This window comes from Populus trichocarpa, chromosome 17 (genome assembly GCF_000002775.5).
Source record: "Populus trichocarpa isolate Nisqually-1 chromosome 17, P.trichocarpa_v4.1, whole genome shotgun sequence".
Classification (NCBI taxonomy): Eukaryota; Viridiplantae; Streptophyta; class Magnoliopsida; order Malpighiales; family Salicaceae; genus Populus; species Populus trichocarpa.
The window spans coordinates 2,269,708-2,325,861 of NC_037301.2; the positions used below are offsets into that span (position 1 = coordinate 2,269,708).

Consider the following 56,154-nt stretch of genomic DNA (forward strand, 5'->3'; position numbering starts at 1 on the left):
TGATCCATGTATTTCTCAGGATGGGACATCTTTAGGGTTTTTCTAGGCCTCCAATATACAATATGTCCCTTGTCGATCAGGTTGCATGGTGCGTGTATATTTATCATTTACTAGTACTTATCCTCTACCCATGATCGTGATTCTCAAATTTGTGGTCATCCTAAAGTTCATTATCTTCCCTTCTCCAGTATATATATATATATATAGACTGGAGAAGGGAAGATAATGAACTTTAGGATGACCACAAATTTTTTATATATATCCTAAAGTTCATTATCTTCCCTTCTCCAGTCTATATATATATATAGCAATCCATCCTTTTCTACTTCAATACTGACACTTTTTTATTTTTTTATATCAGTGATATATTTTTTTAGATAATTGAAATTTTATCTAACAATTTAAGTTATTAAATTAAAATGATTTTTTGATATGGTATCAAAGTTTTGATAACCAAGCGGTCACGAGTTCGAATCTTATTATTATTGTTTATTTGATAAAAATTAAACATAAAATAATATAAGTCTGTGCAAGTTTAAACTCAAAGAATTTTTACTTCATAAAATATATTAGAGAATAATATAAATCATATCATGAACCTTATCTAACAACTTAAATTATTAGGTTAAGAAATTTTGTTGATATATATATATCCGTTAAATTATATAAAAAACTATTATAACAAGATTCTTAATTAATTATATATTAGGAGAATAATAGAAACATGAATATTTTCTGAGAAATTAACTCTCTTAGCAGTTAAGTATTACTCTTAGGTTTAGCTAACGGCTCTATGACCTTTAGCTGTTTCTTGCGCAGCAGCTGGCTAGTAGGTGTTGTAGCTGTTTTTTCCTAGGTCGGTTCTTCCATGTTCAATCATAGAGGCGTCGGACAAGTGAAATGAAAAGAAGTCATAGAAAGCTGGAAAACATAGAGTCAAAAATCCACACGGGGAGGACTGCCCTTAATGATTAGATTTCTGTTCAATGACAGTTCTCAAGCTCTCATTACAGGAATTTTTTTTAAAAATAATTAGTGAAGCAAGTTAAGAGTTTTGATTGGATAATACAGTTAAAAATAATAATAATACGCTTTCAACATTTACTAAATATATAAATTATACAACATTTACTTAAATATATAAATTATAAGGATGATTTAATTGATATATTTATGACTAGTAGGATAGGTTTAGATATAAAATTTTGTCACACTATACAATAATAATATCTTAAATAGATAATAAATGTTTCATATTTAAATTTTTACATAGATTTCTGGCGCGTTTTTTATTTTTAAGATAACTATGAAATCGTTATTCTGATTATTAGATTTTTAAATTTTAAAAATCTCGTTTTGGGACTTCCATTTCAATAATTTTATGATTCTTTTTATGAATTGGTTGATCAATTTAATTGATTGTTATGAATTAGTCGACCGGTTAATCCTGAATTTAATTGATGTATTGATTGTAAATGCAATATTAATTAAAATTTTATCATAATTATCAACTACGATATTTAATTCACGATTCACAAATTTAAAATTGTGACATATATGAGCTTATTTGGCTTGAATTTAAAAAATAGAAAAGAGTCGGAACGAAATTATATTGGGTTAATATAAAGAGATAAAAATATATTTAGTTAAAAAAATAAGGATAGAAATGTAAAATAAAAATATTTTAACATAATTTTTAAATAAATTTAAATTAAAAAGTAAAAAAAAAACAATATTCTTTCTATCTCTACTATATCTGTTTTTTCAATTAAAGGGACACTATTTTAAACAAAAACAAGAAATTGAGAGGTTTCAACAACAATGTTCTGAAATCCAACTTCTATCAATAATGAGTAAGTAGGTAAAGGTGTGTTTAAAAATATAATAAAGATTTTTTTAATAAAAAAATTAATATTTTTCAAAAATAATTTTGAAATCCAAAGCAAACGGCTCGAAAGCCGGGGAAGATGGCACTCCATGGAGATGAGGCTTTCGGCAGCAAAAGTCAGCCTGGCAGTCGCAACGACATGACTTTCTAATGTGATCCATATGATAAAAAGCAGTGAAAAAGAAGGTTAATTATACCCAGAAATAGTAGGAGCGACTAATGCAATGAACCTCTTTATCTTTTTTATTTATTTATTTATTTTTATTTTTTTTCAAATTAAAAGGCACGGGTCCTCTGCCTCGTTTATATACATCTCGAGCTTGAAGAAGAGCTATCATGGCTAAGTGCATGCTTGACAAAGATATGACTGAAGATCTTGTCCCTGGTTTTCAAATCATGGCCTCTACATGCAAAGCTAGCCACTATGCTACGTACAATGCTTCTCAAATTTACCCAAAAAAAAACACTGTCATTTTAATCTGTAAAAATTATTATTTTAATATATTTTTAAATAAAAAATATTTAAAAAATAAATATAAATGATACTTAATCGTAGTGTTATCTAATATGCACATATTAATTGCGAATATTGTTTAAGTTTAAAATCATTCAATAATATTTATTAAATTACATTTGGTTAGTATTGTAAGATAAAATTAGATAAAAAAATAACATTAACATGTTTTATTGAAAAAACTAAAACTAAAACATAAAATAAATATATTTTTATGATAATTTAAAAATTAATAAATCTAATTCAAGGATTAAAAAATAGATATTAAAGAGATAGAAAAATATTATGTTAAAAAAACAGAAACAAAAATATAAAATAAATATTTTAAAGTGAATAAATCTAATTAAAAGATAGAAGAAATAGATATTGAAGAGATAGAAACAAGATCAAAACAAATATGTAAAACAAATATGTTTTTACAATAATTTTAAAATAATTTATTACTTTTTAAAATATAAAAGACATGAAAATATGCATGGATACCCTGCTATGTATTGTCGTGTTCAGTATTTAAAAGTAATGATTTGATAATTAATTAATTAATTATTATTTATAAAAATTTAAATTTTCAGGAATAAATGAAAGCTAAAATTAATGGATTTAAGATTTGATCATAATTTCTGTTTTCACACTTCCATTTATTGGTCGGTCGGTATTGAATGTACAATGCCAGGAAATCTCACCATAAAAAGAATAATCCAACCTTTTTTTTTTTATTTTTAATTCCAGCTTTCAAGGCATGGGAAAGCAACTTCCCACTGTGCCTGAACACATCCAAAAAGCTGCTTCCTTTCACACGCCCATCATCTCCTGCTTTCACATTTTTCACTTCCAAACAAAAAAATAAATAAAAAAGAAACAACAACACCATCAAATTACATAATACACATGGTAGAGCCCGCCTTTCTCATGGACCCCACTCCCCCACCTCATCTCAATGACCACGTGTCCTCTTCTGCTACCTCTCATCATCACCCACCATTACCTATCGCAAGCTGTCTTTATTGCCACCTCAATACCACCGTGGATACATATCCACCGAAATGCATGTTCATACACACATGCATACATACCCATCGCTCATCATGACATCATACCAAATCCAAGTACCCTTTTGACCATATATTCCATCGCTTTATTTTTGAAAATTTTATATATGATTCACATATTTTAATATGATCCCTCTAGTACTTTTCCTTGTCAAATTCATCCCTCCAGTCCACAATTCTTATGATGCATGTAGTCTTTATAACCCTTTTAGTGGAATGGGTGTTTGAAAGCATGATAATGATTGCGGTTTAAAGTAATTTTTTGCTCAGAAATACATCAAAATAATATTTTATTATTATTTTTTAAAAACCATTTATGATATTAGCATATGAAAACAATATGAAAAATAATTTTAAACAAGAAAAAAGAAAACATTTTAAATTTTTAAAAAACATAATTTCAACTGCATTTCTAAACACTTTCAAAATATATTAGGCGAAGCATTTCATGTCATAGATTGGGCTATTTATTAAATAAGTGTTTTGTGGAAATAGCAATGTTGAATGGCATTCAATTTAAATGCGATTCAACCTTTATAAATTAATATTTTTGAAGTCATAAAAACTTATTAATTAATCAAAATGTTATTTAAATTTCAAATTTAAATCAGAATCAAATAAAATATTATCTATTGGGACTATTAATTTATTGAGGTTATTCTGCATGTTTTTTTTTATTGTATTAACTATTGATTTTACAATTTTATTGTTTCATCAATTCAAGATAGATGTTGTAATAAGAAAATAAAAAATAACATGAATAATAGCAGTGGACACAAGACTGCATTTTTAAAGGTTGTGAAATATATTAAGTTGAAGAATTAAAAAGTAGAGGGACCATAATAAAATATATGAATAATTTAAGGATGTAATAAATATGATCGATTGGTCTCAAATTGAGTGCACAGCTTTATAAACGGCATCTCTCCCTCTCTTATACAGGCACCTCTGAGAGCGTGAGAGAAAGGAAGTGAGAAACCCTTTTTAGAAAAAAACATGGGCAGCATCCCTTGTGAACAAGAATCTTGGGTTTCTACGAGAAACCTAGGAAATGTTCAAGAAAATGATCAAACCCATAGCCTAGATTTTCTTGATGATGATAATTACAATGATGATGATCTTTTGTGTCAAGAGACTGAGCAAGTGTGGCAAAACATGAACCAAAACAACACCTTTACCAAAAACTTCAACAAGGGTTCTCTTCGAAAGATCCTGAGAAAGAAGAGTCAAGTGCTGTTAGAAGGGTATGTGGAAGGAAGAAGTAACAGCGAAGATGAGTTGAAGAGGACAAAGAGTTTGACAGATGATGATCTTGATGAGTTAAAAGGGTGCTTGGATCTTGGGTTTGGTTTTAGTTATGATGAGATCCCTGAGCTTTGCAATACTTTGCCAGCTCTTGAACTTTGTTACTCAATGAGTCAGAAGTTTCTTGACGAGCACCAGAAGCCTCCTGAGAGTTCTTCTCCTGCTGAGGCCGAGGCTGAGGCTGCAAGTTCTAGTCCCATTGCTAATTGGAAGATCTCTAGTCCTGGTGAGTTGATGGTTCTTTTGGTTTTTGGTTCTTGGTTGGTTCAGATTTAGATTTTTCTTGTTTGATCTGGTTTTTGGATGTTTGAAAGCTCAAATTCTTGATGGTTCAAGTGATTAATTTGATTTAAGATTTTTGAGCTCTTTTCATTCATGTTTGTAGTTCTAATTATTGAATGTGTTAGATTTGTAATTCATGTATAAAATGATGAATTGGGCTCATTGAGATGGAACTATTTCCTGCATTGCTGTAGTTTTTGAATCTGTTTCTGATGTGATCATTTTGATCTTCCCTTTTTTTTTTTTTCTACTTTTGGTTTATGATGCCAATTTGAAGATCCATGATCTGCTTGGCAGTGACCGCATTTAAGAGACCCTACTTGTCATACATTTAGCTTTTGCCTGCTCTTAATACATGTACAAAACTGAGTGTCTGTACTGTACACAGAATAATCTGCAAAGATGTTTGAGGGCCAGAAATTATGTGCTACGGTCTCATTTGTTGTTTGTCGAATCGATTTGGCGATAACCTGAATATGATTCTATTGATCAGTCATTTGATTTTAACTTTATGCTTCCATGTTTAACCCATACAGGTGACCATCCTGAAGATGTTAAAGCAAGACTCAAATTTTGGGCACAGACTGTGGCATGCACTGTTAGATTATGCAGCTGAAGGGCATTTTGAAATCGAAAGCTTCAAACAGCTGAAGGTTCATCTTTTTGGGAAGATCGGATGCTCATTTTCCTTGGCAGTGGGCAATCAATAGCCTAGACCTACATCTAGTGCTTATGCGGTTATGCCTCACTGATCCATTCCAGTGCGCAACAATTTGGAAGAATTAAAGCTCCTGCATTTTCTTTAGCTGGAATGGACCGGCCAGAGCATATGCAATGATGGGCTGGCTTTAAAGTAGATGAAGAGAAATGTTTCAGGTTTGAGATTAACCGCATACCCATAGGAGTCTGACATGATTCGGCGGCTAAGACACATTTCTGTGATTATTGTATTGAGAATGTTGAAAATAAAATTGTTATATGAATAAAGCCATTCATTCTCCATTTGTTCAAAATTGGCAGTAGTTTGTGTTTGATGTGGTTATAATTAGTTCCAACATGAGCTGTTGGTTTTTATGCAGTAGTGTGAGCCTCTCCCCTAGAGCCTTCACCAAATACTTCCAGACCTCTGCGATTGCTGAGGTAACTAATCTAACTGGGTTGAGTCTATGGTTACCCTAGTTTCTGCTTTGTTGATCCATGAATGGTTGCTGTGACATCGCTTGCTTACCGCTGACAACTAACTTGTGTTCATCCATCCCATGGATAGATTAGCTACCCCATATTGGCTGGTGGTGGAGGCGGCAAGTAAGAAAGGGGGATAAAGAAGTGAAGAGGAACAAGCTGAAGCATATGCTGAACCCTATTGCTATAAAAAATTAAGCTTTGACTTGCAAACCAAAGGTTGAGGTTTCGATACATGTTATAGAATGCTATGATTTTTATCCGTAAGGTACTCGTCTTTCTGTGCACTTGCAGTTAAGCAAGTCAATTTGTTTGATAACTTACAATGGTTGGTTTAGGGTGATGATGTTCCCTTGTTCTGAGAAGAAAACTAACTTAGCCACCACACAAAGCAGCTGCGACAGCACTTCTTTGCCTTGTACAGGCTGGTAGTTAAAACTAATCTATGAAGGTAAGCAGTGGTCTGTGTGGCCGCTGCAAAGTGCCTCTACATATCATCAGCAGTGTTGACAACTGCAGGGTTAGACCTTTCTATAGCTGGGAATTTTATCCAAAGGGAATGGCTGGAAATATCTGTCTACGTTGTCAATTTGGACTAGTGGCAGATTAAAAGCTCTAGAATGCAAGAGATTCTCCACTTTAGGAAGTTTGTCGAGAGTCTTCTTGTAATGTATTAAATTGGATGCAGGTATTCTTTCTTGACAATTGGTTTCGTGTTAGGAAATTATTCTTCTTGCATGATTGACGCCGCGAATGGATGCTCTAGCCTTCTGCATAGCCGTGTTCCCCAAGGGAATCATCTGCCTCAAGCAAGAACGATTTTCATGAAAAATGTTTCCCATGAATGCTCCTCTTTGAATATGGATGGCCTCTCTTAACCCAAAAGAAACTAGCTTTGAGAGCGATGGCTAGCTCCAACTATACCCTGAAAAATTAAAAAAAAAAGGAGCACGGACAATTCTACTCTTGAAGGCCCTCTGTGCAACAGTAAAAAAAGATGAACCAGTAGTCTTGAGTTTCATTTACCGCTATAAAAGGTTGAATACTCAGATAATTCACAAGAGAACAATTCAAGCCATCTTAGAATTAAACTCTGCTGTTCCCTGGCTGCAAAAGGTTCCTGATTTTGGAAGCAAGCCGGCAGCATCGCCCCACATGTGGTGTTCCATTTTCATGAAATCCAGTGAGAATTGTTTCTGAATCAAGACGTATTCTCCCCCCACTTGTTCATGTTCTTATCATAAGATTTAATGTACTTATCAAAGATAAACAAGCAACTGTTTCCCTCTTACTGATTGATTGATTGCTTGTGTATTTAACTTTCTTAAAGGGAAGCAAGTTGACCCTTCAAATCAGCCATGAAGATAAGCACCCCGAGACTTATCAAAAACAGTGAGAACAAGCTGGAGAAAGAATGACTTCGGAGATGAATGGGTGGCCAATAATCGAAAGCGATTGCCACAGAAGGCTAGACAGATGTCTAAACAAATGTCATAGATGTGATAGTGATTTACAGAATCATTAACTGATTGATTAATTTAGCATTACAAAAAGGGATTTAGCATATCCACTTGTAATAAAATTTTAATTAAATTTGTTTTCATTAAGAACTGTGGCAGACAACATGTAAAGTCAGAAGTTAGTGTCATCTGTCATGGTTTGGACAATTATTATACCAAATAATAGTCTGCAGAAGTTGTCTATGATCGATTTAGCTAGCAAATACTCATATTATACAACGTAAAGTAAAATTTTGGCAGCATCAAACTTTACTCCCATGCTTGTCGAGAGAACGAACTACATGAAACAAAGTGAGGAGATTTTATAATTTCTTGTAAGGCCTTTAATATGGTAGCACATAATTGCCATCTAATTGAAAACAATAGAATAGAAGAAAAATCATAAAAGGAAAATGGAGCAATCCCATGGAGAAAGAAGTTGTCCCCTCGGGTAATTCTATTAATAAAATTATATTTCCTTATAAAAAACAATATATTTTTCTGTAAATGAATTTAATTTACACAAAATCTTACCTTACCGTTTGATTTTGGTTCTAATAATAACTTAAGGTTTAACTATCTTATATTTAATTTTTTTCATCTACATTCCAAATTTGTACCGTTCACAAACAAAACTAAATAAATAAAATATAAACTCATTATAGATTTCATTGTCTACAAAGATCAAAATATTTGGGATTAAGAAGAGCATCTTTCATAATCTTGTCATTTGTACCATCTCTCGTTAAATGGTGGTGATTGTGGTAATATAATGATAATAGTGGTGATAATGGTGATGATGATAATAAAGATTGTGGTGGTGATAGTGGTGAGGTGATAATAACGATGATGTAAGAGAAGGAGGTGGAAGAAACGGTGTATAAAATAGTTAGATGATATTGTAAGTAAATTACTACTTGTAAACTTGTAAAATATTTTACAAAACTTTACAAGATTAAAATGTTTTCTAGTAAATAAACTAAACTTGAAAGTTAAATATAAAATATTTTATATTAACCAGTTATTTTATAAAATATTTACCAGTAATAAATAAATGAAAACATTTTCTAAAAATAAATAGAAGAAAACATGGAAAAACGCACTAATGGCACAATAGAAGAATTATCGTTATTACTCAAAGCGTATCACCATAATACGATCGAGACCACCTTTGCTATTCCAAAACTTTTCACAATCAAATCATTCCATGTCTGGTTATGGAACTAAACAAGACGAAACATTTCTCTCTTTTCGAATATTTTTTTCAAGAAAACTTCAATAGCTTGCTTCTCACGCCTTCATTTATCTTTAGCACGGTTATTGAATTCGGTTCGGTTCAATAGAGTGACCCGGAACTTGGGCGATTTGGTATCCTGGCCGGATATGAAGAAGCACGAAACCAGGCATACAGTTATCTTTACTTGCTGGGATGAGAAATAAGTGAATATGAATAAATATAATTAGGATATACACTTTTAGAAAAGTATCTATCATGTATTATTAATTAACAGAAATTAATTCTTGTGGCATTTTTATTGTTGCTTAAGTCACTGTTAATTCGTTTCACAAATTACTAATGAATTGTAGCAGTGATAATCTTTTAAAATTTCAATTTGATTTTCAAACTTTTTCTTTGCGTGATAGAGTCATTTTAAGTCTAAATTAGCACTCAGTTGGATGCTTTTTTCAAGAGATGATTGCATTGAAAGATAGAAGAACAAAATGAAAAAATAAGTAAATTAATCTTTGAGTTTTATGCAAAAAAGTTTATTTTGATTCCTTATATTTTTTGGTTTATAGGTAACCGGTTCCTTTAATTTTTAAAAAATCAATTTTGTTTCTAAAATTCATTTCCCTTATTTTTCAATCTTTTTTTTTTTGGTTAGAGGGGAGAGAGAGGATCGTTGAATTCCGATGAAGAGAGATAAAGTGGTTGTTGACGATGATTTGGGCCGTCAAAATGGTTAAAATTGATGTCAATGAGTTCCATTTAATTAGGAGAGTCTCACCTAGTTGTTTTTTCCTTCTACTTACCCGATGAGGCAAATCTAACTGTGAGAATGTTTTTGGATTCGGTTTGATTGTTTTTTCGAGTTTTTTTTTGTTGAGATTATGGATAGGTTTATCAAGGTGTTTAAGGTGTTTTCCATGTGTTTTGGGTGAAAAATGATTTTTTAAACTAGAAAAACTGACACCTTGTTTTTTTAACGATCTCTGGATTCTACACAAAATAGACAACACGTTGACTGCCATCTTATTTCAAAAAACAATTAGGGCGGGCAACCACCGTTAAAAAATTAAAAAATAATAATAAAGCTAGGCACAAGAACACAGGCAGGGCTAGAAGGCCCATGCGCTAGAGCTGATTTTTTTGACCCAATGTGTTTGGAATCCTTTTTCTTTTTAAGTTTTGTTGTTTTATGTTTGGATTAAAAAAAATGATAAAAGAAATCATTAAAATGAATCAGGTCGCAAGTTTAATGAGTTCATCTGTAGCATTCAAGCTATTATTTTTTTTTGTTTAATATTTTTTTATTTAATTTTTCAAAATTATCCCCACAACTCTTGCATATCAGTTCAGATTAACCCAATATATTTTTATTTTAATATTAAATAAAAAAATTGTTCAATGTATGATTCAAAATTTGTTTTTTTTTAAAAGATACATTACCCATACCTAAATTTTTTTATTGAATTTTAATGTTTTTTTTGTTCTAACCCATAGGATAACATTGTGTAGAAAAATGAACTAATATTATTCTAGAGTCGTAAATTTTATGCATCGACATATCCATCATCTTCAATTCCACCCCCTCGCACTTACAGGCAATAGCGGCCTCTAAGCTTTAATGACAACCGATCAATTACTTGACACTGACATTATAAAATATCAGATAGCCCTTAGCTACCAAGAATATTGGAGCCCTAATAATTTCATCTTGTTCTACTGGTTTTTTGCGGTGCTATTAAAACATGGCATGATTAGAGAGGTTAACTCTAAATCCAAATCCAATTAACTCAGGATCTAATCCAAGAAAAAATTAAAAAAAAATTGATGAATTTAAAAAAAATAATGGTAATTAATTCGGTTAAACTAGGATTAAATCCATGCTGCTAACATGAACTAATGAATGGTTAGCCTAATTAAGCATAGGCTTACAATTTTTTATGTATGAAAGTATCAACCAAATTCTTAGCCCAGCCCAACCAGTTTTGACTGAAATACCATCAAAGCTATATCAGCACCAAGGACAACAAGCAAAATCTTTTGCTCTTTCAAAACCTTAGCCAGCATCAAATCATCTGATGTTTTGTTCTAGAGCTAGACAACATGGAACCCTTTCTCTCCTTTCAAATCTCTTCAAAAATTCATCAAAACCCTCTTTATTTTCATCAATCTCAAATCCCAATATTTCAAACCCAAAAACCGCCACCAAGAGACCAACTTCACTTGCTACACTTAACCCACAAGAAACTTCACTGACTGTAAGTATTACTTCCTCTCCTGTTGCTTCAATATGCTCTTTACTTTCTAATAGTGTTAAAGAACCGGTGAAGATTGAGTCTTTGTTGGAGGACTATAAAGAAATGTTGAATTCTGATATTGTGCTGCAAGTCTTGATGAATTACAAGCAGTTAGGGAGGGTTAAAACATTAGAATTCTTTTCTTGGGCTGGGATGCAAATGGGGTTTAAGTTTGATGATTGTGTGATTGAGTACATGGTTGATTTCTTAGGAAGGAGGAAGCTTTTTGATGATATGAAGTGTTTCTTGATGACAGTTTTGTTTCATAATGGTCGTGTGACATGTCGTGCATTTTCTATTTGTATTAGGTTCTTAGGCAGGCAAGGGAGGTTTAGAGAAGCCCTTTGTTTGTTTCAAGAAATGGAGACAAAGTTTAATTGTAGACCTGATAATTTTGTGTATAATAATATGCTTTATGTGCTTTGTAAGAAGGACACATCTGGGGAGCTAATTGATGTTGCGCTTAGTATCTTTCGAGGAATTGAATCGCCAGATACATATTCGTACAGTAATGTTCTTGTCGGTTTGTGTAAATTTGGTAGGTTTGAGACCGCCATTGAATTTTTTCAAGAAATGGGTAGGGCTAGATTGGTGCCAACACGGTCTGCAGTGAATTTTCTTATGAGGGAGTTGTGTTTGTTGAGTGCAAAAGAAGGGGCTGTCAACGAAGTTAGGGTACATAGTTCTCGTAAACCATATACAATTTTAGTTCCCAATGTGGGTCCGAAGAGTGGTGCTATACGTCCTGCTGTTGGCGTGTTTTTGGCAGTTTGTGATCTTGGTTTATTGCCTAGCACTTTTGTTATAATCCAGCTCATAACAGAGCTTTGTCGACTGGGAAAGATGACAGAGGCTTTTGAGATTCTAAAAGTAGTCGAGGAGAGAAAGCAAAATTGTGTGGCTGAGGGTTACTCCATTGTGATGCAGGCTTTATGTGAATATCGCTTAGTTGAGGAAGCTAGTCATTTGTTTGGAAGAATGCTTTCACTTGAATTGAAGCCAAAGTTGGTAGTTTACAATTCTATTATTTGTATGCTATGTAAAGTGGGGAGATTGGATGATGCCCAGAGGGTGTTTCAGATAATGAGCAAGAAAAGATGCCTTCCGGATAGTGTAACATATACTGCATTGGTTCATGCTTATGGCGAAGCTAGGAATTGGGAGGTTGCTTATGACTTATTGATGGAAATGTTAGGGTTAGGTTGGATTCCACATTTTCATGCGTATACTTTGGTGGATAAACTGTTGAGAGAACATGGGCGAATAGATTTGTCCAATAAATTGGAAAGGAAGTTGGAATCACAAATCTTGCATAAGCATTGTAAAGCAGGTCAATTGGAGGCTGCTTATGAGAAACTGAGATCAATGCTTGAAAAAGGTTTCTACCCACCCATGTACGTAAGAGATGCTTTTGAGCATGCATTTCAAAAGTATGGCAAGTTGGAAATAGCTCGTGAGTTGCTAGAGAATATGGACAAAGCTTGTGAGCCTTCTACGACAGAAATTAGGAGTTCTTGATGAGCTTTGATCAAGCAGTTAAGTTTACTTCCCTTGATTTTTATCAGCAATGATCAGGTATAAGCAGTAACAATGGCATATAATTTGGATGAACTTTCATATACTTTACAAACCAAGAAACTCTACAAGAGTCATGGTCTTGGTTGCGCGGAGAAGGCTTGACAATACTTTAAGGCTTTATGAATGAACCAGGTGCTGCTATCTGATGAATGTAATGGCAGAGATACCTGCTGAGAATTCCTGAGCAAACAGTTCTGTTTACATAGATTCTTCTAATGTTAACTATTTCCACCAAGGATTAGACCCTTCTTTTCTGCCATGGAAAACATTTTCCAAGCTAGATGATCTTAAATCTGGGTCCTAGTGATTGCAAGCTGGTAATTTTTTAAGGAAGCGCTGCCCTGGCTCTAAAGTTCTCTTGTCGAATTCTTGGGTAACAGAAGAAAAGAGAAATCAATGTTCGCTGGCAGCTGAAATACAACTTGACTCTCAAGTGTAACCATCAAACCTTGTTCCTTAGGAAGATCCCAGCAGATTCTGCATGTCTTTCTGCAAAATGGAATGAAGGAGTGTGAGATGAAGTTCACAGAAATTCTTGAGACTCAAATGTTGTAATAGGAAAAACAAATGATCTAACCTCAATTTTAAGAGGTGATGTAGTTGGAGCATATCTTTCCACAACCTTTCCTCCTTTGTTTACCACAGATTTGGTAAAGTTCCACTTGATGGCAACTCCAAAATATCCTCCTTTCTCTGATTTTTAGAACTTGTAGACAGGTGCTGTATTCTTCCCGTTCACATCAATCTGCAATAACCAGATGGAGCATATTCAAAACATTTCCACATTCTTTCAGAAAGAAGAATTAATAGGTCTTTACAACCATTACCTTGTCAAAGATGGGGAATTCGGCTCTGAAAATAGTGCATACAGTGTCCTGAATCTTTTCATTGCTTCCAGGTTCTTGTCCAGCACACTGGTTGCAAGGAAATGCCAAGATCTCAAAACCTGCCATAATCGTGCCAGCCGAGAAGTTAAAATCTCCAATCAATGGAGATTTTAAAACAGACGACTCAAAAACAGAGATGTTGCCCTCCAAAATGAGTGATCAACCTTGGCTTTTGTACATTTCATACAAAACGTTGGCTGTAGTGTTAGGCCACTGCAGAATCAAGAATAAAATTCAGAAACAGTGAAAAGGTTCATTAGAAAAATTTCAATTTCGCTACGAAATTACATTTATCATACGAGTCATGTCCATTAAGAAGTACAGGAAGGAAGGTATCAGTCAAAAATGATGATGATAATTAAGGACTCCAAAGTTATCAGCACTACTGATAATTCCAGAACAAGAAATTTTTTTCCTTGTCGTAGATGATTAGGTTTTTCCTGTCAGGAAATTATCAGACCACAGATATAAACAAAGTTCTTGGATCTTCAACAAGTGGAGACCTTCTACGCTTGCCGCGAAGATGGAAGTGTTGTTGTGCCAACCATCCTGTCAGAGAAAGACGGTTAGGTAAACTACAGACATTTACATGTCGATGGTAGTTGCGGGCTGGATTAGTTTGCCGAAAAGCTGAGAGATGTGGATAGAGAACTTATTCAGGAATCATGAAATATGTATGTTCAAGGGAAAAAGACAACGAATTACGAAACCAGAAATTCAGTAGCTAAGAAAACTGAACAGGTAGCAGATAAGAGAACTTTATCCAACATTAAAAAAAAAATTACGAGGTTTTGAAAGTTAGAATTAACACGTCCGTGCATGTTCAAACCGATCGATTTTGGTTTAGTTTGGTTTTTTTAGAACAAAAACCAGTTCAAACCGGTTTGACTCGGTTTTTTTGGTTTAACTCAGTTTTTCGGATTGACTCGGTTTTTTTCTGGTTTTGACTCGGTTTTTTTCGGTTTGGGTTCGGTTCGGTTTTTTTAGTTTCAGGCTTATAAAACCGAACCGAACCAGTCAATTTTTTAAAAAATTCTAATTGGTTTAATCAGTTTTTTTTCACGGTTTTTTCAATTATTTTTTTCTTAATTTTCTTGATTTAATCAGTTTTTTAATTTTTTTCTTACCCCTGCAAGACATAATACAAAAAGGCGTTACCGCATTACAGTTGACACTATATTTTGTCTCCACCCCATGATCAACAGATCAACTAAGGAAAAGTCTACACACACGGAAAATTGATTTCTCCATGAAACTCCTTAGTCTTTGAAAACTTATAATTTAGTCTCTTTACTTGCGTTGAACGCTTTCTTATTCATAACCGTTGGATTTCCCTGGTTCATGATCTGGTCAGACCAAATTAACTTCATTATAATTTAGTTGATTTTTATCAACTCAATCGAACTGATCCAGATTCATTAAGATCAACAAGGATATATAGTAAATAAAAAAAAACAATATTATTTCAATCCTCCATTAAAAAAAATTAAAAATAAATTGAGCTGGAGATTTAATAACCAAGCCTTCCATCAAGTCAAACCTTGGATCGGGAAAATATCAACAATATTTTTTTTCTTGATGACAAATGTGCCATTTAAACCATTGGAGTTCAAAGAGAAGAGCCAACATGGTGAGAAAATCAAAATAATAATAATTTTTTAATCCAATTAATATTTATGGATTTTTCAACCTCTCATGTTTATTATATTTTTTTATATTTAAATAATTAAAATGTTGAATGGATATGTAAAAACAAAATGAACATGATTTAATGCATAATAAAAATGGCATTAACTTAACTCATTGTTTTATTTTTATATTTAATAAAATCATTGAATTCAAAATTAATGATAAGATTTAAAACATGAATGACAAACAAAAAAATATTCAAATTTGATATTTATATATTTACCATCCGAGAACTAAAATTTCACTCTTGGTCTCATATTTTATATGCAAGACAAATCTATACTATAAGGTGAATCTTAAACGTATAAAAAACTTAAGATTTTACAAGAATCGAAGATTTTACAAGAATCGGATGATTAGACTGTAAATATTGTAAATACATAACCATACAAAAATTCCATCCATAATTCATTTTTAATTCTGTCCAGAATCTCAATTTACTTTCCAGGAATCAAACTGTAATTTTTCTAAAGTTTAAGGACTAAACTGTAAATCTTTAAAATGGAGGGACTAAAATGAGAGTTACACAAATCAATTTTCAAACTGAGATTCATCATCATTGACCTCATAAGAATACTGGCCAGAATTCCAAAATACATTTCAAGAGTTAAATTATAATTTTTTAATTTTTAGGGACTAAATTGTAATTTTCATAAATCAAAGACTAAAATAAAATTTTATCATCATCAACCTCAAAACCATTCTTTCCAAATTTTCTAGCAAAGTTTAAACAAATTTCTTAACCCATGAAAAATCAATCAACAAATCCTTATTTCTAACAATACACATAAAATCAATCACTTAACCTTAAATCCAAAATAATCATGAATCAATTTTAACAACATGAACTTCAAATCTTTATAAATTCTAATTTCTTTTTTAATCTTTCCATAAACAAACCATAATAGAAAGTAACATGAGAAGAAACCATTTACTTGCTACTTCTACCTTTCTTAAACCCAAAAACTTAAGATAAAAAACTAAAATCATTGGTTTAATGAGGGGAGGGTCATAACAGCTACCAGAATTAAAAAAGAGAAAAACAATTCTCTTGTAATTTTTTCTTGTATACCTAGGTTAACTTAAGTTGGGTTTTGGTTGATTTAGACTTGAGTTTGGTCAAAAATTTAGATCTTATAAATACATAACTGATGTTCACAGATTAGCAACCTCTAATATGTAATTCACAATTCGATTAGCCCAGCTACATCTTTCTCAATTATCTAAAACAAATTAGCAATGGTCAAGATAAAATACAAAAAGCCTTCGCTGAATTATAGTTGACACTATATTTTAAACTTGCTTGTTTTTTGTTCTAAAAGTATTTTTGAAAAAACTTGATTTTTTTTACTTCAAATTAATTTTTTGGGGGTGTTTTTAGATAATTTTAATATGCTGATATCAAACATAACTTTTAAATAATTAAAGAATATTATGTGGATATATTTCTAAATAGAAAGTAGTTTGAAAAAAAACCAATTTTCTTCATAAAAATCAGTTTGATATTATTTTTTTTATATAAAAAAACCAATTATAAACTCTACAGACATATTGGTCTGAAAGAGTATTATTTTCTTCATAAATATCAGTTTGATATTAGCATAAATTAATTAAAAAACAATTTTTCTCTCTCTATTTTTTCTCTACAAACTCTCTATTTATATTTATTAGAAACAAAATAGATTTTTTTAACAAACTTATTGAAATTATTATCTATAAATCTAAGACTTTGTTATATACTAAATGTATATTGCCTTAACCTTGTAGCAAATATAGTATGCACGAGTGGAATTAAGGAGGGGCTGACAAGTGCAGGGCTTGTAAAGAAAATTTATTTTCCGGCTCCTATCTTTCAATAAATTAGATTTTAAACCTTAAAATAGAAAATTTTAAATTTTGACCCTCTTTATTTTCTTAAAAAAATTTAGCAATTCCAGATTAAAATTTCTAGCTCCATCCCAAATAATAGAAATAATTAATACCTTAAGCATAATAATCTTCGCACTTCAATCCTATTTATAATACCCACCAACTTTACAACATTCACAATCTCGAGCACCTTCTCACTGTTTTTACTCAAACTCACATCATTTCCATGAATATCTTGCAACACAATCCCTTAGCTTTTAATTTTTTAATATTTTTTTTATTTTTAATTAATTTTTTTTGTATTTTCGATATACTAATATCAAAAATAAATTATAAAAAATAAAAAATATCATCTTATATATATTTTTTAAATAAAAAATATTTTTTTAAAAATAACTATTTCTGTAGAATCACCTCCTATGTCACCCCATGATCAAAAGATTAACTAAGGAAAAGTCTTGTTTATATAGCATGAAAATTGATTTCTCCATGAAACTCCTTAGTCTTTGAAAACTTATAATTTAATCTCTTTACTTGCGTTGAATGTTTTCTTATTCATGGCCGTTGGATTTGCCAATATCCTAGGCCTAACCCAAGGTTTATTTGAAATTATTTTTTGATGTATGATAAAAAAACAAAATGTTAAGAAATACAAGAATTAATTAATGACACCCACATGTTTTTTTATGCAATAATTAATTTTTAATCCTGTTCAAAACATACAACGAATTAATTATTATTCTTCTTAACCTTTATAATTTTGTTGAATTGCATCTAACAAAAGCATAAAATCTCCATACTTATTGTTTGGGAATGCTGCAAACCGCGTTACATAAAAATTTATTTTTTTTACTAAAAGTTTAATTTTTTATATGTTTTGGATTGTTTTGATGCTTTGATCTCAAAAATAATTTTTTAAAAAATAAAAAAAATATTATTTTAATACTTTAAAAAGCAACCGCAACCACACTCCCAAAAACTTAAATGCAATGTAATCTTATTAAGTGCAGCATCATGTTTCATAATATAATATCATTAAACTAAAATAATAATCATAACTTGATTTAAATTTAATATTCAGACTCTAGTGCTCGATAAAAATATTTCAATTTTAATTAAATCTTGCAATAACTGGTTTGAAACACATAAAAAATTGAAGTTTGTTGTAGCAAATATATTTTTCCTTTTATTTCACCATTTTGAAGAGCTATCTAGAAAGAAATTCCTCGTGCAAGTGTATGTCTAGTCTTTATGGTAATTTTTGCGTTCATGATTTTAAAAAAGCTACACTTTATAATTTTTTTGTAATCAATATTTCAAGAGAGTTTTATACGAAATTCATGCAAAATTTTGCCGTACATTTTGAAAACCGTGGTTGACCAAACACGCCCTTAGTCTAGGTGTGAAATACCGAAAGTGGGCTTGACAATATATGAAAGAAGTTTAGGGATGAATTTGTAGTCTACAGCATGCCTTGGGTACCAATTTATAGCATAAAAAGGTTCTCAAGCATCCAACTCGCTGTTTCAGCATTTCTGACTTTTTGTGGTAGCTTAGCATCACTTCCAGCGTTACTCACAAGCCATAAAACACATAAACCCTCTCCGCCACCATTTCCACCTCCCCAAAAAACCCTAATTCCTCTTCAATTCCGCCATGGAAGAAGTCTGTGAAGGAAAAGAATTCTCCTTTCCAACGCAAGAAGAAAAGATCCTCTCCTTCTGGTCAGAAATCAAGGCCTTTGAAACCCAATTAGAACGCACCAAAGACCTCCCTGAATACATCTTCTACGACGGTCCACCGTTCGCCACTGGGTTACCTCACTATGGACACATTTTAGCCGGTACAATCAAAGATATTGTGACCAGATACCAGACGATGACAGGGCACCATGTGACACGTCGTTTTGGATGGGATTGCCATGGATTGCCCGTTGAAGCTGAGATTGATAAGAAATTAGGGATTAAGAGAAGGGATGAGGTGTTGAAATTGGGGATTGATAAGTACAATGAAGAGTGTAGAGGGATTGTTACAAGGTACGTGGGGGAATGGGAGAAAGTTGTTGTTAGAGTTGGGAGATGGATTGATTTTAAGAATGATTATAAGACCATGGATTTGAAGTTTATGGAGAGTGTTTGGTGGGTTTTTTCCAAGTTGTTTGAGAAGGGGCTTGTTTACAAGGGTTTTAAGGTGGGTTTTTGTTGCTTTATGTTTTGTTTTGATTTGATGGTTTTTGTTTTGTGGGTTTATGGTGATTTTGATTATTTGCTCGTTTTTTTTTTGAGAAATAGATTTGTTTTAATGATGGTTTTTGTTTGATTACAAGGTTTACTGTGTTGATCTTTGATATTAGTATTGGAGATTTTGCATATGTTGTATCATTTCTGCTTTTGAGTTTTGGATTTATGAAATAGAAAGTCTTGCTCATATAGCATCATTGCGTTACTATATGTATACCGGATTTTGATATTTTTCAAATTGAATCGCTGAAATAGAATCACTGTCAAATGGGTGTTTCATTGTTCTGGAGAGAAAAATGTTTATTTTTTTCACTTGTTAAGGTTGATCTGGTTATGTTGGCTGAGTCCTTCCCTTAATTGGGGTGTGAATATTTTGATTCCTTTCCTTATTTTGTCGTATTTGTAATGGTTATGATGATTTTACTGGTTCTTTACAGGTCATGCCTTACAGTACAGGTTGCAAAACTGTTCTGTCAAATTTTGAAGTTCAGCAGAATTATAAGGTTTGTGATTTCTAATTTTGTGATTTGCTTTATAAATTAACCTACTTATGTAATCTATCCTTTTGACACTCCTGGTGTGATGCAGGACGTACCTGATCCTGAGATAATGGTCACATTTCCAATTGTTGATGATCCACACAATGCAGCTTTCGTTGCTTGGACAACTACGCCATGGACTCTTCCCAGTAATCTTGCCCTTTGCGTTAATGGAAATTTTGACTATATCAAGGTTGTTATCTTTGACTTCTTGATGTGGATTATTCAGAAAAAAGAGAGGATAAGCACTTCAAATATGCAGCACGTCATACAATTGAACATTGTCTTAGGCTGCAAATTCATTCCTTCTATTTCTGTAATACAAGATCCTGGGTTAGATATGTTATACTCGGCGGCTCATTTCTTTTCCCAATTCTCATTAGCATGTTGAACCATTTTAGCCACATCCCATTGTGTAGCCTTGCTAGTTCATAAGTTCAAGCATGAAGCTTGTGAAAATGTGCTTAAGGCTGTATCACATGCTCTAGGCATGTGTGTGAATGGTCATGAAATGTGATTTTTATCAATTAGTTTTTAAATCAGTGGTTGAAGCTGTAATTTTCTCTTTTAGATGTTCTTAAAGATTCCTAGATCTTTGTTTTGACACCTCAAAAAGAATTTCAGGTGTTGCATTGGACGTCATGTTTTTGCTGATATCCCATATGTTGTTTTTCTTAATTTGTTTGTTGAACATGCTGGTACTTTATTTTTTGATGTGCATTGCGAAACAAAATCCAGGTTCGTAACAAGTACACTGGAAAAGTCTATGTAGTTGCTGAATGTAGGCTGTCAGCACTTCCTGTTGAGAAACCAAAATCAACTGCAAATGGACCTGCTGGTGGTTCAAAGACATCAAATTCTAAAACTAAGAGTGGGAAGGCTGAAAACTTGATGGATTCTTATGATTTGTTGGAGAAAGTCAAGGGCAATGAGTTGGTGAATAAGAAGTGAGCCATGCTTTCTTTTTTGTCTGATCTTTCATCCGTTTCACATGCACTCTTAGCAGTTTCCTTATCACTTTGTGACGGATACTTGTGTTATTTTTTTTCTTTAATCTTGTGTGTGTGAACAATGCATGCTACTGGATGTTTGGTATCAGACTGTTGATTTTCTGAGAGAGATTATGCTTTGCAGGTATGAGCCGCTATTCAATTACTTCATGGAGTTCTCTGACACTGCATTTAGAGTTGTTGCCGATGATTACGTGACTGATGACAGCGGTACTGGCATTGTTCACTGTGCTCCTGCATTTGGTGAAGAGGATTACCGTGTTTGCATTGGAAATCAAATACTCAGTAAGGTTGTTGTCATATGCCAAACCTGTGGTTTCAATTATGTAGCTGTGAACATCCCTTAATATCAGTTTGCTTAGTTGTTCTATGTTAGGCTATCTTTTGCAATTCTTATGTATCTTTCCTGCTGTCTCATAATATCGTATTGTTTCCTGTTTTGCAGGAGAATTTGATTGTAGCTGTTGATGATGATGGCTGCTTCATTGAAAAAATTACTGATTTCGGTGGGCGCTATGTCAAGGATGCAGACAAGGATATCATTGAAGCAGTGAAGGTGAGGCTTTCATGTGCATGGATGAAAGTATGGCAACTCATTTATTTAGAGAGCGATTTCATGATGTAGAGGAACACGCCATACCTCTGAATGAGATTATTTGTAGAGCTACTTTGCAGTCGCTTTCAATAGCTTGTTTGATATTATTAGAAATAAGGAACATTTTGTGAAACAAGTTTTGTTTGCTGATACCAAGTCTAATGTCAAGAGCCTGTGGTTTTGGTGGATGTTGCTGCCACATTCCTTTCATTTTTTGTGCTTCTGGTCTGATTGTTTTTCTTTATGAAAATTATTGGTTTGATCAGGCAAAAGGCAGGCTTGTTAAGTCTGGGAGCTTTATGCATTCCTATCCCTTCTGTTGGAGATCTGATACACCTCTCATTTATAGAGCTGTTCCAAGCTGGTAAGCTTATTTTATTTCATCCCACAGTGCACTGCCATCTACTTATACTGCTATTTTTTTGAAGCCAATACTTCTTGATTCATTTTGAAGTGTGTTTAATATGTATTTCTTCTTCTTTTTCTTTGAAAATTCTAATCTGTAATTTGTCATTAGTACCCAAAGGAATTTTATGAACACTTGTGCTTGCCATCAGAATATTTTCCATCCAAATGGGAAAAAAGAAACTGCAGCTAGCTGAATTTGTTTGTTCATTGCATGTTGAGTTGCACATTGTCTGCATCTTTTCTCCCTTAATGTATTTGTCCTCGTTGTACAATATTTGGTAGCATTTTCTTTTATCTTAATGTTACTGAGTTTTTAAAATCTCAGTTTTGTTACATTATATATGTATATTTATATTTTGTTTCAGTTTATAATCCTTTTACTATTGCTTCTTTTCCATACTTCACTTTGAGCTGTACTGCATTATGTAATCACTTTTGTTATGGATCTTCTGCTTAGGCAACATCCTGCCTTTGTTATCATTTTATGTGGTTTATAATCTTTCCAACTTGCTGTATTTATTGTAATGGGGCTGTGCTATTTAATTTCTGTTTAGGTTTATTAGAGTGGAAGAAATAAAAGAGCAACTGTTAGAAAGCAACAAACAAACATACTGGGTTCCTGATTATGTAAAGGTAAGAACTGTATTCCTGCACCTCTTCCTCTTTTGTTGGTTGTGCTTGTCTTCCATTATGAGATGATGGTCTGTCTGGTCAGAAGATTTATTCTGGTTTTTCTCTTTCTCGTTAGAATTTAAATTCTGAGTGATGCAATATTTTTTTATATAAACGTTTCTTACCAGTAATGTTATGAATGAATGAGATTAATGGGCTTAAAGTTGCTAAACAAAGGAAAAAAAAAGAGGAGATATACTCTGTAGCTGCTCCTCGATCATGAATATGCATATGTTGAGTTTTGACAAGGTTGGCCTGTTTCAAGATTGACTTACATAATGAATTAAGCAATTGATTCTTGTCCTCAATCTGGTGAGAGGAATGTGATCCCTCCAGAAGCGAAACCTGTGTAGTTAGAGGGACATGCAAGCAGGGTAATAGATCTAATTCTGTAATATGGGCCACATGCACATAAAAAACGAGGGCTTATGATGTGCTGTGCTATTGCAAAGTCTACTGGCAGAGTCCTCAACCCAAATTCGTAGTTTTACACACTAAGTAGTGAACTTGAGCAAGTGATAAGATTCTTTGTACTTAAGCGTTATAATAGGTGAGATATTTTGTTTGTAATTGTGATCTGGGGTGTTGCATAGCAATTAGTGGTTCTTTTGCTCTCTCCCAACTTGTGATAGTGCAAGTTTTGAAACCTTATATTTGATGATTCAATGTGAAGCTTGTTGCTGTACATGATCAAAGAAGGCTTGAGATGAAGAAACAAAGGGAAGGAAAAGCTAAAAATCGTTATTAATTCTAATTTGCTTCAATGAAATGAAATTAACATCTAATATTTGAAGAGGCGACAAAAGTGTAAGTTTTGAAGCTTATTAGTGATGTCCCAGCATCCGTACCACAAATGATTTGTATAGGCTAGCCCTGTGATGCTGTGAAGGTTACCTTTGATCTAAATCTAATTTGCTTCAATGAAATGAAATTAACATCTAATATTTGAAGAGGCGACAAAAGTGTAAGTTTTGAAGCTTATTAGTGATGTCCCAGCATCCGTACCACAAATGCTTTGTATAGGCGAGCCCTGTGATGCTGTGAAGGTTACCTTTGATCTAAATGCAGACAGACTAAGCCTATACCCATCTGCCACATATTAACTACAGTGGAATACTCTTTGTTGCACCTTTACCGCGATCTAGATCTGGTATTAGGTAGATGAAAATTTTATATCTGTTCTTTGGAAGTGTAGTTGGTGTTCCATTGTAGATAGAAATGCTTGATGGTTAAGAGAGAACTATCGGGAGTTCATCCCTGCTGAGGATCGTGGTGGCTTAAGTTTACTGAGAAAGTGGAAGCCTGCTCAAATGAGGATAAGTTAACTCGTATAAATTTTTCTTATGTGGTCAATTTCTGCATGCTGCTATGTTTGATTGGAAACTGAGTGCAGGAGTTGAATGCTTTTTTCTGTAGTTACCACTTGCCAGTTTATACATCTGCCAGATCATCCAAACATTAGATATGGATCAGATGAATGAAACAATTTGGTGGTGTGTTGTGCATTTTTTTTCTTCATGGACTCAGACTTGAACTATGGTGTACAGATTAAAAAATTTGCATTTCTCTGGGAATCATGTTTTTCTATGTGATCTTCACAAATTGGTTGACCACGAGTGTTTTGACTTCCAATATTAATGGCTGTAACCTCAACTTACTTTGAAGATTTGGATCTTGACAAGTATTGAAAGTGGCTGTCTTTATGATATTGTGCTCAATCAGAAATGATAAACTTTGTTTTCATGCAATGTTGAAGTTTTAGTCTTATTTCTTTTCTTTTCTTGGACAAATATAACAGGAGAAACGGTTTCACAACTGGCTTGAAAATGCTAGAGACTGGGCAGTTAGTAGAAGTCGATTTTGGGGCACTCCTCTACCTGTATGGATGAGTGATGATGGTGAAGAAGTAATAGTCATGGATTCTATTGCTAAACTTGAGAAGCTTTCTGGTGTTAAGGTATGATCTCTCTCTCTCTCTCTCTCTCTCTCTCTCTTCTCTTGGTTGATGCAGGTCAACTCTTTTCTTTCCTTTACTTGAGTTTATTATCCTCCATGGATTGGTTGCGTTAGTGACTTATGGCTATACTGACAGGCACATTCTTTTTTGGTGCCATCTTATGGATCATGCAGTTAGTATGATTCCATGGCCTTGTTAACAGCTATCTATCACCTAGTGATCATATGGGCTGCATTCCTTTCACCTGTTATCTATATGTTCATGCATCCTTTTTATGTCTGTCGAGCTCGTGGTTGTGCATCATGCCTATCCAGCTTGTTGTTGTGCATATCCATGTGAATAATGTTACAGCTATAAAGATACATGTCTTACTGCATTTTTTTCATCTTGCAGGTGTTTGATCTGCATCGTCATAATATTGATCACATCACAATCCCATCCAGTCGAGGTCCTGAATTTGGTGTGCTTCGACGTGTTGAGGATGTAAGCTACTGGATCTGGGCTTTTTAATAGAATCCCCCCGTTTTATTTTTTATTTTATTTTTTCTGGATGATTGTAGCTGTAATTCAAAAGTGGAACCTCTTGACAACATTGCATTTTTAATGAAAGTATTGCCTTTTCTAGTTTCTATCTATTGATTATGCAGTATAGTTGAATAGGTTTTGTAAAATCTGGGAAGCAATTATACTGCTTTGCCTCCAACTCTGAATCAGTTTAAAAGTGTTGTACCTGTCTTCATTTTAACTTAAATTCTTGGCTTGGCCTGGCTCAATAATTTCACTCTGTTCATTTGTCTTGACTAAATAGGAGTGGCTTGCATACTTTACATATTTTTTGTTCTCAATAAAGCAAGGGGAGGACTTGGGTTAATTCTGAATTGGTTTTGAAAATACTGTCTGTACTTGACTTGCCTTTTGCTTCCATCACTGCCCTGAGAATTTTAGTCTGTTTGTTCACTTGTCTCGCCTAGAAATTAGTCCATGAATGCATGCTTCCCACACTTTTTGGTTCTTAATGTAGCAATCTTCTTTGTTATATCCCCTACTGTACTACTGCAGAGTTTTTCTTTTGACTAAACTACCACATCTTGGATATTATTTTATATGCATTATTGAATATATTTTATGCATAGTTTGCTTATCTTTTGATTCAATGTTTTAATTTCTGCAGGTATTTGATTGTTGGTTTGAGAGTGGGTCGATGCCTTATGCTTATATCCATTATCCATTTGAGAATGTTGAACTTTTTGAGAAAAATTTTCCTGGGCATTTTGTGGCTGAAGGGCTAGATCAAACTCGTGGATGGTTGGTTCCTTAGTTTTAGATACTTCATAATCAGTTACATATTTGAGTTTTAATAGCAATTTCTTCAAGCAAATTACATTGAGTCTGTACCAAGCATAGTAAAATTGAAGTACATAAGGAGATACAGTCTCTTCTAATTTGTGGAAATATTTCATTTATGTCTAAGTAAACAATTTAATATGATGTCCTTGGGGTTCTTTCTCCACCAAAGAAGAAAAAAGTCCTTAAAATCTTTCTGGTGCAATATTTTTCTTGGAAGTTTCACTTGTATGTTTATTTTCCTTCCATAGATCATATTTTCTGGCGCAAAATTTTCTTGATTGCTTGGGAATTTCAATATACATGGGGAGTGAGTTCATGTTTCCATGCCAGTCACTTGGGCAACAACAGTTATTCAGAAGACTGAGCGAGTCGGATCATGGATATTTATTTTGTATTGCAGGTTCTATACTCTCATGGTATTGTCTACTGCATTATTTGGGAAGCCTGCGTTTAGGAATCTCATTTGCAATGGACTTGTCCTGGCTGAGGATGGAAAGAAGATGAGTAAAAGTTTGAAAAATTATCCATCACCTATGGAAGTTATTAATGATTATGGAGCTGTAAGTTCTTTTTATAACATGTTAATTAGTTTCTTTTAAAATAAAATTGCATAGGTTCTTTCTATAAAGTGTTAATTATCCATCTTTTAAAATAAAAGGTGTTTTCTATTTGGCCAGCAATTTGCTTGTCCCTGTTTTCTGTGGTTTTTATTAGAACTTCATTTCTTTCTTACTAAGCTTTATGGATGGCTGCTGTACAGGATGCATTACGATTATACCTGATAAACTCTCCAGTTGTGCGTGCAGAGACCTTGCGTTTCAAAAAGGAAGGTGTTTTTAGTGTTGTGAGTATCTCAAACTTTTTTGGATGGAATTTCTTTACCCTCTCATCTTCTCTTATATCAAATTTCTTAATTTATGTTTTGCTTTTACGTTGACTTGGCTCTTAGCATAATCAATCATTTTATTTCTATCCAGGTCAAAGACGTGTTCCTCCCGTGGTACAATGCTTATCGGTTCCTTGTACAGAATGCAAAGAGGCTAGAGGTTGAAGGGCTTGCACCATTTACTCCTATTGACGCTGGAACTCTTCAAAATTCATCCAATGTGCTTGATCAGTGGATAAACTCAGCTACCCAGAGTCTTGTTCATTTTGTTCACCAAGAAATGAATGCATACCGCCTTTACACGGTTAGCTGTTTTTAAACCATTACTTCGCTGTTAGTATTTGGGTTTTCTTTGAGTGTATAGAACTGGAACTTGAAGATGAAGAATTAACTCATCTTATAAAATATGCGTTAAAACTCATATCTTACCTTGAATATATATGGAATATGGTTTAGAACTTGAAAAAGCTCATATGGCACATGGAGATAAAAGCATTAATTAATGTCTTATAGCATTTATACATATCTTTCCAAATACATCTTTTGCAGGTGGTACCTTATCTCTTGAAGTTTCTTGACAACCTTACAAATATTTATGTGCGATTCAACCGCAAAAGATTAAAAGGTCGTACTGGGGAAGAAGACTGCCGAACAGCTCTATCAACTTTATACAATGTATGATTTACTTGGTGCTAATTTCTATTTTGTGTTATGACAGCCAAAATTGCTCACATTTTCATCTTGTTTAGCATAGGTGGCAGAGTTCCTCTTTTTAATTGTTTCATTACAAGTTAGTGCCTGCTTTATGGTTGATACTCTGCATGTGCAGAACAGTTTTTCATTAAACCTAATTGTTTGTTGGAATTCCTTGGATGTGGATATGCATCTTGTATAGAAGGTTTGCAATCATCTGATTTGAAGTAGGTTCTCTTCTTGAGTTCATTTCATACCTTCTCAGTTCTCTTCTCAACATTGCAGTTTCCTTTTCTAGTTATATCCTTAAAGGTTACATGCGTTTCTTTTCAAAGTTTACAAGCTTGTAATTGAGTACTTGGTTCATTAAGTCTTCTTCCATCTTGGAAACATATGTTGTACCACTTGTCAATGCTTCATGGTGAACCCTGGGATAAGCTTACAATTTTTCAAGACACTTTGTCACCAATCATACCATGAATAAAATCGAATCAAGTATTATTATCTTTGCTTTAAAATGTTATCAGTTGCTTTTGTTGATGCGGGTTCAGATCCTTTGCAGGTTCTAAAATAACAAATAATAACTCCCTCATTCTGGTCTATTTCTTGGACTAACTTTTTTTGTCCCCGCACTAGTCCTCAAAAAAATATGAAACCCTTGCCTACTTTTCACATTTGGACACCAATGCGTGGTGCTGCTTCAAAGGCATTCTTAGGCTAATCTTTTACCAATTATTGTTATTCACTGTTTATTAGGTTGCCTGATTGTTTTGATAAGATGCCCTCATTGACAGTATGATTGGTTTTCAGGTGCTTTTAATATCATGTAAGGTGATGGCGCCATTCACACCTTTCTTTTCAGAAGGTCTGTATCAAAATATGCGGAGAGTTTGTACTGGATCAGAGGAAAGTATTCACTATTGCAGCTTTCCTCAAGTAGAGGGGGAGGTATTTATATCTCTGTTGCAGCAAGCTCATTTTGTTTAGTAGATTAACTTTTTGAACTTCTTTATGGTTTCTAGGCTGCCAATCTTTGGTCATGCTGAGCATCCAGGCACCATCTACTCAAATTGTGGAATTATGAATTTGGAGAATCCAAGATTCATGATTTTTTCTAAGAAAAACAATGCCCCATATTTTCTAACTTATATTTATTTTTGGACCATTTTTTTTGTAAAATTTCCAACTAATTTTGGCAAGCTTTTAAGCATAAAGTCCGGTCCCTCTTCAATTTAAGGGTCTAAGCTCTGTTTGATTTATATTAACATTTAGACAATTTTACAGTCTTTTTCTCTCTTTAAAATGATCATCTTTTGAAACAATTATATTACATTTATTGCCACTGTAGAGGAATGAACGGATTGAACAGAGTGTTGCAAGAATGATGACCATTATTGATCTTGCTCGCAATATCCGTGAACGGCACAACAAGCCTCTTAAATCGCCATTAAGGTACTCCTATAAGCTCATCCCTCACTCATCTGTCCTTTTAGTTATATACCACATTTACTTTCGACTGCCTCTTGTTCATTCCTTACCTCATTGTTTTCATTATATTCCTCTTTACAAACTGCAGGGAGATGATTGTAGTTCATCCTGATGTGGACTTTCTTGATGACATAGCTGGAAAATTGAAGGAGGTTTTTGCTCTATTCCTAAACTATCCATATCCATATCACTGTGTCATTATATGATTTAGCCAATTAAATAAATGTTTTTCTTTAAGCTCGTATTCTACCAAAATTCCTAATTTTTTCTTGCTTATGTTCATTTTCTTGGTTATTTGATGTCTGTTGTTATTTGTATCCCAAATGTTTTATGAGTCGTGTATTCTGTTTGCATGGTAGTATGTGCTCGAGGAACTCAATGTGAGATCTCTTATTCCATGTAACGATACTCTGAAATATGCTTCTTTGCGTGCGGAGCCTGAGTTTAGGTATGCCTTGTTATATCCTTACAAAGCTTTTTGTACTTTCCTGTGCTTGTGTAATTGATTTTTGGATTCTCTTTTAGCGTGTTAGGTAAGCGACTTGGAAAGTCTATGGGGGTTGTTGCCAAAGAAGTTAAAGCAATGTCTCAGATAGATATTTTGGAATTTGAGAAAGCTGGAGAAGTTACCATTGCTTCACATTGTCTGAAACTGTCTGATATTAAGGTGCTTCTTTTCTTGTTGTGTTAATTTATATTTCTATGTTATCATGCATCCATATATTTGGCAAAGGAGTTATTGCCCTGCTGATGAAATGGTAGTTACTTTTGTGCAATGTGATTCGCTGATGGAAATAACCTAGGTGTGTTTCTTGGAAAGATAATGGGGTGTTGAACAGTTTGTCTTTTTACGTATTACAACAATCTTTATGAGATGGAATGGTTTTGCTGCTAGAGTAAGTTGCAGAGGAAAAGTTTCCATTTGCTTCCCCCATTTTTTTCTTGAAACTCCTTAATCTTTGTCTTGTTTGGATGAATGAACTTTTGAAATTATTGGTGAACAGTGGACTATATAAACTAGTAATGGTGGGCATGGTGCCCATGTTTTGGTTATCCCTATGCAGGATGTTAGCCACCTCAAGTTGATTGTTGTTAAAATCTCTCAGTTTGGTCTTGAAATTCAACTCAACTAAGCTTGAGTCCCCAGCTGGATGGAGTTCTTAGATTCTAGTCTGGCTTTGTTGATTCATTTCCATCATTGTCGTGCCAATTTAGTGATTTAGACATTCTTATGAGTTCTCAGGTTGTTCGGGAATTCAAATGCCCTGATGGTTTGACAGATAGGGAGGTTGATGCTGCTGGAGATGGTAGGAACTAGAAATGCAATTCTTTTTTGATGTTATATGTTATTGGTGCATGACTCAAGGTTTGGTGTCCAATGTTTCAGGTGATGTTTTGGTAATATTAGATTTGCGTCTGGATGAGTCATTATACGAGGCTGGTGTTGCTCGTGAGGTATCTCTCAAATAGGCAGTCAGTATATGTGATTACTCATTTCAATCATTTTCAGGAACAGAATTATAGAAGTTTCATGTATCTTGCATTACTAGAAATTTATTTTATTTGAAAAGGATATGAAATTGTTTGTCAAATTTATTACATCACGTGTACCATTTTGTCTCTGAAATTCTTTGCTCACCATGACCTTTTCATCATGTTCTGATTTTTAAATGGAAACTCTGTTACCTTTTCTTTAATTCATTGATTAAAGGAAGTTGTTCTCTCTGAAATTCTTTGCTTACCATGTCCTTTTCATCATATTCTGATTTTTAAATGGAAACCCTCTTACCTTTTCTTTAATTCATTGATTAAAGGAAGTTGCTTTGTGGACTGACATTGGTTAAAGGATGTGTGATGCTTGATGACTGGGTTGTCTGTCAATTGCAGGTTGTGAATAGAATTCAGAAATTGAGGAAAAAAACTGGACTTGAACCTACAGATGCGGTTGAGGTTTACTTTGAATCTCTGGATGAAGATAAATCAATCTCCCAGCAGGTCTTGAATTCACAGGTAATGCTTACATATAATCCTTCTTCCTCATGTGCTCTATTTTTTACATATTAGTTTCATGAATATTGCTAAGTAGTTATCGCTGTGTTTTTTAAATCTAATTTGTCTTGGTCTCAATTTTTAAGCTTTAGTTATTTTCCATCTCCACTTCCACACTCAAATGGCTAAATAATAGATTGTTGATAGGATTGTTAATCACATTAAATTTTAATCTCTTTGATCTTTTGAGTGTGCATTGTGTGAAGTTTATTATTTATCCAACATATGAAAAACTCTATCATCCTAGTGGTCTTAAGTATTTTAAAGCTGAAAAACTATATCCTCCGAGTAGTTATATATATAAACCAAGCACTCTGTTGCATCAGTGTGATATTTAAGTGTTTTCAATTCAAGTGCTTCATTGCATCAGTGTGATATTTAAGTGTTTTCAATTCAAGTGCTTCATAACTGAAGTTGCATTTTTTATTCGCAGGAACTCTATATTAGGGATGCAATTGGTTCCCCATTGCTTTCTTCTACATTTATGCCACCACATGCAGTAAGTTGCAATGGAAAAAAAAATACTTCCTTTTTTATGTTTTAGTTTGAGGATTTTTTGTTTCTCTTGTACTTCCAAGTTAAGTTCATGTTCAGTTTGGAAACATCATTACTTTTGAATGTACATGGCTCCACTTTGAAATCCCATTCACGTGCTGGAGCAAGGCGAGCTCGCATAACATAATTCATTGGCCTAGGGCTTGAAGTGCTTTCATCAATATACAAGTCCAACTTAAAATTAACTTAGATTTTAACTGCCATGGCATGAACCTACTGCTTCCAAGGCCTGCTGAGGTTGTTACCCTTGTTTGATTTGTTCTGGCTTCTTGTTAGTCCTGGAATTTACATATGGCGGGCAGTCGACCTTGACTTGTTGATCAAACAATCCAAAACCCATGGCTTACCAGACTAGGAACTATTTCGTAGGGCAATGCAGGACTACATCAAGTCCCGAAATATGCTTTTTGCAGTATTGATAGCTGTATTTTCAGAACGAAGGTTTTTTTAACAGGATTTTCAAGAGCTGTTGGTGTTGTTTCCAGTAATTTCTCTCTGGCATGTTTTTATGAATTAAATTGCAGGTTATACTTGGTGAGGAGAGTTTCCATGACATTTCCAAGCTGTCCTTCACCATATATTTGGCAAGGCCGGCACTAGTGTTCAAATCTGATGCCATTCTTTCATTGTATGGAGGTCTGTCTGTCTCTCTCTCTTCCTCCCCCTCTTCTAGGCATTTCTTTCCTATCCATTCCCTCGCTTACTATTAATCAGTGGTTTCAGGAAATACAAAATCTGTCCATGGTCTAGAAACTTACTTGCTATCAAGGGATCATTCTAATTTGAAATCTGAATTTCAACTTGGAGATGGAAAGGTTTAGATCTTTAACCCTTGTATATTCTATTTCTAGGAATCATTGAAAATAAACACTTAGATTTTAGTTAGCTCTTGTTTAATGAACTTGTACATCCTTCTTCGCAGATAACTGTTGACACCGTTGAAGGCCTCCCTGCTGTAAATGTGGTATTGGGAGAACATGTGTTTTTGACTGTTGGTGACTCCGTTTTAAGCACAAAAGGTGGACGATAAGATTCTTTCTGATAGGGTCATGTGGGATATACGATTTTTTTTATTGGTAACAGAAATTCCAGCCCCATGAAAAAATTTGACATCTCTGTCCAGCCAAATGGTAGTTCTGGGTTCTTAAACTTAGAAGTGTTACTCTTTTTTGTTGTATAGCTATGTCTACGTTTAAAAACAATTTTGTCAATGTAGGATGAAAACCAACATTAGTTGGCATTGAATTTGTGCTGCTTTGATTACAGTATATTTAAGCAAACGCTCCTTTCTCTCCAGTTCACATGCAATATTGTTCAATAGCATGAACATCAACTAATTCAAGTTCTAGACTTGTCATCAAATTTAATTTCATAAGTTCAGTTTGGTTTCTATGTCAGTATGATGCGAATTCTTTTTGCTCACCTAGTTTTTACACTTTATTTTTGAATTTAAAAGAGAATAATTGCATTCAATGGACCGGAATCATTCATGCGAAGAATCATGGTTAGACACAAAAACTAGTAGAACAAACACATACGTAGGATACAATTTTAAGAACTTGTATGTTTTCTTAAAAAAAGGGAAGAATTTCATATGTTTCTATGTAATATTCCATAGATATTGGCATATTTTCACTTTAATGAAAGATGCGGCGCCTTCAAGTTGGAGGGGAAAAAACATAAGAAAAATTAGATCTTCATAACAGGTTACAATTACATTATTCTCAAGGCATAAACATGGGATGACAATACTACTGCAACGAAGTATAAAATTGCAGAACATGGTACCACTTTTGGATGTTACCGGAAGAGATTACAATGCAATACTAATCCAAATCTGTTGCATGCCATGAGTGAGAGAATTTTATCTAAGGAAAAAAGGAATCTATTAAAGCAATGACCCTGAACTAGTAATTTGGATACAGAAGCCCTTCTAACTAGTAATTTCAACCTGAACTAGAAACTGCTTCCTGACATTGTTCTGCTTCGCAAGCCTTCTCTTCCTCTCCAGAGAAACTGGGAGCTTTTGGAATCAAACCGAGAACCTTGAACATAAGTTGATCAGCATCATAATCGTTGTTAGGTGTTGTCAGGAGCTTCTCGCCAGTGAAGATAGAATTGGCACCAGCAAGAAAGCAAAGAGCCTGCTCGGACATGGAGAAACGAACTCTCCCAGCTGATAATCTGACCATTGCTTTCGGCATAACTATACGTGCAGTGCCAATCATTCGAATCATCTCCCATATTTCAACTGGCTGAACAAGAAGGCAGAAAACATGAAATCTATTAAGCTTCAGAGAAATTGATGCTAAATTCAGAAAGCCCCTTTAAACACCATCTTTATCTGTTATCAGAAATATGAACCTTCACTTGAAAGTTGAAGCTAGGTGGGCCAACAATCATTTACTAGTGATATCACCTAGATACTCCAGGCCATAAAATAAGCTAATTGAATAAACATGATCCGAACCAGTGATTATATTTTAACCAATAATTCTTATGTGCATAAAAAGAGGTTGAAGAATACGAAGACTATTGTGAGATCTAGAACTAAAACAAGGCCAGCGTCAAAAGGTGATTGATAAAATATACCAACATGGGTTTTGACAAGTAATGCAGCTACAGCTAATTAATTGCGAGTCAATGAATGCAATAGCATGGTTAGGAAAGCTGTTATTCTGTCATTATAGTACCTTTTGAATAGAGATTTTGATTAAGTTAATGTTACTGGCTTCTCATTTTGCAACTGAAGCAGCAATCAGTTCATAACTTCACGAAGATGTAGTAGTTTCGGGCAGTTGCCTACGGTCTTAATAGTTTGCTTCATATAAATTAATGGTTTCTAGTTTCCATCTATCATTAGTTGTGAGGGAACCAAATTCGATGAGCAAAGATAAATTGAAAATCTGCAGAAAATGATTAGGCCCAATCATAATGATTATTATAACCACCACCATACTGAACTTGTAAGAAACAGGAATAAGAAGTACCTTTTGTTCCTGTAAAGGTGTGCCTTTCACTGAAACTAATGCATTGATTGGAACACTCTCTGGGTGAGTAGGGAGGGTTGCCAATGTATGCAATAAACCAACTCGGTCTTCCTCTGCTTCTCCAAGCCCTATTATGCCTCCTATTAACAGAAAAACAGACACATTCCATGATAAGCATTTGCCTTTGCCATCGTGAAAGGAATTCTTGTCTGACATTTAAGAAGAATATGCTGTTGCATAACCTTAAGGTAAGGATTCACTCTGAAATCAAAACAAGCCCCAAACTTCCATCAAAGGCATCTTAATATGGATCAAATTTCCTCTATCCATATATCAAGTTAAACTTATATTATGATACAACTGAAAGACTTAAGATGGAAAACATGAAAAACAGAAGATACCAACTAAACTGTGTTCTTTATATTCAAATTGCAATTCTTCTCTATCTTCACTATGAACTCCACGGAAATCGATCAATTTAAATATTTCCTCTTCTTTTACAATGCACTGGATTTTGTTCTTCAAAAATCTATTTAAGAAGAGAGGAAATATCAGGAAAAGCTGATTCAATCACCTGAGCAGACATTAATTCCTGCTTCACGGACATGTTGAAGGGTCTCCAGGCGTTCATCATAAGATCTTGTAGTGATGATATTCGGGTAATATTCTCTTGAGGTATCAAGATTATGGTTATAAGCTGTAAGACCCGCCTTCTTCAGTTCTACGGCCTGCTGCTTCTCTAGCATGCCCAAGGTGCAGCAAACCTCCATGCCCATATCCCTGATATGCACCAGACATTTCAGTCACAGACTAAGCATTAGAGAGAAAAGGAGTTATTATAGCATTTTGCATGAAGTGGCTACTCTAAAGACCGTAAATGCATGAGCTTGGCCATAAGCGGCTACCTCATTTAAAAAAGCTCAAGGTGTAGAAATTTCTCCAAATTCCCTCTCTTGGTATCCCACTTCAGGAGGAACATGGTTAGGGAATAACCTTTGCACTGTAATATTGTGTGCAGTTTGAAAACCTGTTTTCTAAATTAAGCAAAATGCCTTGCTTTGATATATTTCTTCCATAAATGATGCATTCATTACCTGATGTCTTTCACATAATCTAAGATCTGGTTAAAGTTCGTCTTCCTTCCTATTGTGTCTCTCCAAGCAGCACCCATGCAAAAACGAGTGCTACCAGCCTCTTTTGCCTGAAAAAGTATACAGAAGGTTCTAAATCATACAAACAAACAAATAAATAAGCAAAAGAAAAGAAAATGGCATCCTGCTACACTAAACATGAACTTGATCAGATAAAACATCAGTGATCAGTATAGGGGCTATCAGCTCGAAGGGAGGGAAGAAATTCAACTAATCAGCAGGTGATTATCCAATAGAAACATTCAATCAATTTGCCAAATAACAAAATTGCATGAAGAACAATGAGAGTTCATTTCTTGAGGTGTAACCTTCATTTTTCAGCTACTTTGATAAGTGAAGTTCTGGCATAATCATGAAACTTTTACTGAACACCAAAGCTAATCATATAAGAAAACAACTTGTCTTCTAGTGCATTTCTGATGACGAGAATCGTTCAATTCTAGTACCCAAATTAACAAAGGGAAAACACAGAAAGGATCTAAGAATAATGTCAACCAGGAGGTATGCAAGTCAAATCAATCAATTAAGAAGCTGCGTTAAGGAAGCCATCTAAACGTGGGCAGGTTTTCAAAATTTGTAAGATAATTGAATCACATAATAACCAAAATAAGAGATAAGCATAAATTGTTTTAGCACAAATGCCATCAGCAACAGAAAGTGTGTAATTGCCTCAAGATTCTTGTGAACCTAAATACCATAAATAAGAAAAAACAAAATAAAAAAGGGGATTAAATAAAAAGAAAAAAAAGAAACACACCCTTTTAGCAGCCTCCATAACAGTTTCTTTAGTCATGAGCCTCTGAGCCTTGACTCCAGTATCATACCTTGAAGATTGAGGACAATAAGAACAATCCTCACTGCACCCACCAGTCTTTATGGAAAGCAAAGTACATTGCTGAACCTCTCTAAAATTATGAGCATATCTATGAACTTGAGCCTGACAAAACAAAACAAAACAACAACAATCAACTAAAATAACAAACACCCTTTTTTTCTACATTACTGAGTAAAAAGATCTAACCCCATGAAAGAGGAGATCAAGAAGAGGAGAGTCATAAACATCCTTGATTTCTTCACGTGTCCAATCATTTCTTGGACCATCTTTGATAGTTTTTTCAGCTTGAATGGCTGCAGCTGAAGAGGATGAATAACTTAATGAGGAGAGAATGATAGAATTTAGTCTTATGTGTGGTCTAAAGATTGATCTAATGGACAACATTCTTGCTTGTTTTGTGTTTGGTTCTTGGTTTTTTTTCTTCGTTAAAAACTAGGAGCAGAAACTGAAGTAAACAGAAGGGGTTTCAGCCTTTTAGATGTCAGCAAGCAACAGGCAGTAGCCGGCAAGACAACAAGGGCTAGATGGAGAGTTGCAACTACAAAATTAAATTAAAAAGTACCCTAAACCTTAACGGCTCAAGGGTGTGTTTAGGACGCGCTTAAAAAAAATAAATTGAAATTGTTTTTGTTTTATTTATTTTTAAATTATTTTAATATACAATATATAAAAAAACAAATTTTAAAAAATAAAAAAAAATATTAGTTTAATAAATTTTTAAACAAAAAATATTTTAAAAAACTAGAAATACTATTGAGACAATAAAAGAGATGGAGGATACAATTGAAAGAATCAGTAGTTGAAAGACTCAAAATAAAAGGGTGTATATAGTTTAGGGACTAATATGATGTTTTCCAAACCATGAAAACCCCCAACCACGTCCCCAAGCCCGGAACCGAAACTCACAAACTGGACATAGGTGAAGGGAGAAAAAAAAAAGAGAGGGAAAGAGAGAGTGGCAATAGCAGATGAGTGGACGTAGCATAAACTCAGTGTTCTACGCAGATGCATACCACCCAATTCAAGCTGGTAGTATTGACGGCACCGACACTGCTCCTCACGATAACGCTGTTTACCGTGCGCTTCTCTGTTCCTCCGCCGGTCTCTGTAAGTAAACACTAAATTTCACTTTCGTCCACACAATTTCTCTTTTTTCTTTCCATAAGCAATTCCATCTTTTGCAGATGACCCATTTGGAGATCCGAAGGCCATTGGTGACCCTTACTGCACTATCTTTGTTGGGCGTCTCTCACATCTCACCACAGAAGATACACTTAGAAAGGTGGAATATTGAATGTTTTTCATAGAATTTAAATAATTATTTGATTTTTTTAGTTACTAATAGTGTTTTCACTCTCAGGCAATGAGCAAGTATGGTAAAGTGAAGAACTTGAGATTGGTTAGACACATTGGTAATGTTGAATACTGTTTCTTTGACTGTTTTTTCATATTGGGTTTCTTTTGCTGTTGTGGGGTTTTCTTTCTTTCTTGTTTTGTTTGTGATATTTGCTTGGTCTTGATGTTTTAATTGATAATTGATTGTGGGTTCCTTTTGTTTTGATGGGGTTTTCGTTTTATGTTATTGGTTTCATTTTGCAGTGACTGGTGCATCAAGAGGTTATGCTTTTGTTGAATTTGAAACTGAAAGGGAGATGCGCCGTGCATACAAGGTTTTATATTTAGTCTTGAGCTAGATCTGTGATGTTTTGTTCTGTTTTGCTTTACATTATCTTGCAATAGTACATTAGGTTGTTAAAGTGGGTTTGTATTGAAAGAAGTTGATGTAATGTGTGATGTTTGTTTTGTTGTTTATGCTATGCAGGATGGGCAGCATTCTTATATTGATGACTCTGAAATCATAGTTGACTATAATAGGCAACAATTGATGCCTGGGTGGATACCAAGAAGGTTAGGTTAGTTGGATATTTACTTTACTTGCAGAGTTTTGTTGGATAAGATCAAACATATAAAGGATTCTATATTGTTTTTCTCTTCATTTGTGATAGGAGGTGGCCTTGGTGGTAGAAAGGAGTCTGGACAGCTTCGGTTTGGGGGCCGGGAAAGGCCATTTCGAGCTCCTCTGTATGTGCTATTCAATGTTTTATTTTCTGCATTGAATTATTAGATAAGCTTATTGTTTTGTGATCCTATGAATAATTATGCACTGTTCGAATTGTTTTCATCTATCATCTTTGGTTGGTAACTCGGATTTAGCTATTCACCAAGTTTGGTCATATAATGTTTCCACATATTGTGTAACTGCATTGAGGGTTATGGCATGGAATGGGAGGGCATGGAATGAGAGAGCATGGAAAGCACCAGTTTGTGGTTTTTTAATACGAAAAGATGAACAATGAACGTTAAATTTTTCTTGGGAACTCAAAGTTGCATTGGTACTTTAGTTCCTAACTTCATAAAGATTTAAAATCAACACATGGTTTTATTTTTCATTTGTTTTGAACTCTCCTTCATAATCCTTTTTGAGGATTTCTATATGAAGGAATGCCATTCGTATTCCTGTAAAACAAATGGATTCTAGTAATTTCCTGGGATTTTGAATAATTTCAACATACATGGAACAATGTATTGATCAATGTATTGTCAGCAGAATCTCACCATCGATATGTTTGCAAAAACACGCATATTGCTGTTCTTGTAGATTTTAGTAATTCATGCATCATGATAGAAGTTAATACTAGCAGATTTTCAGTCATCAGACTGCTTTCAAAGATGGAAAGCTTGAGCCAGTCCTTCCAGCCTCCAGGCTGGGACTGCAATCTATATAGGTCATGCCCAATTCAAGCTTGAGCTGTGCTTTAACTTGACCACAGTCTCTTGGAAACAAGGTCTGCTTGTTGTTAGAAACCAACGTGCCCTGATGTTGGATTCAATGAGGGTGGATTTGTTGGGTGATCAACATGACTATAACATGCATACTGAATTGCATTTGGGTTCTTCTGCTTTCTGGTTTCACAATTGGATCTAGACATTAATTACTAGTTGCAAATCCATTATTAATTGCTCCTTTGTATTGATGGGCATTGTGCATCAAGCTGGATGTGAGGAAAAAAGGATTAATTTGGTGAAATATTGAGATGGTTCAAGGTTGTTGGGAAAGCTGAATTTCATGCTTATATGATGAAAACTGTACTATGCTCTTGTGATGTTAATGGTTTACACTCTTCCACCATGCAGTCAGACAATTCCTTATGATGATTTGAAGAGGCTTGGCATTCCTCCTCCACCAGAGGGAAGATATATGTCTCACTATGAGGTATTGTTCCTTGTGACATTTTGTATGAGTCTTGTTGATATGCATGATTAAGCATATACCTTTTGCTTTCTTTCTAGGTCAATGTTATTGGAGCTGCTGATTTTTACAGTTTTCTTGTATTTGATTTATTGTATGGATTATCTATGTTATCAATAGTCAACTGAAAAGGCACTTTGAATCTTCTATGCAAGAATAATTAGATTCGCAACAGAAAACTTAAATACAGAAATGGGATAATTTTCTTTTCGTTCCTCATTCTGTTGTCTTAGGTCCCATCACCCCCTAGAAGAAAACGGAGCTCCAGAGATAAGGAAGAAAGTTCTCACAGGAGGAGCTCCATAGATAAGGAGGCTGAGGAATCCTCTAACATAAGGAGCTATAGGGACAAGGAAGAGCACTACGGTGAAAGGCACTCTGTTGAAAAAGAAGAACACCGCCACAAAGGCAGCTCCATGGATAGATCAGAGCGCTCTCACAGAAGAATCTCACCAGAGAGGGGTGGTTACCATCACAAAAGGAGCTCTTTAGACAGGGAAGAGCACTATGAGAAAAGGAGCCCTGTGGATATGGAAGAACCCTCCCACAAAAAGCTGAGAGACAGGGAGGAGCGCACTCACAAAAGGAGCTCCAGGGACAGGGAAGAAGGCTCTCGCAAGCGCCATAAACATGGGAGTTCTTCTGATAAAAGACGCAAGGAAGATGCCTAGTAGTCAGGATTGCTACCTTACTCTCTGATTATTTGCAGGCTGGCCGCTTATGTAAATTTGTTTTGAGAATATATATATATATATATATATATAGAGAGAGAGAGAGAGCAGCCTCTGGTTGTAAGATTGTGTTTTGGAAATTCTTAAGCCTTTAAATCGTTCTCTTCATATTTGAAGACCCGCTTCTGAATGTTAAGAAATTTTTATGTCCAAGTTAGTTTCTACAACATCTGTCAACAATCAGCATGTCGGCATGGCAATATCATACATCAGATCAAATTTTGACACCGCACTCGGCGATCTTCTTCTGCATCTTTTTGGCAAAGCCTCCCATCCTCCTTCCTGGGAATAAAATGGTGCCTTTTGCTAAATAATGGTAGTCCTTTGCCTTTCAAGAAACTCTCAGGATGGCCATTGTAACTGCAACTCTCAGGATCGAAACTTTCAGGACTCGCAGAAGCACACGTGCTCACGCAGGAGCATGTGCAAGAGTGGGTTGTTCACTAATATTATATGGCGACAATTTTCCAATCACCTCTTTCTTTCATGTAATTTAATACCATAACAGAGGTTTTCTTTTTTCCATCCTTAATTGTTACAATTTGGCTTTTGATAATAAAGGTTTTATCATTTAATTCATTATTATCAATAAATATAAATCAATTAACATATAATGATCAGAATCTACTCTACATATAAGAAAGCCTTAAAGATTAAATGAAATTAATTTCCTGTCATCCAAACAGAGCCCAGTGTTCTGCTATGCTATTTTTACTCATCCAAACACATGCGTGAGTTCTCTCCAATCCATAATATATTAACAAAACATTAAAAGAGAATGAGTTTTCACTGTTGAGACTAATGTTCATTGCGATATTATTTAGGGATTTATTTTATTATTAAACTTATATTAATTGATTACTAATTAAGACCTTTTACCTTGCAACCCCAAGCTCCCTGGTGACCTTTGCTGCACTATTTTTGATGGCCGCTGATCTCCTGATATCACTAATGTACGTAGATACACTTGGAAAGCTAATAAATTGTATGTTTTCTTATTCAATTCAACAACAACAAGAATAACAATAATTTTTAAGACACAAAATTGGAAACAGATTAATTTATATTGAAGAAAATATGATGATCCACTTCCCTTTATCTTTCAGTTTAGAGGCAATTATCAAATATTCTGAATTAAATTATAACATAATTTGCATGGTCTTTCTTCCCCTATGGTTTTATTTTTATTTAAAAAATAATAACAGGATTGATATTATTGCATGGTTCCCTCTTTGCCCATGGCTTTATTTTTCTTAAAGCAATAAGATTAGTTTTATTGCATGATCTCTATTATTCTTATTCTTATTCTTATTCTTATTATTGTTGCTTGGTCCCTCTTTTCCATTCATGCAAACTACTTTTATGTTCATAGATACATAGATATGGAGAGATCCGATGATACGAACTAAGTCAAGTTCAAATTTGATTTTAAAATATTCACTTGCCAGTTTTACGAGATCATACATATTTCTCAAACTGTACATTGGATCGAGCTGAAGTTTTATATGGAAATACTAGAAACATGGAACTGTATTTTAATAAATTTTCAGGTCAAATGAAGTTCAGAAACATATTATTTCAGAGGTTTGAAGTAAGTAGACGAATCTTGTCAAATATGTCAAATTAGACCTTCATATACTATTTGAGACATATCTAGAGCTACAAGTGGAGTTTTGTTGGTATTGAAATTGAGATGAAAACTAGATATCTCAATAAGTCCAACCATATATTGTAGGCTCATTAATTCATCCAGACGAGAGAAAACGACTTGTTTGAAGTCAAAATTGAAATCTGTCAAAAATATACGAAAATTAAATATTGAAGCTGCATGAAGAAATTTTAGCATGAAGAATTTATTTTTATTATTCTATTTTATTTGTTTATTTAATATTGAATAATTATTTTTAATTTTAGATTGTACTGACCTATTAGATATTGTTTAGGGGTTTATTTTATTATTGAACTTATATTAGTTGATTACTAGTTTAGGCCTTTTAACTTGCAACTCAAAATGAGTCCATTAAGGTTAGTTAGAGGAGACTATATTATGTTTTTTAATTGCAAATTTTGATAGCAAGTTAAAGAATAAATACGAGTTTTTTCTTTACTTGTTTGTGGCAAAACAACATTTCTTTGAAGGGACAAAGATCATATACTGAATTGTCAAAGATTAACTGATTTCGTGGTGTTATTTACGTACTTATAATTCTTAGATATAAAATTATCTCTGAATTCAAGTTTTTTCCTCATATTTTATAGGGTTATTTTTATATCATGATGGTATTAAACCTGATCTTCAATTTTCCAAGTTATTATTTTCTTTGTTGAGAGTTACTTAAAGAGTTACTTACAACATTATCAAGATATTTACATCACCTTTTTTTGTTTTCATCTATAAGTTGTGGCATTGTTTGAAATTTTAAAAGTTTTGGCATCGGTGCTGCAAATTTAACTTCTTGCGGCAACATCAATGCCATTATGCCACAATTGTTGTAGCGGTAATGATATTGTCGTGATAAGTGATAACTTTTCTTTTTTTTTTGTCTTGTTGCACTTTGTCGCATATATAATTAAGAGCTTCTTAGCAAAAATCTTATATATTTTCATTGCAGCCTAAAGACTAAACTTGATCAAGCATGGACGAACAAGCTAATTAACTCTCCCATCACACCCACACAGTTTTTGCACAGACTATTCTCCATCAAGTCTTGAGAGCAGTCCAGCTTTTCTATTTCCTTTTTCTTTTTTCTCTAACAAAAACTTTTGGATTTCGTAGTGGAAGCTGCTGCTACTGATGATGCAGTGAATGGTGGAGGAGAAAAACCGGTTATGAAATGTAGAGTCATGCATGGGATAGGAGGAGCAGTGATCAAGCCAGACAATGAGTGATTGATCGATCCCCACCATTGAACACTACATCATAGACGATGATAAGTTCCCACTTTCTTCTTTGTTCCTGACAAATTAAGAACTGTTTACTTTGAAAAGAAAAAAGTCATCAACTGTTATCACCACATCGATCATCGACATCCAGCGAGCCTGATATTTTTCTCGGAGCATCTCATCAAACACCAAAATACCCAATCCAGTTCAAGTCCTCGAGATATTCCAAGATATATATGCTTCCTTCCTTCCCTTTGAAGGCGAAGATAGTGAGAACGCAATTGTCCACTGTTATAGTAGCTGGCCTGGCAAGTTCAAGATATGGCGAGTCAAATCGATAATCTATTGATCTGGGACGTGATTTAAAGTGGGCTAGTGGAAAAAAACTGTTTTTTTTTTTTTTACCAGAACACATAGTTTTAAATGTTTCTCCGAATAAAAAAAAAGTTTTAGTCGATCCATCTTAATCAATACAACTCACAACTTATCTTAGACTTAGATTTATTCTCGAATCAAGTTTATAACTATGCAATTATTCTAACAGCGTATAAACAAAGAAAAAGTAAAGGCCACAAAATAAAATGATTGATTGGAACATTGAATATAGTTTTCTTAATAAAAATTCATTTATAAGCGATTTGATGTCAAACCATGATGGTGGGGGGGTTAAGTAAGGGAATTTCCCACAAGTATATAAGAGCTTGTTAGCAAAAACCTTACATATTTTCATTGCAGCCTACAGGCAAAACTTGATCGAACATGGACCAACAAGCCAACTCTCCAATCAACCCAAAGAGTGGCTTCAACTCCTCAGCAAAGACTTTCCATAGCCTAAGACCTCCTATCCATCTCCCTCCCGAGGAAACTCCTTTCTCAGCAGCTGACTATGCTCTCTCACTCCATGCCAACCACTCTCCCTGGCCTGATTCATTAGCCATAATCAACTCATCCACAAGCCAAAAGCTTTCTTACTCGGACTTCATTGAAAGAATCAAATCCTTAACCTTGTATCTCCAAAATGTCACTCAACTTCGCAAAAATGACACTGCCTTTATTCTCTGTCCAAACTCCATTCAAGTCCCCATTCTCTACTTCTCTCTTCTTTCACTTGGTGTAGTTATCTCCCCTGCAAATCCCATAAGCACTGAATCAGAAATCTCACACCAGATCAGTCTCTCTAACCCGGTAATCGCCTTTGCTATATCAAAAACATGTCACAAGCTTCCAAAGCTGAAACACGGAACCATTCTCATCGACTCACCTGAGTTTGACTCAATAATTACCATGTCTCCTGCAACAACAACAGCTCGGCAAGACCTCGAAAAGGTTACAGTGAATCAATCGGATTTGGCAGCTATCATGTTCTCCTCAGGCACGACAGGGAAAGTCAAAGGAGTGTTGTTGACTCACAGGAACCTCATGGCTGTAATTGCAGGGTACTATCCATTTAAACAAGAGAGGAAATCCCCTACGGTCCTGCTTTACACGGTGCCATATTTTCACGTGTTTGGATTCTTCTACAGTTTTAAATCAATAGCATTAAGTGAAACAGTGGTGGTGATGGAGAGGTTTGATTTGAAGAAGATGTTGAGAGCGGTGGAGAAGTTTAGGGTGACACACCTGGCGGTGGCGCCACCAGTGGTTGTAGCGATGACAAAGAGTGATTTGACGGACGGTTATGATTTGAGGTCGCTGGAGACTGTGGGGTGTGGTGGTGCTCCGCTTGGGAAGGATGTTATGAAGGTGTTCGCAGACAGGTTTCCTACCGTGGACCTGTGGCAGGTTAGTGGCCACAATTTTTTCCTATTTTATGTGATGGTATTTGTTGTAATTAATGAAGAATATTTCAAAAAAAATATTTTATTCTATATTAAAAAAACATAATTTGATGTGAGCATAATATATATATATATATATATATATATATTCTATTTCACTTGAAAAAATAAAATTTTTATTTATTGTTTACATAATAAACTTTGATATAAGATATTAACTAACAAGAAAAGAATATTGAACTTGCGTGAATAAGGTTTAGCCAATCAAAAGAAAAACCTTTAATTGTCTTTCTTGCGTGCAAGGCATAACTCATGTACTTTTTGAACATTTTATCTCTAGCAATAATTTATTTTTAGTTCTGAACCTGAAACCACAATTTTTAAATACTTGAGATTAATTTTCCAACAGTCATAAAATTCTAACAATTTTTTTGTTTTAAAATATTTTTTAACAATTACAACTTTTTAATTTTTTAATTTATTTATTGCTTAATTATTGCATGCTAGTAGTCTATATATACCATGCACTCTTATAATCAAAGTGTGCTAAAAATCATTGTATTTTTTTGTGTTTGTAAAATTTATTGGTATGATCTAGCTGTTTCTATAACCTTTGTTTTAGATGAAAAATTTATTTAATCATGAAAGATAACCTTATGTTATAAAAATATTCTTAATGATAATATTTGTATATACCTCAAGTTTTATTTTGTTTTTATTTTACATCATATTTTCTTAGAATAGTATTCTCCAAAAGTACATATTTATATATAGCAATATACTTAAAATAAATTGGAACGTGTAGATATAATAAAATAGTTTATGCAGATTATACACGTGGAAGATCAAGAGTACATTTACCATTGTGGCTAAAACACTATTTGTCTAAAATAAAAAAAATTGTTTAAAAATTAATTTTTTAAATATTTTTATATTAATAAGTTGATATCAAAAGGATATTTTTTTTTCCAAATTATTTTAATTAAATATAACAAGGACAAACAATGAAACGAACCCTAAAATAGTTGGGAACAAGAAAGTTTGATATGCACGTGTTGTTCCTAAGCAGCGGTAAGATGATGGAGATAAGTATGTCTGCCACCTAATTAACAAAACTAGTTAGTCAAGATAGGACGGTCAACGCTGTTTTATGATTTCAATCAAAACAATAATTTCGAGCATTCATTGATTTTTTTTGGTCCCAAGGGTTACAATAATAATAATAATAATAATAAAAAAACCATCTCGTGATGAAGTGTGTACGGTGTAATATAATAGTGTGTACGGTGTAATATAAAAAATTGATTGTTCTGTTTTTCTATATTATATTATTATTATTATTATTAACAAAAACTAAGCCTTTTTAGTGTTTTCACAGTAAATATTATATTCACTCTCTCACAAATCACATCACATTAGATTAAAATAGTAATTTTTTTTAATTTTTAATCTTGTCTTTAAATTTTATTTTTACACAATTGAATCATTAATTTTAAGCCTAAATTAGCACTTAGTTACATGTTTTTTAAGAAAGGAATGGATTGAAAAATAGGGAATTAAAATGAAAAGGCTAATAAAATAGGCGGTGATTTCAAATTTCATGTAAAAAATTTATTTTGATCCTTTATATTTTTTTAATTTACAGGTGATCAATTCCTTTAGTTGTTATAAATTCAATTTTGATATTATTTTTTATTTTCCTTATTTTTCAATCATTTTTATGGAAGGAGAGAGAGATGATTATTGGATTTTAGTGAAGAGAGAGAAAAATATTGTTAACGACAATTCTAATAACAAAAATGGTTTAAATTAGTGTCAATGACTTCTATTTCATGAAAGGAGTTTCATCTAGGTATTTTCCCTCCTTCTCCTTGCCTGAGGAGGCATATCTGATCACATGAATGTTTTTGGGTTCGAGTTAATTTTAGTTTTTTGAGCTATTTTTTTTTTGGATTTTTTTAAGACATAAATAGATTTATCAAAGTGTTTAGGGTATTTTCTATGTGTTTTGGGTAAAAATGAGTTTATAAGTCAAAAACCGACATCCTATTTTTTTGGCAACCTCCTGTCACCAGAAACTGCAGAAAGCGTCATCTACTGTCAAAGACAACACATTGTTTGCTATTCTATTTTAAAAAAAGGGCAGGTGTCAAGTTCTTCAGCCTTTAAGAAATAAAAAAATAAAGTTGGGCCTGAGCACGCAGGCTGGGCTATCTTTTTTTAATGTCCAAGCACGTTGGCCCACTAAGCCCACACGTCTGGGCTTTTTTTTCTTCCATTTTTTAAGTTTTGATATTTTATATTTGGGTTAAAAATTTGATAAGAGAAATTATTGAACTCAATTGAGTTCATGAACCTGGTTGTAGGCTTAATGAGTTAATCTGTAGCATCTGAGCTAGTATTTGTTTTTCTTTTATTTTCTTTTAATGCCTTTTTTTTATCTTGATTTTAAAAAATATAATTTTACTATTTGTTATTAATGATCTATGTTTTTATTTACCTAAGAACTATAAAAAAAAATACAATTTCACCATTTGCTATCAATAATTTTTTTTTTCTATCTCAACCACATGTGCATGTCATATTTTTTTTCTTTAAAAAAAGGTTTCATATAAAAAATTCTCATATGTTCTATTATTGTATAATTAAATGAAAAATAATCTTTGGTATAAAAAATTTATTGAAACCAATGACTTGCATCTTAAGATTACTTAGTTAACTCAAGTTCACTTAAGTTTTTTTTTTTTGTTAAATGCTATTTTTTATTTATCAATTTCATCATTTAACATTGAATTAATTAAGGTTGAGCTTTGCACTTTGTTTTTCTCAAGATTATTCACGTGACTTTTGCATGTCAATCTAGGTTAACACATATAGATCCAATGTGTTTACTATTAGTGAATATGCCCTGTAACCAATCAAGTGGTTACATGTAGCATTGATTTTATTCATGTATTTATTATTAATAAAGGCTTTTTTTTATCTTTAATATTAAATTATATTTGATTAATGAATCTAATGTTTGATTAATGAATCAAGAGTATAGATAAATGTTCATGGAACAATAATGCTTTGTATATAAAATTATAAAGTTGTTATAATTATGAGATTCTTAATGCATCAAAGCATTGTTATAAAATGTTCATGGTCATTGCTCTATTAAGACTGTAAATTAATTAGAGTTGTTGGGACCAATGCATGTTATGTTTCTTTCTTTATGAAAGAAAGCAGTTGCTCTCATAAATTAAGGTATGAGGGATACTTGTATGTAATATGTAGGTGTTTGTCAGATGATATTTACACTGAACTGACCCGCAAGAGAATTTCATATGAAGAGGTTGCTATGTTGTGTAAGTGATCTAACAAACTTGATATCACTAAATTATCTTATATAGGGAGGGTTATGCTTTGATACTGACCACATGTTGTCTTAATCAAGGTAACAAACGAGTAAATATTGGGTATAACATAAATCATATGAAGATGTTTGAGTAATCAAGATATGACTCATCACCCTAGGTGAATTAGAAAAAAAAATATTTCATCTATTCTCAAATAGTATTGATTGTGAAATCCTTGGCCAAGGTAAAATGAGTTTTGAAAAGAGTTTCAAAATCTTACTCAAAGAATCATTGATGATAATGTTGAGAACTAAAATGATTTAACAAAGTATACATACTTCATGCTATAATGTCTAAATCAAAATATTCTTGATGAAACTCTTTTCAAATAATTACAATGAGAAATTGGTCATTGGATGGTTAAGTCAAACCACTTATGATTTTCTTAATATTTTGAGGATCATGACAGGTTGCTAGACATTATACTTGATCTTCGAATATAAATCAATCAATTGTTGGATTTGTAATAAATTAAATTGTTTAATTTATTTAGGATTATGATTAATATTTGAGCCAAATTATTAGGGAACCTAATGGGTAACATATATAAGAACCATTGGTTATAAATTAAAATGAGATGACAAATCAAATGTGATTTTTGATTGTAAGAATTTTTAGAAATTAAAGACTCAAATGTGATTAATACTATATATGATATTATTTAAGGGGCAAATTGATATTTTGTTATTTATATGGTTTTTAAGTTTCCCTATAAATTGAATGTTATGCTTTTATATTTCCTATGAGAATGTGAGTAGAATACAATATAAAAACACTTAAAAATAAAAGAAAAGAGTTAGCACTCAAATGTATAATAATCCATCTATCCTAAAAAGATTTAGAAAATTTTTCACTAGTGGTTCATGTGGATTATCATTAGAGGCCAGATATTTGGATGACTTGTGATTTATGACAATTCAGCCTTGAAGCAAATATTCAAAGCCAAAAAGAATATTTGATCTTCAAGTAAGCCTTACATAAACCCTAAACAACTCTAGATCTGTTTAACAAGATTCTTAGAACTCCTAAATAATATTATATTTATTGTTTTCACTACGTGTATGTATTTCAGGAAACTCAACATTTAATTACATCTTAATATTAAATAAAAATATCATTCAATTCATGATTACAAACTATTTTTTAAGAAACATGTTATCAATGTTTAGATATTTATTTTTGCATTTAGATTTTTTTTTTTGCTTATAACACAAATTAAGATCAGCCGAGAATTAATGCAAGCAAGAGAAAAGTTTTTTTTTAGTGTTTTTTTATTCTCTTAAGAATTTTTTTTTTATTTTATCTTTATACATTTTGAGATTTGAATTTAATATTTTTTTTAAAAAAAATCGATTTAATTGTTAATTTATCCTACATGAGCTGATTTTTTTGGGAATGTTGTGATCAATATAATAGTGTCAAACATTTTTTTTTAACAGTAGATCACAAACAGTAGTACTTTATCATTGGATAACATACTGTCGTGGTCGAAATTAGAAATTATGATCTACAAAATACATAAAAGCCTTTTCTCTTATTTTTTATGAGATAATTATTAGTTTCAATGCAAACTCGCCTTTCATATATTGTTCCTATATAAAGGGTTATGGGCTAACTGAATCAACGGGGGTCCTGTCCCGATCAAATAGTCCGGAAGAAAGTCGCCATTGGGGTTCAGTTGGAAGGCTTACCGCAGGTTGTGAAGCAAAAATTGTTGATGCTGATACCGGTGACGCCTTGCCTCCGGGGAAGCAAGGAGAGCTTTGGGTTAGAGGATCCACAATAATGAAAGGTAAATATCCATGGCACACACCTGCACATGAACATGAACATCTAGCTTTTATTTGTCAAGTATTTTGCTAAACAAAAGGCCTGACATTTGGCATCAGAAAATCAACCAAAGATGCTGCTCACTAAATATAAACTAGAGACAGTACTGATCAGGACGATTTGGAGAATTCACTGCAGGTTATGTTGGAGATCCTGAAGCAACTTCTACTACCTTGGATCCAGATGGCTGGTTGAGGACTGGTGATCTTTGTTATATAGACGAGGAAGGTTTTTTATTCGTTGTTGACAGACTGAAGGAACTGATCAAATACAAGGGATACCAGGTAATTTCATAACATCGGTCTTAGCTTCTTGCCTCATTCAACCTCTATTAGAATATAAAGATTAAACAAATGAAATTACTATATATACATATATATAGGTTGCTCCAGCTGAACTAGAGCAACTGCTCCACTCCCATCCAGAGATAGCTGATGCTGCAGTAATACCGTAAGTCTTCACTTCTTCAAGTTTATGGGATCCCTTGATTTTCCCCTTAATCCAGCAGCATTGGTAGAAGAAATTATAATGATTTCAGTGTGTTTAGTATCATTATCAGTATTCTATAACTCATAGGAAACATAAAGAAATTTCAGATACCCTGACGAGGAAGCTGGTCAGGTGCCGATGGCTTTTGTGGTGAAACAGCCTCAGAGTAGAATCAATGAAAGGGGGGTAATGGATTTTGTTGCAAAACAGGTGCTTTCCTAATGCTTACAGTCATTTCTTTTTGAGTTTTCTCTCCAGCATCATTGATGAATCTGATCATTTCGTGCTTTGTTTTAATGCCTTTTGCATGAGAGCATGCAGGTTGCACCATACAAGAAAGTAAGGCGAGTAGAGTTTGTCAGTGCTATACCCAAGAGTCCAGCAGGAAAAATTTTGAGGAAGGAACTGAGAAAGATGGTTCTGATTCCGTTCCCTTCATCGAAAATGTAATTAATGAACTGATTTCAGAATTGTTGGAAAATTATATGGAATTAAGAAGGCTATGAATAGTATATCATAATAAGCCATTTATACTGTATGATAGTCAAGAATTAATTATTTAGGTTTTTATAGCCAAAATCGGTCAAAAATTAATAATACGATGATGTATAAAAAAATCATTAAGAGCAAGTTTATATGTTGAATATTTAGTTAATCTTTTTATTCTAGTAATGTAATCTATATTTTTTAGTCAAGCTAGCTAATAGTTTATTCCTAGTACCTGATACATGTGAAATATCATTTTTTGTATATTTAAGGTCTCTGAATGGTTTAATAATATTTTAAAGAAATAGATTTTAGAAATAAATATGCTAAAAATGTTGCTATCTAGATCCAAGAAAGTTCAATAATATTCTTCTTTGTAGATTTGTGGTGTCATTCGCATATTTAGAACTTTTAAATACAAAATTATATCTAAATCTAAGTTTTTTTTCTATATTTTATAACATTATTTTGAGTCAGGATTCTATTAAACTTGATCACGTAGTCAAAAGATTGGCATCACAATATTATTATTATTTTTTCAAAATGTAAAATTATATTAAAGATGAAAAGTAATAAAACTGGAGGATCAACAAGTAAAGATTACTCCCAAGAAAAACTAAATAAACAAACATATACAAATTATAGTCAAATGAGGACAAAAGGGACAAGTTCACTAAACAAGAAAGGGATGACAAAATTGGTTAACTAAGGAACCTATAGATATAATAGGTGCTGAAGTTGACCAACAAAATAAACAATGGAGTCAGAGAAACCCCAGCTGTGCTGCCTATAACAAGCAACCTTCAACGGCAACCAAGCAAGTAAAACACAGCCAACATATCCAAACCATCAGACAGGAAGCAGCGATGAAAGGAACACCAAATACAATCCAAGGGCATGAAGGAGCCCTCCTCCAAAGATAATCTCAAAGGGGCCTGCGAGCACTAACAGAGTTGTAAACATAAACAAAGTTGGCAGCACAGGTGAACTGAGTTTCCAAGTTTCGGATAATGACATGCAGAGCTTGGGGAGAGGAGTCAATTGAATCCACATTGACTGTGGAAGGATTCCACAGCACAACAATCCTTGCAACACTAGTAGCTTCAACATTAGAGAACATTCTCCATTGCTTCAATCTCAGCTTGTGCATTAACTGAAGCTTAGAAGAGACCAGTTTAGTCTCTGAAAGACCACAAACATCAATTTTGTTTTTCTTCATGACAGATACCACCTCATGCTACTTCAGAGGACCGTTAAGATATAGTTGGAGAATCATAATATAGTTGGAGAGGTAGGAGATTCCCTACCACTTCCAGGTGCTTTAGATACAAGTCCCTTCTGGGCGCTCCTAGTAGTTACGGCATCAGCAGTTCCAGCTATACCACGGTTTTTCCTTCCCAGAGGTGTCTTAAGATTGCCCTTCAAAGAATTAGAAACAGCAGCACCCTGTTCTCTGCATATATCCTCAGCGGGAAGATCCTTGCCAGAGGACTCTCTGTTCTTCCTTCCCCTGACAGTTTCCCATTCTTCAGAAATGACATCTAGCTCAGTTTGCATTGGGTCAAAATGCTGCTCAGCAATGACAGCTTTCCTTTCATCTTTCTGCACACTGGTGCCCACTACAGGTTCCAGGCTTGCAGAATTTGCTTGCTTAGAACAACTCTTGTTATGAGCTGTTCGACTGTCCATCTTCCCTGACTCATTTGATGCAGCAGTTTTTGAACAAGCACCTGTTGCATGGCCAAGAGCTTTGCATAGCTTACAAAATCTAGGCAGTGTCTCATAAACTATAGATTGTTTAAGTGTGGTTCCATTCGGCAGGAGAATATCAACAGCATGTGTAAGTTCATCAAGCAAATCAAGCTCCACTAACACTCTGGCATATGAGATTCTGGACATAGAAGCAGTTATACGATCAGTTTGAATAGGTTTCCCTATCAGACTGGCAATCTTGGAAAGACATCGGGTAGACCAACATTTTAACGGCAAATTTGGAAATTTCACCCAGACGGGGGCTTTTGTCATTTCTTCATGACTGGAATCAAAATACTCCGGCATAGATTTCAAAATTAAAGGCCTGCGATGCACAAGATAAGGACCGCGGGCCAGAACTGCCAATTTATCATCCACATTGTTAAATTTGTAGACAAGCCAGCCAGATTCATGGATGGACAAAGAGGCTTCGCAATGCCATGTATTAGCAATAATACTATTCAAGGCTTTGAAACCAGGAAATTCGCCAGCAACATAACCCACAATGCAAGACTTCCATACATCACAATAACTGCCTATGTCTTCGTCTGTAGTGTGATCTGAAGATTTAGAGGTAACAGGGTTAAGCTCAATAGGAGCAGTTGGTTGAGCTTGGGTATCGGCCTCAGTTCCTGCAGTTTGATTATTTTTTTTTGCTTATAACACAAATTAAGATCAGTCGAGAATTAATGCAAGCAAGAGAAAAGTTTTTTTTAGTGTTTTTTTATTCTTTTAATAATTTTTTTATTTTATCTTTATACATTTTGAGATTTGAATTTGATAAAAAAAATTTTTAAAAAAAATTCAATTTAATTGTTAATTTATCCTACATGAGCTGATTTTTTGGGAATGTTGTGATCGATATTATTAGTGTCAAACATTTTTTTTCAACAGTTGATCAGAAACAGCAGTACTTTATCATTGGATAACATACTGTCGTGGTCGAAATTAGAAATTATGATCTACAAAATACATAAAAGCCCTTTTCTCTTATTTTTTTATGAGATAATTATTAGTTTCAATGCAAACTTGCCTTTCATATATTTTCCTGTATAAAGGGTTATGGGCTAACTGAATCAACGGGGGTCCTGTCCCGATCAAATAGTCCAGAAGAAAGTCGCCATTGGGGTTCAGTAGGAAGGCTTACCGCCTGTTGTGAAGCAAAAATTGTTGATGCTGATACCGGTGACGCCTTGCCTCCGGGGAAGCAAGGAGAGCTTTGGGTTAGAGGATCCACAATAATGAAAGGTAAATATCCGTGGCACACACCTGCACATGAACATGAACATCTAGCTTTTATTTTTTCAAGTATTTTGCTAAACAAAAGGCCTGACATTTGGCATCAGAAAATCAACCAAAGATGCTGCTCACTATATATAAACTAGAGACAATACTGATCAGGATGATTTGGAGAATTCACTGCACAGGTTATGTTGGTGATCCTGAAGCAACTTCTACTACCTTGGATCCAGATGGCTGGTTGAGGACTGGTGATCTTTGTTATATAGACGAGGAGGGTTTTTTATTCGTTGTTGACAGACTGAAGGAACTGATCAAATACAAGGGATACCAGGTAATTTCAAAACATCGGTCTTAGTTTCTTGCCCCATTCAACCTCTATTAGAAAATAAAGATTAAACAAATGAAATTACTATATATACATATATATAGGTTGCTCCAGCTGAACTAGAGCAACTGCTCCACTCCCATCCAGAGATAGCTGATGCTGCAGTAATACCGTAAGTCTTCACTTCTTCAAGTTTATGGGATCCCTTGATTTTCCCCTTAATCCAGCAGCATTGGTAGAAGAAATTATAATGATTTCAGTGTGTTTAGTATCATTATCAGTATTCTATAACTCATAGGAAACATAAAGAAATTTCAGATACCCTGACGAGGAAGCTGGTCAGGTGCCGATGGCTTTTGTGGTGAAACAGCCTCAGAGTAGAATCAATGAAAGGGGGGTAATGGATTTTGTTGCAAAACAGGTGCTTTCCTAATGCTTACAGTCATTTCTTTTTGAGTTTTCTCTCCAGCATCATTGATGAATCTGATCATTTCGTGCTTTGTTTTAATGCCTTTTGCATGAGAGCATGCAGGTTGCACCATACAAGAAAGTAAGGCGAGTAGAGTTTGTCAGTGCTATACCCAAGAGTCCAGCGGGAAAGGAACTGAGAAAGATGGTTCCGATTCCGTTCCCTTCATCGAAAATGTAATTAATGAACTGATTTCAGAATTGTTGGAAAATTATATGGAATTAAGAAGGCTGTGGATAGTTTATCGCAATAAGCCATTTGATACTGTACGATAGTCAAGAATTAACTATTTAGGTTTTTATAGCCAAAATCGGTCAAAAAATAATAATATGATGACAGTAACATACAGTTTACAGAACTATATGTATATAAAAGAGACATATCGAGATGAAAGATACGTTGATGTTATAAAAAAAATTAAGTAGTTTAGGAGTAAGGTTTAATTATATATATATATATATATATATATATATATATATATATATATATATATATTTTGGATAATTGATTAATTTTTTGGTTCTAACTATTTGATTTATTTTTTCTAATAATTGGTTTAAATTGTTTTTTTTTTAATTCCAATAAATTTAGGTTAATCAGGATATTAGCTGCTACTAGTAAAGTTTCGGTATACAATGCTTTTTTATAGCTAACTATGAATTATGTTAGTATAACTTTTTTAATTCTTTACTTCCTGCTTTTTTAATTAAATTTAGTTGCAAGGTAGCTTATATAACTTATGTAAAAGGCAAGATTTTCAAGTCTAAAAAGTTTTA

The 56,154-nt window shown here is 33.6% G+C and overlaps 6 protein-coding genes and 1 pseudogene across 15 annotated transcripts; 5 read left to right on the top strand and 2 right to left on the bottom strand.

Annotated features, from left to right (window-relative positions):
* Positions 1–4,372: 4,372 nt before the first annotated feature.
* LOC18106945 (uncharacterized) lies at positions 4,373–6,947 on the top strand. Of its 2 annotated transcripts, XR_002978779.2 has the most exons (4): positions 4,379–4,982; positions 5,575–5,914; positions 6,118–6,178; positions 6,306–6,947. XR_002978779.2 is itself a non-coding variant. In XM_006372845.3 (2 exons), the coding sequence occupies exons 1-2, from the start codon at positions 4,448–4,450 to the stop codon at positions 5,652–5,654; spliced, it is 615 nt and encodes a 204-aa protein (XP_006372907.3). In that variant the 5' UTR covers positions 4,373–4,447; the 3' UTR covers positions 5,655–6,051. The 2 variants fall into 2 exon arrangements, 1 of the variants encoding a protein (XP_006372907.3); XM_006372845.3 differs by lacking the exons at positions 6,118–6,178; positions 6,306–6,947 and having other exon boundaries at positions 4,373–4,982; positions 5,575–6,051.
* Positions 6,948–11,064: 4,117 nt separating this feature from the next.
* Positions 11,065–13,512, top strand: LOC18106946 (pentatricopeptide repeat-containing protein At5g65560). Its single transcript, XM_024588476.2, has 2 exons — positions 11,065–11,205; positions 11,553–13,512. Exon 2 carries the CDS (start codon positions 11,605–11,607, stop codon positions 12,760–12,762), a length of 1,158 nt encoding a protein of 385 aa, XP_024444244.1. The 5' UTR covers positions 11,065–11,205; positions 11,553–11,604; the 3' UTR covers positions 12,763–13,512.
* On the bottom strand, positions 13,279–14,400 carry LOC18106948 (probable glutathione peroxidase 2; annotated as a pseudogene).
* A 4,389-nt stretch (positions 14,401–18,789) lies between these two features.
* On the top strand, positions 18,790–33,002 carry LOC18106949 (isoleucine--tRNA ligase, cytoplasmic). 3 transcript variants are annotated; one of them, XM_024588846.2, is made up of 27 exons: positions 18,791–19,457; positions 19,945–20,010; positions 20,096–20,239; positions 20,785–20,993; positions 21,181–21,346; positions 21,502–21,612; positions 21,918–22,015; positions 22,614–22,692; positions 24,530–24,688; positions 25,082–25,171; positions 25,860–25,993; positions 26,436–26,595; positions 26,796–26,879; positions 27,013–27,225; positions 27,471–27,596; positions 28,425–28,562; positions 28,963–29,066; positions 29,191–29,254; positions 29,462–29,550; positions 29,628–29,769; positions 30,346–30,409; positions 30,490–30,557; positions 30,990–31,112; positions 31,585–31,650; positions 32,231–32,342; positions 32,421–32,521; positions 32,629–33,002. In XM_024588846.2, the coding sequence occupies exons 1-27, from the start codon at positions 18,924–18,926 to the stop codon at positions 32,734–32,736; spliced, it is 3,552 nt and encodes a 1,183-aa protein (XP_024444614.2). In that variant the 5' UTR covers positions 18,791–18,923; the 3' UTR covers positions 32,737–33,002. The 3 variants fall into 3 exon arrangements, with proteins under 3 accessions (XP_024444616.2, XP_024444614.2, XP_024444615.2); XM_024588847.2 differs by having other exon boundaries at positions 18,792–19,457; positions 32,430–32,521; XM_024588848.2 differs by lacking the exons at positions 30,346–30,409; positions 30,490–30,557; positions 30,990–31,112; ... (2 more) ...; positions 32,421–32,521; positions 32,629–33,002 and adding an exon at positions 30,167–30,335 and having other exon boundaries at positions 18,790–19,457.
* A 384-nt stretch (positions 33,003–33,386) lies between these two features.
* LOC18106950 (biotin synthase, mitochondrial) lies at positions 33,387–37,210 on the bottom strand. The gene is made up of 6 exons (XM_024588554.2): positions 36,869–37,210; positions 36,605–36,784; positions 35,791–35,897; positions 35,271–35,476; positions 34,697–34,836; positions 33,387–33,961 (listed from the first exon to the last, which is right to left on the bottom strand). The coding sequence occupies exons 1-6, from the start codon at positions 37,064–37,066 to the stop codon at positions 33,653–33,655; spliced, it is 1,140 nt and encodes a 379-aa protein (XP_024444322.1). The 5' UTR covers positions 37,067–37,210; the 3' UTR covers positions 33,387–33,652.
* A 351-nt stretch (positions 37,211–37,561) lies between these two features.
* Positions 37,562–40,876, top strand: LOC18106951 (U11/U12 small nuclear ribonucleoprotein 35 kDa protein). Its single transcript, XM_024588692.2, has 8 exons — positions 37,562–37,789; positions 37,867–37,964; positions 38,043–38,094; positions 38,282–38,352; positions 38,505–38,595; positions 38,689–38,764; positions 39,878–39,956; positions 40,226–40,876. Exons 1-8 carry the CDS (start codon positions 37,651–37,653, stop codon positions 40,661–40,663), a joined length of 1,044 nt encoding a protein of 347 aa, XP_024444460.1. The 5' UTR covers positions 37,562–37,650; the 3' UTR covers positions 40,664–40,876.
* Positions 40,877–44,171: 3,295 nt separating this feature from the next.
* LOC18108773 (4-coumarate--CoA ligase-like 9) lies at positions 44,172–55,736 on the top strand. 7 transcript variants are annotated; one of them, XM_052448760.1, is made up of 7 exons: positions 44,186–45,388; positions 50,388–50,577; positions 50,754–50,899; positions 50,998–51,065; positions 51,212–51,314; positions 51,426–51,603; positions 55,608–55,736. In XM_052448760.1, the coding sequence occupies exons 1-6, from the start codon at positions 44,366–44,368 to the stop codon at positions 51,552–51,554; spliced, it is 1,659 nt and encodes a 552-aa protein (XP_052304720.1). In that variant the 5' UTR covers positions 44,186–44,365; the 3' UTR covers positions 51,555–51,603; positions 55,608–55,736. The 7 variants fall into 7 exon arrangements, with proteins under 7 accessions (XP_052304721.1, XP_052304725.1, XP_052304723.1 ...); XM_052448761.1 differs by lacking the exons at positions 50,754–50,899; positions 50,998–51,065; positions 51,212–51,314; positions 51,426–51,603 and adding exons at positions 54,770–54,915; positions 55,014–55,081; positions 55,228–55,330 and having other exon boundaries at positions 44,172–45,388; positions 55,442–55,736; XM_052448765.1 differs by lacking the exons at positions 50,388–50,577; positions 50,754–50,899; positions 50,998–51,065; positions 51,212–51,314; positions 51,426–51,603 and adding exons at positions 54,401–54,590; positions 54,770–54,915; positions 55,014–55,081; positions 55,228–55,330 and having other exon boundaries at positions 44,174–45,388; positions 55,442–55,736.
* The last annotated feature ends 418 nt before the right edge of the window (positions 55,737–56,154 follow it).

Coding starts and splice junctions, on each gene's coding strand:
- LOC18106945 (XM_006372845.3), top strand. CDS start 4,448: ATGGGCAGCATCCCTTGTGAACAAGAATCTTGGGTTTCTACGAGAAAC. Junction 4,983..5,574: donor TTGGAAGATCTCTAGTCCTG/GTGAGTTGATGG, acceptor TAACCCATACAG/GTGACCATCCTGAAGATGTT.
- LOC18106946 (XM_024588476.2), top strand. CDS start 11,605: ATGGAGACAAAGTTTAATTGTAGACCTGATAATTTTGTGTATAATAAT.
- LOC18106949 (XM_024588846.2), top strand. CDS start 18,924: ATGGAAGAAGTCTGTGAAGGAAAAGAATTCTCCTTTCCAACGCAAGAA. Junction 20,240..20,784: donor GAAATTTTGACTATATCAAG/GTTGTTATCTTT, acceptor AACAAAATCCAG/GTTCGTAACAAGTACACTGG. Junction 29,067..29,190: donor CCTCTTAAATCGCCATTAAG/GTACTCCTATAA, acceptor TACAAACTGCAG/GGAGATGATTGTAGTTCATC.
- LOC18106950 (XM_024588554.2), bottom strand. CDS start 37,066: ATGTTGTCCATTAGATCAATCTTTAGACCACACATAAGACTAAATTCT. Junction 36,785..36,868: donor TTGATCTCCTCTTTCATGGG/GTTAGATCTTTT, acceptor TTGTTTTGTCAG/GCTCAAGTTCATAGATATGC. Junction 33,962..34,696: donor CACCTTTACAGGAACAAAAG/GTACTTCTTATT, acceptor CTTCTTGTTCAG/CCAGTTGAAATATGGGAGAT.
- LOC18106951 (XM_024588692.2), top strand. CDS start 37,651: ATGAGTGGACGTAGCATAAACTCAGTGTTCTACGCAGATGCATACCAC. Junction 37,790..37,866: donor CTGTTCCTCCGCCGGTCTCT/GTAAGTAAACAC, acceptor CATCTTTTGCAG/ATGACCCATTTGGAGATCCG. Junction 38,353..38,504: donor AGATGCGCCGTGCATACAAG/GTTTTATATTTA, acceptor TATGCTATGCAG/GATGGGCAGCATTCTTATAT.
- LOC18108773 (XM_052448760.1), top strand. CDS start 44,366: ATGGACCAACAAGCCAACTCTCCAATCAACCCAAAGAGTGGCTTCAAC. Junction 51,066..51,211: donor GCTGATGCTGCAGTAATACC/GTAAGTCTTCAC, acceptor AAGAAATTTCAG/ATACCCTGACGAGGAAGCTG. Junction 51,315..51,425: donor TGGATTTTGTTGCAAAACAG/GTGCTTTCCTAA, acceptor GAGAGCATGCAG/GTTGCACCATACAAGAAAGT.